This window comes from Cibotium barometz, chromosome 10, assembly GCF_041138505.1.
Source record: "Cibotium barometz isolate CiBa-2024 chromosome 10, ASM4113850v1, whole genome shotgun sequence".
Lineage (NCBI taxonomy): Eukaryota > Viridiplantae > Streptophyta > Polypodiopsida > Cyatheales > Cibotiaceae > Cibotium > Cibotium barometz.
The window spans coordinates 4,412,882-4,484,970 of NC_141055.1; the positions used below are offsets into that span (position 1 = coordinate 4,412,882).

The following is a 72,089-nucleotide window of genomic DNA, read 5'->3' on the forward strand; positions in this document are numbered from 1 at the left end:
ATTAGTAATATTATATATAAATACATTCACACACACATATGTACACGTACACACAGCCACACATGTATGTGTGGAGGGTATGTGTGTGTGTGTGTGTGTGAAAGAGAGAGAGAGAGAGAGAGAGAGAGAGAGAGAGAGAGAGAGAGAGAGTTTCTATGTGTGTGAAAGAGTGTGCATGCGAGATGGGTGTGAGAAGAGAGAGAGTGCATGTATACGTATATGTGTGTGAGAGGGTTGTGTCTATGTATGTGCGACAGAGATATAAAGAGAATTCATGTGAGAGTGGGACACAGAGATATTTATCTATATGAGAGAGTTGCACATAGACACATGCAGACACATGTACAAATGCATACACACATGCATATACAAACACACTCCACACATAAAAACACACATGTACACACACTTGCTCATATATGCTTGCACATATATACATATGCATAGATGCATACACATGTGCACACTTACATACATACACACATACTCCACACATATGTATGCACATATATGCATACAAGCAAAAACTTTATGCCACGAGAACGCGCACATCACCTACTTGTATTTTTCAACCAATCCAAATAAAGGTCAACTCTTAAATTTATCTGGTTTCTGTTTTCAAAATCTCTACAGTATGTATTGTGCAGCCAGTTAAATATATGAAAGTCATTCGTTAAAATAAGGGCTGCTTAAAATCTCAGCCAATTTGGTAAACTGCCCTTCAGTTGACCAACTGAAAAGCGATAGTGAGCCATCAGTTTCTGCGGCAGATACGAATGAAGGATACGTGCCATAATACACTAGAATGCCATTATTTTTTAGCATTGGTCCGTTGTGGTAGAGGCATAGAAACCCTTTTTACATGAAAAGGCATGTCCTCCTTTCATGCACGCATGGGTGGCAAACTATCTATATAATAATACCCCCCAAAAAAGAGTGGAATCTATTTTTTATATGAAAAAGAGCGAAAACTTGTTGACAAGTGTGAACACCCCCTAGCATTTTGGCATTAGCTTGGGTGTGAACACCCCCTAGCATTACTAGCATTAGCTTAGGCTAATGATTTGTGGGATTTGGTCATTAAAATATGTCATATCAAGAAGTGGTTACAAGAAGGCTAGTGGGGAGTTAGGATCTTGCGGAGGCCATAGGAACTAATAGTCACATGGTTGGATGTCTATATAAAGCCCCTCTTACATACAAATTGCACTTGAGAATACACTATGATATTTTTCTTGTATCTTTATCGTGTTCTTGATCCACGTCTCTTACTCCATGCTCATGTGTGTACTCCATGGTTATGTGTGTACTCCATGGTTATGCTCATGTGTGTACTCCATGGTTGTGTGTAAGAAGCATGTGTTTTCCACCATGTTAGCAAGCCTATGCTAATATCTTCCAAAATCCCATCTCCCTCACCAAGACCTCCACCATCTTCTACTTCCCTCACCATGTCCTTTACCTAATCCTCCAATCCTGGTGTCGTGTCCTCCTCTTCTCCGACTACCTAGATGAGGGGGATTTCATCAAACTCTTTGTTCCCCCATAAGAGTTATATCCATACCTCACCTCCATCGACATCATCAATCGAACAATCCAGTGGATGCACACACATGTGGTGGCATGCCGTTGATGATGCCGATCACCATCTCACCATTAAGGTAAGCACTGCTTATTTCCCTAATAGAATCCTTATACTATACCATTGCATCTAGAAGTAACAGAGCTGCAAAATTGATGCACACTACAAACGCCACCTCTTCTTTGACACAGTCCATGTGGCTTATCCCCAAGACATCTGTGAAAAGGAATCTCGAGGGGCCCTGGAATTTATGAATCCATGAAGCATGCACTTGAAGTCAAGGATGAAGAAGAGGACACCACAGCCAGTGACAATGATGATGACAATGCATCTAGTAGCAATTATCTCTCCAAAGAAGCCCCCCTAGTAGGAGAACCAGGCGGTCCCAATATACCCTCCTAGGGTCCTTCTCTTTACCTTTGGCTTAAGGGGCCCGAAGTAGGTGCAGTTGAGGAGGGGATGCTTGATGGTGAAGGGTTGATGATGCCTATCACCATCTCACCATTAAGGTAAGCACTGCTTATTTCCCTAATAGAATCCTTATACTATACCATTGCATCTAGAAGTAACAGAGCTGCAAAATTGATGCACACTACAAACGCCACCTCTTCTTTGACACAGTCCATGTGGCTTACCCCCAAGACATCTCTGAAAAGGAATCTCGAGGGGCCCTAGAATTTATGAATCCATGAAGCATGCACTTGAAGTCAAGGATGAAGAAGAGGACACCACAACCAGTGACAATGATGATGACAATGCATCTAGTAGCAATGATCTCTCCAAAGAAGCTCCCCTAGTAGGAGAAGCAGGCGGTCCCAATATACCCTCCTAGGGTCCTTCACCATCAAGCATCCCCTCCTCAACTGCACCTACTTCGGGCCCCTTAGCCAAAGGTAAAGAGAAGAAACAAGTCTCGACACCTTTTCCCCTCTCAAACAACCCTCTACCTCAACTACACCTCTTGTCACTTTCACTTCACCACCTGCCACTCCTCCATGGATTCCCCCACATGCATCTTCAACTCTGCCATCACCCCCCTCATCTCCTAAACTAGCCCCACCACCAACCTCTCTCTTGGGGATGTTCTTAATGGACTCACCAAGGCCTTCACCTTGGGGATGTTCTTAATGGACTCACCAAGGCCTTCACCTTGCAAGCAGACCATCCCTTTCTCCCACCATAGGTCTTGGAAGAAGGTGAGATCCCTGTAGCCCCCAACCATTGAGAACAACAAATGCAACCCCCCTGACCACCCATTCAACTAGTGTGATCCTCTCGATGGGATAGATACCTAAACCCTACCCTTAATACTAACAAGATCATTAATCACCTTGACATTAGCCTCGTTAAGTTTTATCTAGAGCAGAAGTTCTAGCAGAGTGGTCACAATCTCATCGCAAGCAGGAAAGGGGAGGATATAAGCAACCACAAGGCTAGTGCAACCCCAATCACCCGTGACCTTCTGGGCGACAACTAATGTGGTGGCATTTGTATCTTCTTAAGGCCAACTAATATTTACACACCTAGGCTCCCTTAAAATCTCATGGTGGCCTTATGGTGCACCCATGCCACGTGCTCCTGTTCGCAGATGTTATGCTACACTTTTGTTGCCTGCTCCAGTCATACAGAGCCCCTACCGTCACCTACTCCAGTCACTCTGACATCTCACTACTAGCATAACCCTCTAGTGGACATTGTCTTTTGCCTCGCTTCCGATCCGCACGTGACCAGAGACTCTCGTCACCTGTAATTAAGGCAGCCACCAGCAGCAGCAAATCTGCCTTGACCATCTGATAATAATGCATTGCGCCTCTGCCACCTGTAATAGTGCGTGCACTCTCGTCACTTGTAGTGAAGGTAGCCACTAGCACTAGCAAATCTGCCTCGACCACTTGCGATAATAGTGCATTGCGCCTCTGCCACCTTTGGCCTCGCCGCTTGCCATCAACTCTACCTTGGGGCCTCTGTGGACATGCCCTTTGGCCGGAATGTCATAGTACTCACGACCTCCAAGCTCCATATTTGTAGCTCCAGTCACACCCTCTGTCCCTGCAAGGCACAAGTTCTAGATCTTGTCGGTTCTTCTCGTCCTCTATGCCTTGCCATGCTTTTGCTCTCGGTTCATGGTCTTCTAGGTCATGGATGCCTAGCTCTCTGGTATGGCAATCGAAGCCCGTACATGCCTCACCTTGTCTCCTCTAGCCCTCTTATTTCCGTGGCCTTGCCGTATGTGCTCTCTTCCCATGCTTCTTGGTGTCTTGTTCCTAGCCTGTTATATGGGTCCACATTACTACTCCAAGGCCTCTTGATGCTTAAATCTTGTCCCTTTAACTAACACTTGCAACAGCTGTGATGCTCCACTCCTTTGCCTTGCATGTGTCTATTTGTATGCACCTCTGTCGGATTTACTTGGCCCTATTTTAGTGCTTCTCAACAATGGCCATGCCTTGTTTTCAATTTGTCTCGTCTGTATAGCAGTTCAACTTTGTCTTATTTATGGTCTCATCTATAGCAGTATGATCATCAATGGCTTCTTAGGTATTAGTAGGCATTTTTTTTTAAAAAAGCACATTGGCCCATATTTTTTTTGCTGGTTCAACATAACAATCTTATTTTTCTATCTTGTTCAATTGTTTTCTCGTCCAATCTACTACGATCTCCCGATCCTGAGGTAATAGGAAGTAACTAGTCTTGATTTGATGCTCCGGTTCTTGTTTACCTTCGAAGTTGAATTCAATGGATAGTGTCATGGTTTCCCATCCTCATGCAATATGTGCACCAAATACCTCCTTGCCTTGATCGTAGAGGTGGGGGAATTCCATGCCTTTGTGGTTGGCACGACATATTGAATACCATACCAACTACCAACTCACGTCTGGGGTACATATATGGTTGGCCTATATTATCTTTTCTTACCCTGACCTTCCATTGCTCAATCATTTGTTGCATGAACATGATTGCTAGGTCTTCTATGGTGTCTGGGTACGGCCTATGGCTATTTCGCTTTGATGATGCTGACCTTTTGAAGGTATTATGCTAAGAAGGGTGTTAAAATCCTAAGATCTCTCTAGATAATTGTTATGCATAAACATGCATAAATCAGGCATAAACTCAACCACCCAACCACCCCCGAGCCCAAGGGATGCACACATGAATAATAATGAAATACATCATACCTCTACCTTGATGTCCCATACCATCAAGAGGTATAACTCCAATCCAATAGCATGTAGCGATAGTGTGAAATGGTAGATGAGTAGATATGAACCTCTACACAAGAGATCATAACATAGCCTTGCCCTCATAAGCCCAAGCCTCCAAGCCTCCCTTGAGTGTGCCCCATGTCCCTATTATATAGGAGGGCCCTCAAGTGACTCTTGACTCTCCATTTCCCATGTGTGACCCTTGGATGCCTGACCCTAACCTTAACCCTTAAGCTTAGTCCTAACCCATGCTCCACTAGAGCTTGTTCCCATGCTCCCATGCTCACAAGCCTAATGTGGGTTAGCCTCCTAGTATATGCACACATAATGTGCATATAACATAGCACACATAATGTACATATAACATACTTCCCCTCTCTCAAAAAATTACACTCTTGCAATGAAAAGAAGGAGAACTGCGCTAAACAATCTCAACCGACTCCCAAGTCAAATCCTCAATTTCCCTATCTTTCCACCTAATTTTAACCTTAGGGATTAGTCAACTAGAAAGTTTCCTTTCCCTGAATTCAAGAACCTTATCAGGTTCATGTGGAACATAGGATAAATCTTTGACTTCAATGAGTTCTTGAGGAGTAACTGTGTTATCCTCATCTCCCAATTTTCCTTTCAATCTATTAATATGAAAGACTGGATGAACTCTAGCATGTGGAGGTAGTTTTAAGTTCAAACGCAATCGTGCCAATCCGATGTATAACTTGAAAATGGACCACAATATTTAGGAGATAAATTCGAGCATTTTTCCATTGACAAAGTCTGAAAATCTTTAAGAACATTAAAATAAACCAATGCTCCTGGTTCAAAAGACCGAGATGAGCGTCCCCTATTAGCATAAAATCGTACCCTATCTTGAGCACTTCTGATAGAATCCCGAGCTTCGGTCAGCATTCCCTGCATATCTCGTAAGAAATCCCTCAATGCATCAAGCTCGATGTCCTTAAGACCGACATCAATAGGTGCCCTGGGTTGATACCCATACATAAGTATGCACGGACTAAAACCAATAGCCGTATATTTAAAACTGTTATAGGCAAATTCCATCATTGGAAGATATTTTTTTCAATATGATGATTTTCTAGAGACATATGCACGAAGCATATACTCTACAATCTGATTCATACACTCTGTCTTGCCTATCAGACTGTGGTCGGATGATGAGAGCAATTCACATTCAAAGTAACTTCCTCGTTGTAAACCATTCGGAATAATGTAGAAAAACATGGCATTATAGCAGCAGAATCCAGGGATTCATCGATGCCTCGACATACCCACATCTGCATATGGAATAATCAACGTCCCGAGTTACCCATATCAACATACAGAGTCATCAGCGTCTCGATGAGTCACATATGTTCATCCGTAAACAATCAGGTTGACTATATAAATCACCTAAAGTACGAAACTAGAGAAAGAAATGCCAACAAAGGAAGAATCCAAATTTCCTTATCCGAACACAACAAGATAAACTTGTTTGAACTCTAAAGAAAGAGATTTCAACAAGTGAAAATGCCGATGAGATTAGCCTCATCACAACATGCAGGCAATAGATAAAAGAAATTTATCTAGAAGAATGTCCACACTATAACTTCTAGTGAATTTAGAAAATGAGATTGTCTTTGAATGTTGAGGACAACATGCTAAGTGATGTAAGCAAAGTAACAATCTTGAGCCCAAATTATCCGACAAGATAATATATGTGAGGGATCACTAGCGTCCCATATACCACCATGATACCACCCATACATACCTTAACAATTTGAAACTCCCTAGTATGCCGTCTAGGAAATATGAATAAAATCCTGTATAAAAGGAATAAGATGCCCTTATCCAGACTTTCACATACTAAACCTGTCTCTATATACTTAAGACTACATCAAGGAATAACTCCTTCTGAGTACATCATTAGAAAAGAAATTAAATTATTGGCACCTTTCTAATGATAACTACCCAAAACACAATAAAGTAAGGGTAGAAAAATAACTCACCTAGATATATAAGCAACTAGGTATCCGAATTGGAATATGTACAAGAGTACAAGAAATATATTCCAAAATTACGTGCAAAAAACGAAGGCAAATGCTACCTTCAAAGCACATGTAATTATTCAAAAGATCAAAAGATCCTTATAAAACCATGGATAAAAGCATAGAAGCTCCTCGAATCCATAAAGACCATAGTTGATCTCATAAAAATCAATGCATACCATCTAATGGACATTAATCATGCCAAAAGAAGCATTAAAAATTAGTGGGCCAACTCATCAATCCGGAGTATATGAACATTGTGTCGTTCAAGCAAAACTCCAAAGTAAGCAAGTGAAACACATGTGTGTAGCACTCAATAAAAAACCCCTAGACACAAGTGATCTAGGCAGCACCTGATGAGTCCATATAAAACTTAGAAAACATCCAATAAAATCCACCAAAACAAATCGATCAACTAACGCATGATAGAATTTGTCTTAGGCTTAAGAAATTAAGCACAAACCACACTTAAACAAGTGCAAAATAAGTTATCATAGAAAAGTGTCAAAGGTGAAACACACTTTGAACGCAAATTATAGCCATCAAAAGAAATTAAGGAACATGTCCAAAAAGAATGGCTAAACAATGGTAAAAAATCATGAATACATCGTTTAGAATTAATCCAAGCATAAATATCCATTAATACGAGGTATAATCATATAAATAATATGTGAATAATCCACATCTATCTAATGTCAGCACGAGAAAACGTACTTCAACATAAAATAACCCTCGAAAATATTAAATTCTCGAGAAAAAAATTATCATGATTTTTTTCTAATTTTTACTAATTTTCTAGGGCCTCAAAATATAATAATTTTGAATTCCACCAAACCTATCTTATGGCATTCCAAACCTATATTTTTCCAGAATACTTTTAGTAATTTAATTTGCCAAAATACCATTGATATTTTAAAAATATCAAATTTGTAGGATTTTTAAAAATAATTTCTGGAATATTTCTAATTTCTCCTGAGAATCCCATCGTTCACGAAATTTCCAATTCCGCCTGACAATTCTCAAATCCAATGAAAATTTAAATTTTAATGGATTTTTTAATTTTCTAGGCAAAAAATATATTTCAAAGGAATTTGAATGGTCACTCAGGGGGGCCCGAATGGACACACCACATGCCCAACACCAACCCCACATTTTTTCAAAATTTAAAATAACCTTTGTCTAATTTTTCACTAATTTTAGGAATTTTTTAAAATTTTTAAATTACCCCAAACGTATTTAGAATACGAACGGTCAAAAAATTTTCAAAATTCCAACGGTTTTCCTGGAATATGGAAAGCCAAAAGTTTTGGGAAAATGAAAAAAAATTGAAATGTGAAAGGTCAAAAGTTTCCGGAATATGGAAGGTCAAAAGTTTTTCCGGAATTCGGAAAGCCAAAAGGTTTTGGGAAAATGGAAAGCCAAAGGTTTTCCGGAAGGTGAAAAGCCAAAAAGTTTCAAGAAGAAATTTCCAAAAAAATTTCAGAGATTTTTCCTCAAATCCCATAATTTCTCACTATTTTTCAGGCTTATTTCAAGCTTTTTTTTTAAAATATTATCAAAAGCTTTTTTTAATAATAAAAAACTCATCTTTTTTAAAAAATAAAAAAATAAAAAAAGCTTTTATTAGCTTATAACCTTTTGATTTTTTTAGGAGGAGGGGCGTTTTTTTCGCCGGCGGGCTGCTGCACAGTCCCCCCCCTCCCGCTTGCGCGTAGAAAAGATGGGAGAGGAAAAAAACAATTTTCTCTCCATCTCCACTTCTTCACTCCTCTCTTACTCAATTTTATTTCTCTCTCTCCTCCCCTCTCTGTTAACACAGGGGTTAACTTTAATCATTTGATTAAAGGTTTTAATTAAACATTACTTAATCATAATTAACATTAATTATGATTAATAATTTAAAAAATCCCTTTTAAGAGAAATTCTCACGAAAAATCAGAATTGAAAGGCGGAGAGAATCCCACGCACACGGGAGAGCATTTCATGCATCAACATACTATCCCCTACTACATTTCAGCAGAAAATCGACAGAAATTTGATCGCATACCTGCGGAAAAACCTGCAAAAATGTATTAAAAAAACATTTTAAATAAAAAAATACTCAAAAAATTTCTTAAAAATTAGAAAAAAAATCCCTAAAAATTCTAGAAATTTAGGAAATCCATTCTACCAAAAATATTCACAATTAAATATATGGTATTTTTGTAAAAATTCCATTAATGCTTATTTTAAACCATAAAAAATAGGAAAAAATAGCATTAAACTCACGGAATTCCCCTGCAACGTCGATTGGTCCATTGAATTGTAGTAACACACATTTCAATCGCCATATCGATGATCCACGTAAAATTCATCAACACAAATCAATAAAATAATATTTTTATTAGTAAATATTAAAATTTACTAAAAAAAATCAACAACAATTAAATAGAGATTGCTTTGATACCACTGTTAAAATCCTAAGATCTCTCTAGATAATTGTTATGCATAAACATGCATAAATCAGGCATAAACTCAACCATCCAACCACCCTCGAGCCCAAGGGATGCACACATGAATAATGAAATACATCATACCTCTACCTTGATGTCCCATACCATCAAGAGGTATAACTCCAATCCAATAGCATGTAGCGATAGTGTGAAATGGTAGATGAGTAGATATGAACCTCTACACAAGAGATCATAACATAGCCTTGGCCTCATAAGCCCAAGCCTCCAAGCCTCCCTTGAGTGTGCCCCATGCCCCTATTATATAGGAGGGCCCTCAAGTGACTCTTGACTCTCCATTTCCCATGTGTGACCCTTGGATGCCTGACCCTAACCTTAACCCTTAAGGTTAGTCCTAACCCATGCTCCACTAGAGCTTGTTCCCATGCTCCCATGCTCACAAGCCTAATGTGGGTTAGCCTCCTAGTATATGCACACATAATGTGCATATAACATAGCACACATAATGTACATATAACAAAGGGGTTCCTTGAAAAAGTTTCCATAAAGTTATTGTCAAAGTCTATGGCACTTCTACAGCATGGCTCAAAGTTCTTATGATTTTTTGAGTATAAGGTGTCAGCGAATCAAGATTTCCTTCTAGGAATCTCCTAGTAGTTAACTATTCATCAGAGAACTTGTCATTGTCTAAGCATTGTGACTGAAGGTATCTCACTTTGTTGATATAGTCTTTAATAGATTATTTCTCTTACTGTATGACATGGTAAAGCTGACAATCAATTGGGTTCCATCAAGTTCCCTGGCAGGAATACCCAAATGTGAAAGGGGTCTTCACATGAAGTTGAAGTCAGCCTTATCTTTTGGTTTTAGTGGTCAAAACCATTACCCTTCCTTTCCTTCCATGGTAAGACCGAAGGCACTTACCATGGAAACCATTTTCCTGTCTTTCCTTCCATGGTAAGGCTGAAGGCAGTTACTCATACAAGGTCATCAGGCTATTTTGATGTAGCGCACATCTGATCAAACACTTCCAGATGTGGAATAGGTCTCCAATCCTATTGAACTTGCTACTAGCCTTGTTGCTATCCCTCCCTATTTGGACTGCTATCCTCAAGATAGGTGGCCCACACATCGACCGAAGCTACCAACACTATCCTTTACTAACAATAGAAGAAGAAGATGCCCTTGTGGGGCAACGACTGTTGGCGTTGATGATCTCTAACAGGACTATCGTGACAACCTTGACCACCTAAATGACTTACTGACAATCCCCAACAAGACTAGACTACGGCAAATTAGCCTTGGTGGTGAAGGGGTGGCTACTATCACTATAGAGTTGATAGCCAGGGGCCAAGGCCTCGTTATGCCTTGAATGTCTGACCTTTTATTATGGTGGCATCGTTGGTCAATATCTAGCTAGCCTGAAATCACAGCTTTACATGGCAACTCTCGTTCAACAGGATGCTATCTCACACTACAAGCTTTAGTCATGGCATTTCTTGTGCAATTAGATGATGATAATCCTTCTCTCAATGCTCAAAGCCACTTTTTGTTTAGTGGCCTAACATAGAAGCTCTGCAAATGGTGGTGGCATACCTCTGCTCAAATGCCAAGTAATTAAATTCAAGTGGCATACCTTCCCTAGGCCAATATAACCATAGTTATTCAAGCATAGAGGCATGCATTTGAAATAGGGGTTGGCATCAAGTTGTGGGATGGTTGGATTCATTTGATGTATTAAAAAATTACCTTGTTGGCTAGGCCAATATAACCATAGTTGTTCAAGCATAAAGGCATGCATAGTTACTTCTCACACGCATTTGAAATAGGGATTGGCATCATTAAGTCTAGTGGGATGGCTGGATTCGTTGTAAGTACTGAAATGCACATTGCATGTGCATCCTTGGATTTGATCTTTTTACCTATACATGAAATCCAAGCAATCATGTGCAAATGGGATAGTAAGCTTAATATATGTAAACTGCTTGCATAACCTATGGATTTAGCACTATTTGTTCATAGAGTACCATGTTGTCTCGCCACTCATGAAAAAGACAAATTAACCTTTAATGAAAGACAAATCAACCTTCAATATAATACTTTATAGTAACTCCATGGCTTAAAAAGAATAGAAGATAAATGTATATTATGTTACCTACATCGTTACTTGTTGTAAGAACACAAATTAGTCTTCAATACTTAAAATAGTGCTTTCATGGTTTAAAAAGAATAAAAGGAAATTAAAAAAAATAAAATCCAAGATGTTAACAATTTTGAGTTGTCTGTCCAAGAAATCCATCCCTTTATAATGTCCTACAAAAGGGCACTTGCACTTGCACTTGCAAAAGGGCAGGACTAAAAAAGACACTTTCATGCCCTCGGCTAAAGTATGCTCTTAAGGTCTTAAATTAGACATTTAATAATTGATTAATTCTGCCCAATGAGGTCATTGTCAGGTACAACGAATTTAATCGTTTATTCCATTATTAAGGAGATAATATTCCTAGATGATGTGTAAAGCTTAAGTCGGGTAGTGTCATGCTAAAAATAAGGTGTTTGTATAAAGCACATGCAAATAGGTGTTTGTATAAAGCACATGCAAATAGGTGCACACTTGCTTTTAAAAATGGCACCTCTCTACTAGTTTAAGAATATTAGTATTATTAAGTCATCAAGGTGGTGTAGTGCAAATGGTAGAGCTTGTGAATTATAGTACCTTCTCTTGAGTTCAACTCCTCATGCTCTCAATCTTATGTGTGAGAGTGTTGGTTTCACTAAATGAATTAATTTCGGCCTACGAGGTCATTGTGGGGTACGATGAATTTAATCATTTAATCCATTGTTAAGGAGATAATATTCTCTGGATGATGTGTAAAGCTTAAGTTGGGTAGTGTTATGCTAAAAATAAGGTGCTTCTAAAAAGAACATGCAAATAGATGCACGCTTGCTCTAAAAATGGCACCTTTACTAGTTTAAGAGTATCAGTATTAAGTCATCAAGGTAGTGCAAATAGTAGAGCTTGTGAATTATAGTACCTCCTCTTGAGTTTGACTCCTCATGCTCTCAATCTTATGTGTGACAATGTTGGTTTCACTAATAAATGAAGGGGATCAATCTCCCATGAAATCCCCTCCTTAATCTAATTAACAAAGAAGCAATTTAGGAGCTATTTTGTTCCTTTTTTTTTGGGTGTGGGAGAGGGTACTGAAATACACAATGCCACATTGGTACATTCAAACTGTGTACCTCGGCCAAGGTGCTACTATTAGGATAAACCCCATGGGTTTGCCCTGCTATTAGGGGGTTGTGGGGTAGGATTGATAAATGGGTATTCCCTTGTATAGGGGTAAAAGGGACTTGGGGGAATTGGCTGCTGGGGAGATTGACAAAAGCAGAGGGGGAAATTAATCTAGTCCTCAGCCTTGTTAGATATGGTTGTCTCTCAGATATTTGGAACTCTAGAAACTGGCTGGTATTTAAAAAAGAATCAAGGCAGGGGCTTGATGCGGTAGAGTTAATGTATAGATGTGTGCATCAATGCTGGTCTATATATTATGTAAATAATATGAATGACAATTCATTTATAGAGGTAGTATATGCTCTACAAGCTAGGATAGGATGAGCCACTTTTAGGCTGCTGGGATGATTGCACAAACTAGGGAAACCTAACCATTTTTTGTCATGTGGTAGGGATATTCAAGGAAAGAATTGAAGGAAAGCTTGCCAAAGTTTGGACCTAAGACTCGAAGATGGAATTTGAAGGAGATTTGTACCGTTTTGGCCTTGGTAGAGAATCCTATTGGCACAAGACTTGATATGAAGATCTGGACCAAGAAAGAGTTCATGGAGGAACAGAAGCCCAAAGGATGTACTATTGAGTCCTTGCTTGTGGCTGGTTTGCAGGCTGGGATATCATATTTCTTGGAAGCACTCATCTTTTGTTTGGGAGGAGGAGAGGCGGGATCAAATTTGTAGCTTACTTAATGGTGAATTGTGATAGGATGGGACTGATAGTTGTAAAAAGTGGGCTTCTGTATATGTCTTTGCATAGCTTATCTATTACATATTAACCATGGACAACCAAGGCACAAGGAGAGGAGAGAAAAAAGAAATCCTGGATTTCTAAAAAATAAGAAGAAAAAATATCTTCGATTGACCCTTTGTATTTCGGCTTCCATTCTCACGTTTTGCTTCTTAATGTCTTTTACATACCACAACAACATGGGGGTTGAGTACTAGTAAATATAATTATAGTTGTGTTCAAAAAAAAAAGATAAACCTCATGAGGCATTTAGGAGAAATTAAGAAACAAAAACGTTTCTTTTCACCCTCTTCTCTCTCTCTCTCTCTCTCTCTCTCTCTCTCTCTATATATATATATATTGATAAATTTAGTTGAAAATGCATAATATAACTATATATTAATTCAATGTTTTTTACGCTATTTGAAAGGTCATACGTGAGGTCTCCACCCACCATGGCTCAGGAAGACGTGCCTAACTGGAGCTCGACGGTAGAGGACCTGCTAGACGACGGGAACAGCCAAGGAGCCAAGAAGCTGTTGGAAGGCATCGTTGGCGATCTGGAAGGGAGAGCGGACGCCTACACGAACCTCACCCTGGCCGCTGCTCTCACCGACCTCGCCTGTCTCTACGACAGCGAGGGCCTCTCCATCAAAGCGGACTCCTGCTCCACCTCCGCTTTGCTCATCAAGAAGAGGGCGGAAACCCTAGCAGAACCAGCAGACTCAAGGCATGTAATTCTCAACTTTACAAGTACTTTCCCTTTTCTCGTCAAAGCACTTTGATTGTCGAGTGTAATGGCTGTCTTACGGCTACAGCAGGGCTGGTGCTTTTCCATTATTAGACTGTGAACACAAGACGAGAGCAGGTGCAGGTGCTTCTCCATTTGCAGACTATGAACAAAAACGGGAATCCAGCTCTGGTTCAAATTATGAAGAAGGTAGCCTGAGAGATTTGTCTCTTCCTTTTTACCTTTGTTTTGGTCGCATAAAGTATGAATCGTGATGAAGGCCAAATTAGGAGTATGAGGCGATCACTTTATGTCATATTGCAATGGTATGCAAGGCAGCTATTTCATTTCAAAGTCATGCAAAAAAGGGCAATGTTTGCATTTCAATCGAGGGATGGATCCACGACTGTATGGTGACAGGCATAGTTGTCAAAACTTGGGGTTGGCAAGGTCCCGACCCTGTTCTTACGGTTTTTCCCAAAAGGAGCTGTTGCCAACTTCGTTGAGACATTTGCATCCGAACTTGCTGGCCAACCCTTTCCTAAGCCGTTGACAACGGCGTTGGAAAGCGTTGGCTGGCAAGTTAGGAATGTCACGGCACATTAAGCTTAGCCTTAGAAAACCTAAGGCCTATCTAAACATCAATAAAAAGACCATGAGAGTGAGCTTGTGCTATTGACATTGGGGTGCACCTTCCACCTGCTGTCCCAAGTTGATGGTGATGATGAGTAGAGAGGGTTGCTGTCCCAATGTCGATGATGATGATGAGCAGAGAGGGCTGCTGTCCCGATGTCGAATGATGATGAGCAGAGAGGGCTTGATGTAGATGAGATCTGCTGCAGGATCAAGGTCTGAGCGTTGCAGATATCAGATCAGGGAGTGCTGCTGCTGTAGAGGGTAGAGCTGACAACACGCACATGGACAGAAACGTAGGTGGCTGCTGTGAGCAGGGGATGAAGCCGACGGATGCTGCAGATGATAAACGACTGCTGCTGTTGCAGAGGTAGCACCGGCAGCAGACAGGTCGATGATATTATGTGTTGTGCTTTTCAGATTTATGAAGCAATGCTTGTATATGTGGTTTGAGCTGCTGGTCGGCTAAGAGATGGGCTGTCTGCCAGCAGCACAAGACAATTAATCAAATAAATGAACCCCTTTTAGGGCTGGTTAAGGTACCATTTTCACACCCCCCCTCTCAGGCCAAAAGGGGACCATGAGAAGATAAAGGATATGTGTTGTGCTTTTCAGATTTATGAAGCAATGCTTATATATGTGGTTTGAGCTGCTGGTCGGCTAAGAGATGGGCTGTCTGCCATGAGGCGAAGGTTGAGGTAATGTAGACAAACGCAAACCTGCAGATGAGTGGATTGCAAGAGAAACGTAGGTACGAGGAGCAGAGACAGCTGCTATCTCGGGAGATGGTGGGTTGCCGTCACGAGGTAGGTAGAGAAGAGCAGAGAGGGTTGCTGTCCCGATGTCATGACGTGAAGATGAGCAGAGAGAGTTGCTGTCCCAAGTCGATGGTGATGATGAGCAGAGAGGGTTCCTGTCCCAATGTCGATGATGAGTAGAGCGGGCTGTTGTCTCGATGTCGAATGATGATGAGCAGAGAGGTCTGCTGTCCTGATGTAAATGAGATCTGCTTACAGGTATCAAGGACTGATCGTTGTAGAGGGAGTGTTGCTGCTGTAGACGGTAGAGCCGACAACACACATATGGACAGAAACATAGGTGGCTACTGTGAGCAGGGGATGAAGCGATGGATGCTGCAGATGATAAATGATGCTTCTAATGTTGCGAGGTAGCGCCGGTAGCACACAGGTTGATGATATGATTTTCAGATTTATGAAGCGATGCCAATATATGTGGTTTGGGTTGCTGGTCGGCTAGTAGCACAAGACAAATAATAAAAAAATAAACCCCTTTTAGGACTGGTTAAGGTACCATTTTCACACCCCCTGCAGAATCAAGTCAAGAGCTTACCTAAGCCTTGCCGAATCAAGTGTCGTTGGGTCTTGCCTTCGAGTTGCAATGCAACCCCCCGATGTGGGTGCACTAGCTCGGCCGTCACGTACTCACTCCGTTGTCACACTAGAATGCTCCATGGCTATGGCGGTGAAGGAAGAGCTTTCTTTGCCTAGATGGAGGCAGGAAGGAGATAGCCTTTGCGGTGTTCTCTTTCTCAAAAGGTGTATGGGGAAGAACTTAGAAGCTAATGGAAGAAAGAAACCTACAGACAAACCTATCTAGTATGCATCCATAAAGCAAGGAAGATTCAATAGCATACAAGTAAGAAAGAGTAGAGTAGAGAAGAGAAGAACTCACAACTATTCTATTGCAAGGGAATGAATGTGTAACATGCGAAAGCTTTGGGGGAGATCGGTAACTTCAATGCTCAGAAATCAGCACCCTTTTCGCAACGGAATTAACGTACAAAACTGAATGAAGAGGTGCAGAAAATAGAGAGAGAGAGAGGAGAGAGGAGAGGACACAGTATTGGGTCCCAAATACCCTCTGTAGGGCCCCGGCCATTAACACAATGGATTGTGGGCTCATCTATTTATACTACTTAATAACAGCAGTTGGCCAGTTCTAAACTAGGCGGCCAGTTCTAAATCTGCCCACGTCTGAATATTCAGCATTAAATGCTGAAAAAATTCGCATAAAATCTGCGCATCTCTGATTGGCTGGCTGGGCATCAGGCGCATGATTACAAAGGGGTTGGGCACTGTCTTTAGACTGTTTTGGGGACTGGGCAGCCTGTATGGGCTGCCCCATACTTGCCCTTACAGCCCTAAATAGGCTGTATAGCATGTATGCTTCCCCTAGCCTGCCCCTTGGCTGGTGGGTTCAGCTAGGGCCTTCCTAGCCCTCATGGGGGTGGTTTTACACTATCTTCATGCCCATACAAAGACTCGGGGTAGCCCTATGGGCTGGCCCCTTTTCCTAAAAGCAAACCCTAACTACCTACACAATGATCTGGCATCCTGTACCATACTAGATACACAGAATCATTGACATCATTCCAGAGGAAGACTCACAGCGCAGACTGGCACTGTTTCATGTGTAGCACAGTGCACACCTGACCTTGGACTCCTGTGCAGGACAATGCACACCTAACCTCGGACGACTGGGGTGGATCCTTGGCTGACTCGTCCCGGACTGGGCTCACATGGGACCAGTTTACCATCCCAGGTCCTGCACCTTTTGTACATATATGTCGACGTGGCATCCCCTTCTGCTTAACTTGATAGGACTTGCATATGGTTTTAACCAATTGATGTGAAACACATCGTGCATAGTCCAACTCGGAGGTAGCTTTAACTGCATAGACACCTCATTAATCTTCTTTTGGATGGGAAAAGGTCCGAAGCTCTTGAAAGACAACTTTGGGCATCGCTTGCCCACCTGCTTCAACCTTTGCTTCATAATCCGAAGATAAACCCAATCCCCTTCCGAAAACTTCATATCCCTTCTGTCTTTATTGGCCTGTCGAGTGTAGGCCTCCTGCGCTTTAGCCAATCTGTCTTTTACTAATTCTAAAATCTCCTGGTAAGACTCCGTCACTTTGTTCGCTTCAGGTACTGAAGACGAGATCCTGGTCAACAATGACTAGAAAGGTCTTCTAAATGCTGCCTCATATGGAGTCTTGCCAATAGCTGAAGAAAAAGAATCATTCAAAACAGCTTGAACTAAAGGCAAATAAGATTCCCACTTACCTTGCGGATCGTGGACATAACACTTCAGCACATCAAAGGCCAATTGGTGGTATATCTCTGTCTGGCCGTCTGTCTGTGGGTGGAATGCACTGGAAAAATTCAATTTAGTATCAAAGTTGTACATATGTAAACACATCTCGCCTCATCTTTGGCCAATAATATTGCCGTTCCAATTCCTCCAGAGTCGAATTCATGCCCCTATGACCACCAGTAATGGCATCATGGGCATCATGGAGAAGAGTTGCCCTGAACGACTTCATGACACACAGTCGGCCTTTGTAGAAAAGCCAACCATCGCGTATCAGAAAGTGGCATGGTCATGTGGCATCCAATGCCTGTTCCCACTGTGTACCGAATTCTTCGGAATCCGCATACGTGTGCTTCATGTCATCTAGTCGTACCAACAAGATCGAGTCTAGTGGTCTGAATCGAAGTCACTTGTCTCTTCTTGCTCAAAGCATCGGCCATTGGATTGGCCTTTCCTGGAAGGTACTCAATCATACCACCGAATTGCTGGAATATCTGGCTCCAGCGGTGTTGTCGGTCACTCCACTGTGCACTTGGCATTGTTTGAATCTAGCGTAATGCTTGATGGTCAGTGCGAACCTCAAAGTCACGGTCATAAAGAGAATGTTTTCAATGTTTCAAGGCCTGTATAACTGCTAGGAGTTCACGATCGTAGATTGAGTAATTTTTCTCTGCGGGCAGTAACTTACGAGACATGTAAGCTACTGGATGACCATTCTGTTGTAACACACCGCCAATTGTGATGTTACTCACATCGGTGATCACCTGAAATGGCTCGTCCCACGAGGCAAGTGCTAAACAAGGCGCTTCTGATAAAGCCACCTTGAGGTTCTTGAATGCCTCCAACGCTCGTGGAGTCATTCGAATCTTTTGCCTTCTTGTCTTCACACTCCTTAGCAGATCGGTGAGATCCGCGGAGAGATCTCTATGTGAGTGGAGTATGCTTGGCATATACCCCCAAAGGATTTGATGTCATAGGCTGTCTGAGGTACTTCCCAGTTGACAATCTCGGCCACTTTCGCCGGATCAAGTCGAATGCCTTCTGCACTAATTATGTATTCCAAGTAATGCACCTGGAAGAACAAATAAAATTCTGACTTCCTCTCATTGACGTAGAGCTCGTTGCTTTCCAGCAACTTAAGAACTTTCTCCACATCAATGTCATGCTGTTCAACCGTAGCTGAAAATACCAGTATGTCGTCCAGAAATATAAACACACACTTTTCAATCAAATCCCGGAAAACACGCATCATCATGCGGTTGAAAGTAGCTGGGACGTTCGTCAAGCCAAATGGCATGATCATAAATTCATAGTGGGCCCGTTCCATACGGAAGGCTGTCTTGGGGATGTCCCCTTCTACAATCCGCACCTGGTGGTACCCACTCTTTAAATCAAGTTTCGAGAACACCTTTGCTCCATTCAGCCTCTCGAGAATATAATCAATTCGAGGCATCAGGAATATACTCTTGATAGTCAGCTTATTGAGTGCACGATAATCGACACACAATCGAGAAGACCCATCTTTCTTCTTGACAAATAAGATCGGTGCTGCAAATGGTGACACGTTGGGGCGGATGAAGCCAGATTGTAACAATTCTTGGAGTTAGCGGTCCAACTCCGATTCCATTGTCTTGAAAAGGCGATACGGAAACTTGCTCGGGGGTTCCGAGCGTGGGAGGAGGTCAATCTTGTGGTCCTCCGGTTTGGACGGGGGAAGTTGGGGAGGGAGACTGTCCCAAAAAAAATCTTTTGGAACTTTTCATGTAGAGCCGAGTATTTCTCAGAAGCACTGGCCACCGTTTGGGCTGTCTGGATGTATATCATCGCACAATGTGCACCTTTCTTGACTGCTCGCTTAGCTTGCAAGTGGCTTATGAGCGGAAAGTTCGGAATTCTTGGCTCACACTTAATGGTCACTAGGGCGTTTGACACATTCAGATTGATCTGGAACGTGTGCTTGTCCCACTTGACATCGGGAAGAAACTTGTGAAACCACTGAATACCCAAAATTATGTCTGCTCCTACAATAGGGGCAACCATAAAATCACGCACAAATTCTATGCCCTGAATAACTAATTTAGCACCTAGAGCTTCATACTTGACGCTCGTTGTCATGCCTGTGCTAAAACCCTCAACTTGTTTGTCCACTGAAGGCGGGACGAAACGGGCACGCCTAGCAACCTGTTCCGTGACCACATCCTCCGCGTTGCCGCTGTCAAACAGGACGACGACTCTCTTGCGACCTATGTAGCCAAAGGACTTGAGCAATTCGTTGCGCTCATACTCTTGGTCATGGGCGCCCTTTTGCTTATCTTTGAGCTCCCGGCTAATAATTGCTCCAACGGAAGCATCTGGATTTGAAGAACTAGGGGCAGCCATTGGGGTCTGTGTGGGAGCTGAGCTCACCACGGAAGCTGTGGAGGCAGCGGCAGCGGGCTTTGGAGGCTTCTTAGGACACTCCTGAAACCGATCCCGTCAAGTGGGAAAGACTTCGTTCGACACCCACACGCTTAATAGCACAACTTTAAAACCACAAATTTGAAATGGACAACTTTAAAACAACTTGAAATTTAAATGAAATGAAATGGAAAGATGGACACCAGCACTGGGGCCGGAACGGGCCGACCCCCCCCTCAATATATGATATATTTATTGGGAGTATTTAATAAATACAATGCTCCATGGGTTCTGAGAACCAGATAATGTCCATGTACATATGAAAACAGTACCAAACAAGTAGGCTCGAATTTCGATGTAGAAGCTCGAAGCAGAACGACCACTAGTGTGGTCCAATCGCTACGGTCCTGTGCTTTCACTGGACTCCGCAGAGAGCGCCTCACTGGTGTTCCGAGACCACGCACAAACAGGCGCTCTCGTACTAACGCCTGGCTCTCCCGATCTCAGCACCTTTGGACCGAGGTTCGCCAATATAGCTTGGACAACCCGGCACCGAACGGGTGTTGGCCGAGCGGGATGAATCTTTTATCAGATTTAAACATATAATACTTTACTCAAATCTGAAAATCACTTACTTGTAGATGGTTGATAGGAAACCAATACTTGTGGTTTGCTGAGGATGAAACCACCCTTGTTGAAGAAAGAGTAGCCTCGTGAAGAATCACCAAGACAAGTTCCACCACAAACGGCACAGCCGCCTGCTGTGAGAGAGAAACTTCCACTTGCAAGAGAGGAGAGAGACAATACACAGCTACCAGCAGAGGTTTAGAGCTTTGGCGTCTGCATGAAGAAGAGTTGTGGTGGGGCAGCCGACTGTAGTAGCACAGAGGCAGGTAGCCTTCAGGTGATGGCAGCCAGCTGCAGCACAGTAGCCGCCTATGCACAGCAGATTCAGCAGCCGCCTGGGGTAAACATGCGCAGCAGTGCCTTGTGAAGATGGCCCACGTCTGAGAGCAGTAGCAACCGCCTGAAGGAGCAGCAGTACATCAGCCGCCTGGTAGGGTAGTAAGCGCAGCCAGCAGAGCAGAAGGTATACAGCCTGCAGTACAGAAGGTACAGCCTGCAGTACAGAAGGTACAGAAGCAGTTGAGCCAGCCGCCTAGGGAAAAACAGGCGCAAGAGAAGATGATCGCCGGTTGATGAACATGCGCCAGATAGAAGCGATGGATTCTACGCTTGAAGAGAGCCCTTTTTTTAATAAAATTAATGTGTAGTTAACTAGGTGATACCCACGTTTGCATGTGGGTGGGGAGTTTGGGTAGGTGCCCATGCCCACCCCCACACTCACTTAAGTGGGGCTCCCCACCTTGGCCCCTAAGTGGGTGCCCAAAGGGAGTGCCCACATTTAAGTGAATGTGAACACCTAACCTTATAAAACAAAGGGGTTAGAATAAAATATTAAAAGCTACATGTGCAACATACTTACCACCTGTTCACATGCACTAAAACTCGTCAGAATACAGAGCAGACTTCACGACTCACTGGTAGGCGTCCCCGCTCAGCAAGTAACACGTCAAGCAGGCAAACACACAAATACATGTCATGCGAAAACAGTTTCAAACATGCAAAATATGTGTGCATGTGCAAATAGTAACATGGACATATCTCCCGTTCATGGAACAAGTACAAAATATCTGTCGGCACAAAACTGGCACGACATAAAAACATAAAAACCTGGTCTTCCTATGGAGTGACAGTCCCATAGGTAAGACACAGTTCCAGGCACGAGTTTCCCTATGGTGTGACAGTCCCATAGGCAAAACACGGCACGAATACTGGCTCTTCCATGGCGTGACAGTCCCATGGATCGAACACAGTCCAGGTCATACACCGGTGGCACTGGTCTGGCTCCCGTCCATATGACACCATCCTGCTAACACACGGGTGGCACCAGTCTGGCTCCCGTCCATGTCAGCAAAATACTGGCCTCTTCACATGAGACACCGGCCTGGCCTCAAGTGAACGAGACGCAAAAACTAGGAATGGACCAAATGGTCGGCCAATTGGTGACATCCCCCCGGGCTTCTAAAGGGTTGACCTCAACTGAAAAGCCTCAAGATATGCCTGCAACAACTGCGGATAATCTGCAAAATAATCCTCATTTACCCATTTGGCATCAATAGGCAAATAATTCTTAAACTTCACAAGGTATCTCCTGGAAAGCTTTCCTGCAGGTAGCTCTCTCTCCTTGTGAAAAACAATCTGTTCTGGCTGGAGGATCTCCTCAAGCTCTTCAATCTCTGGCGGATCTTTTGTGACAGGCTCATCTGGATCTGGCCCCACATATTTCCGAAATAGACTCACATGAAAAGCATTGTGAATCTTCCAATGACTAGGTAAAGCAAGCCTGTAGGACACTTCATTGATCTTGTGAATCACCTTGAAGGGTCCATAATAGCGAGGAGAAAGCTTAGGATATGATCCTTCTCGTCCTGGTCTCTTTCGAAGCCTAGCCTTCTCAAATTTCAGCAATACCCAATCACCTTCTTTGACTTCCATGTCCCTTCTATGCTTGTCAGCAGCCATTTTATGCTTATCCTGAGATCTTGCAATGGCTGTCCGCACCTGACTAAAGGCAACATCCAAGTCACGAACATATTCATCAGCGGCAAAAATTTCATCCTTTGTACGAAGGATGGGTGGCAAGACCACTCTGCCATAAATAATCTCAAACGGAGCCTTTCCTGTGGGAGCATGGATCGTATTGTTGTAGGCAAACTCAACAAGTGGAAGATACTTCTCCCATGCACTCTTTTGATCTGCCACATAACATTTCAATAAATCCAACACGGCTGAATTTGCAGCTTCACTTTGGCCATCCGTTTGGGGATGATAAGCTGATGAAAACTCAAGCTTAGTACCCATATTATCAAACAAAGCCCTCCAAAATAGGCTTGTAGTCCTGGGATCTCTATCCCCAACAATGGATTTAGGCATACCATGATGCTTGAAAATATTAGCAAGAAAAAGCTTTACCATATGATCAGCTTTGATGGTTTTCTTGACGGGCAAGAAATGAGCTTGCTTGCTAAACCTGTCGACAATAGTCCAAATAGCATCATTCCCATGCAGGGATCTAGGCAAATCCATAATAAAATCCATCGTGATACTTTCCCAAGGTTGCGAGGGAATAGGCAATGGCTGAAGCAAACTTGGAGGCTTTTGCCTATCAAATTTCACCTTTTGGCAAGTAATACATGCACGCACATAAGCCTCAATGTCTTTACGCATGCTTGGCCAAAAGAAATACCTCTGAATCATGCGAGTAGTAGGCATAATACCTCGATGACCAGCATATGGTGGAGCGTGACATTCGTCCATAACCTTTGGACGCAGATCCTTCACCACACATAGGCAATTATCCTTCATTAGATAACCCTCATTGATAACATAAGAGGCATGTGAATGACCAGCCATCAAATCAGTCCATATATGGCAAAAATCAGCATCCAAATGATACAAATCTCTCATAGCAGATAGATCTCCATGAGAGGCCACTGAGACTGTAGCAACATAAGGCCTCCTAGATAGTGCATCGGCCACTACATTTTTCTTTCCTGGAGTATGCACAATCTGAAAATGAAACATGGAAAGAAAGTTTGCCATTCTCATCTGCTTTTCTGAAAGCTTGGTTTGAGATAGAAAGTATCTCAAGCTTTGATGATCTGTCTTGACTACAAATTCTGCCCCAAGAAGGTAGTGTTTCCAAATCTTTAAGGCATGAATTACAGCCAAGAGCTCTTTCTCATAGATATCCATATGAAGCTCGGCATCATGCAAACGACGGCTCTCGTATGCAACTGCATGCCTTTCTTGATTTAGGACAGCTCCTATGCAATCACCACAAGCATCACATTCAACCACGAATGACTTGTGCAAGTCAGGAACAATCAATACTGGACCACATATGATCGCATGCTTGAGCTGCAAGAAAGCATCCTGTTCCTTTGAAGTCCATTTGAAAGCAGTTTTCTTCTTCGTGAGATCATGAAGAGGAGTGGCAATCATAGCAAAATGCCTTATGAAACGCTTGTAGTACGAACATAATCCCAGAAAACTACGTACTTGATGTACGTTTTGCAATTCGGGTCAATTCCGAATAGTCTCTATCTTTGCAGGATCCATTGTAACTCCATCCTTGGATACAATATGTCCCAAATAATGAATCTCTGAAAGGAAAAACTCACTTTTCTTGGCATTGACGAAAAGTTTATGCTTCCGCAACTCTTCGAACACTGTGATCAAATGAGTTCTGTGTTCCTGCTCATTCTTGGAGAAAACCAAGATATCATCAAAGAAGACTCCTGTAAACTTGCGATGGGGTCGGAATATCCTATCCATCATACGATTAAAAGTAGTAGGAGCATTGGTGAGACCAAAAGGCATTACCAAGAATTCATATAATCCGAAGGCTGTCCTGAATGCAATCTTATGGACATCTTGTGGCACCACTCGGATCTGGTGATAACCACTCTTCAAATCAAGTCTGCTAAAGCAAGCTGAGCCATCAAGCTTATCCAAGATATCATCAATACGTGGAATTGGGAATCTGTTCTTGATGGTAAGCTTGTTCAAAGCTCTATAGTCCACACACATACGGAATGATCCGTCCTTCTTTTGAACAAGAAGCACAGGAGAGCAGTAAGGTGAGGAACTGGGCTGAACGAAACCTTTCTCTAAAAGCTCGTTTACCTGCTTCATAATTTCTTCTTGTTGTGCAGCACTCACTCGGTATGCGGGTTTGTTAGGTGGAGAACTACCTGGCACAAGATCTATGCGGTGATCTTCGGGCCTTTGGGGAGGTAATTCACCTGGCAATGAGTCAGCAAAACAGTCTTTGAATGCATTAAGAAAATTCAGCCTATCATTAGACATAGCATCCACATTTTGATGATTTGGCACAAGACTATCACGCACAAAAACCAAGTACGCTGAAAGACTCTTTTTCATTGCTTTATTAATTTGGATGTGTGATACAACTGGGATAGAATCCCCTTCTTTGCCAGCATCAATAAAATGCATGCGGCCTTTATGCATAAAAGAAATCATATTGGACTTGTAGTCTTTGCGGGGCTCAAGCCTATGGTGCCACGGCTTGCCCAACAATACATCACATCCATTCAGTGGAGCAACTAAGAAATGCTCATTATCAAGATAGCCCTGTATATGGATGCGCAACTTCCCAATCAAAGGGGTAACCTGCACCTCTTTACCAATAAATGCAGCTTCGGCTTCAATCTGAGGTCCCATGTTTTCAACCTCAATACCCAATGCAGCTGCCATTTGCATAGAGATGAAATTGTCAGTTGCACAGTCATCAAACATGAAGAGTGCGGGCTGATCCTTGATTTGCCCCCAAGCCTTGCAAACCATACGCTCTTTTGCATCATGACCTGTATTACCTTGCACATCAGGCACTGCATGAACATTAGCTTTGGTGTGCTTGTCCTCGTGCTTTGGTTTGCGATCTGGGCATTGTTGGAACATGTGGTCTTTGCTACCACAAGAAAAGCATTTTCCATCCTTGGCATATTGCTCTCTTTGCTCCGGGGTTAATCCAAATTTGTTCTTCCTTGGGCCCTGTTCTTTAGATGTGTTATTTTCAGCTTTACCACCCTTGTAGGGCTCCCGGAAGTTCTTTTTAGGTGGCTGTCCACCCTTTTGCTGATTTGGGACAGCCTTGTTCTTTCCCTTGGAACCTCCTTGATCCTGCTTGATCTTGAGTACCAATTGCTCCATAGCAAGAGCAGAAGCTGTAAGTTGTTGCAACGTATGTTTCGGGTGCAATTCAATACCCGATCTATATGCAGGTTGCAATCCAGAACGAAACTTCCTCTTTCTTTCATCCTCTGTGATTTGCATGAAGGGAGTCACTTCCAGGAACACTTTCCAGAATTTGTTAACATACTGTTGCACACTCTCATTATCTTTTTGTTCCAGCCTGTCCCACTTTTGAGTGAGAGTTTGCTCCGCATTGGGTGGCAAGAACTGAGCATAAAATCTATCTTTGAATTGCTTCCAAGTGGAGATGGGATCTTTGGTGATCTTTTCAGTGATCCACCAATGAGCAGCAGTCCCTTTCAAAAACATGCTAGCATGGCGCACCTTTGACTTTTCTGTAAAGTCCTCATCGCTAAAAGCAATGTCGAACTGTGCCACAAACGCTAACACCTTAGAAGCATCATGTTCACCATGAAAGACATCAAATTTGACAGATTTATCACCTGCTTTGAACTCCTTGAGCTTCCTGGCATGAGGCTCATGATCTTCTCTTTTTCTTTTCCCCTTATCCAACGGGGTAGCCCTATCTGCATGGGCTCCATGGGCCGTCATAGAAGCTTCATGGGGCACGGTGGCATGTGCTCCACGAACTCGAAACTCAGATGCATGTGACTTACCTGCATATGGCATGGTCTCTCCATGAGACAACTCAGAAGGCAAAATTTTTCTGGAAGTAGACCTGTCACCATGAGATACATATCTTGCATGCATGTGACTTTCGTGCCCTCCATGAGCACTGGCATACATATATCTGTCAGGCTTAGTGCCTTGGGGAGAGGATGCATGACGAGAGGTGACAGTCACCTCTTCCTTTTGCATAAAAGATTTCAGCCTCTGGGATGCAGGATCTCCATGCTTCAAACGAGGTGGATTTTTGAATTTCAGCTCTCCGTCGTCCCCCTCTTTGATATCACCTTTGCGAAGGAGATAGGCAAGTGCCAACTCCCTTGGTTTCTTGCCCACTTCACGAGCCATTGATTCAAAGGTTACATCAACCATAGCCTCAGCCTTCCTGGCTTCAATAGCACTTTGTAGATGTGGATCTTCATGCAAAAACTTTAATTCTTGCTCTTGAGCCTGCAAAAGTTTTCTCATATGTTCCATTTCAGCCCTCATAGCATCAGGCTCTTGTTCAAGCATAACTGTCTTTCCTGGAGACAGTTGACCCTTGGATTCACTATCCATAACCCTTTCAAGGGGCTTGTGCCTACCACGCAGGGCATCAGACCCACGAGAGGCACTAGATGGACCCCTCGAATTCGGTACTTCCAAAGGGTTGCCTTGGCTGTCCATTGTGTTCAAAGTTTGCTAAAAGCGGGATGTCTAGTACACAGGTTCGTTTCCCCACTAGGAAGAGGGAAACAACCGTGCTCTGATACCAATGAAACCGATCCCGTCAAGTGGGAAAGACTCCGTTGGACACCCACACGCTTAGTAGCACAACTTTAAAACCACAAATTTGAAATGGACAACTTTAAAACAACTTGAAATTTAAATGAAATGAAATGGAAAGATGGACACCAGCACTGGGGCCGGAACGGGCCGACCCCCCCCTCAATATATGATATATTTATTGGGAGTATTTAATAAATACAATGCTCCATGGGTTCTGAGAACCAGATAATGTCCATGTACATATGAAAACAGTACCAAACAAGTAGGCTCGAATTTCGATGTGGAAGCTCGAAGCAGAACGACCACTAGTGTGGTCCAATCGCTACGGTCCTGTGCTTTCACTGGACTCCGCAGAGAGCGCCTCACTGGTGTTCCGAGACCACGCACAAACAGGCGCTCTCGTACTAACGCCTGGCTCTCCCGATCTCAGCACCTTTGGACCGAGGTTCGCCAATATAGCTTGGACAACCCGGCACCGAACGGGTGTTGGCCGAGCGGGATGAATCTTTTATCAGATTTAAACATATAATACTTTACTCAAATCTGAAAATCACTTACTTGTAGATGGTTGATAGGAAACCAATACTTGTGGTTTGCTGAGGATGAAACCACCCTTGTTGAAGAAAGAGTAGCCTCGTGAAGAATCACCAAGACAAGTTCCACCACAAAGGGCACAGCCGCCTGCTGTGAGAGAGAAACTTCCACTTGCAAGAGAGGAGAGAGACAATACACAGCTACCAGCAGAGGTTTAGAGCTTTGGCGTCTGCATGAAGAAGAGTTGTGGTGGGGCAGCCGACTGTAGTAGCACAGAGGCAGGTAGCCTTCAGGTGATGGCAGCCGGCTGCAGCACAGTAGCCGCCTATGCACAGCAGATTCAACAGCCGCCTGGGGTAAACATGCGCAGCAGTGCCTTGTGAAGATGGCCCACGTCTGAGAGCAGTAGCAACCGCCTGAAGGAGCAGCAGTACATCAGCCGCCTGGTAGGGTAGTAAGCGCAGCCAGCAGAGCAGAAGGTATACAGCCTGCAGTACAGAAGGTACAGCCTGCAGTACAGAAGGTACAGAAGCAGTTGCAGCCAGCCGCCTGGGGAAAAACAGGCGCAAGAGAAGATGATCGCCGGTTGATGAACATGCGCCAGATAGAAGCGATGGATTCTACGCTTGAAGAGAGCCCTTTTTTTAATAAAATTAATGTGTAGTTAACTAGGTGATACCCACGTTTGCATGTGGGTGGGGAGTTTGGGTAGGTGCCCATGCCCACCCCCACACTCACTTAAGTGGGGCTCCCCACCTTGGCCCCTACGTGGGTGCCCAAAGGGAGTGCCCACATTTAAGTGAATGTGAACACCTAACCTTATAAAACAAAGGGGTTAGAATAAAATATTAAAAGCTACATGTGCAACATACTTACCACCTGTTCACATGCACTAAAACTCGTCAGAATACAGAGCAGACTTCACGACTCACTGGCAGGCGTCCCCGCTCAATAAGTAACACGTCAAGCAGGCAAACACACAAATACATGTCATGCGAAAATAGTTTCAAACATGCAAAATATGTGTGCATGTGCAAATAGTAACATGGACATATCTCCCGTTCATGGAACAAGTACAAAATATCTGTCGGCACAAAACTGGCACGACATAAAAACATAAAAACCTGGTCTTCCTATGGAGTGACAGTCCCATAGGTAAGACACAGTTCCAGGCACGAGTTTCCCTATGGTGTGACAGTCCCATAGGCAAAACACGGCACGAATACTGGCTCTTCCATGGCGTGAGAGTCCCATGGATCGAACACAGTCCAGGTCATACACGGGTGGCACTGGTCTGGCTCCCGTCCATATGACACCATCCTGCTAACACACGGGTGGCACCAGTCTGGCTCCCGTCCATGTCAGCAAAATACTGGCCTCTTCACATGAGACACCGGCCTGGCCTCAAGTGAACGAGACGCAAAAACTAGGAATGGACCAAATGGTCGGCCAATTGGTGACACTCTCGAGAAGTATGTCCTTTTGTATGACAAAAGAAACATCTATCCTCCTCCTTGTATTGAGAAAGCTCCTTAGCACTCAACTTGCCACCTGTCTTGCCTGCCTCCGCTTTCTGGTCTGGAGTAAGCTTAGACGCATTGTTCGAGTTCTTGGAGCCAGAGGCTCTCGGGCTCTGTCCTGGGGAAGACCCCGTTTGATTTTGGCCTTTTCCCCTCGAGGCGGTAGCCTTGGGAGTAGCCGGTTGGAAAGTCTTCGGCTTGCCACCATTATGCTTCATTTCTGCACTCTGCGCAAGCGAGAGTGCGTCTTCAAAAGTGGCTGGCCTAAACATACGCACCTCCCATTGGATTTGCGTGTCAAGGCCATACAAAAATTGCCCTTTCTTGTCTGAATCAAATAAGCCTAATTGCAAACATAAAGTCGAAATTCTATTGGCAAACTGAAGGACTTGTTGTGCGTTTTGACGCGCTTCCTTGAACTCGTCTTCGAGTCGCTCAAGGCAGTGGGGCGGTAGAAACCACTTCTTAAGAACGCGGACAAACTCGTCCCACACATAAGCTGCCATACCTAATTTGGTGTGGGCATGAGCCCACTGAGTCCACCAAGGAATGGCATCACCTTCCAAGTACTGGTAGATTCTGAACTAATCTGCATCCAGATGCATTGGTGATAAGCTTTGGGTAGCCTTGGTGGTAGGCATGAAAGGTATATGCGATGATGCAATTCTTCATGCAAGGCCTCCTTTTGTTGTGGAAGTGGCTTGGGCCCTTCAAATTCAGGTGGTCACGTCTATTGATTGGTGGAATAAACGCCAGAACCACCATTGAAGGATTTGCATGGATAGATGGCGGTCTGAACCTTCTCGGCATGACAGTCGTAGATCTAATAGCTTGATGCTTAGAGATTGGGCTTCTTTGTGGTTACACATCGACAACTAGGGCAAGGTTGTGTTTGTCTTTAATTGGAAGAAACATCTGGCACAGGCGAATCTCCTTGAACATACTTCTTAAGCCAAGAAATATGAAAGGTCGAATGAATCTTTCCCCAAGAAGGAGGAAGTTCCAACTTATAATTAACTATTGAATTCTTCTTTAAAATCCGAAAAGGACCATAGAATCTAGGTTTGAGCTTCGGAAAAACTGAGTTTATTGTTTTATATATATGAGACGCCACATATAGTAGAACAAGATTACCTTCATTGAACTTTGCATGTCTTCTGCTTTTGTTTGCATTCTTCTGATATTTCTCTTGAACTCGAATCATCTGATCACGAATTTGAAGAATAATGTCTTGCATTCCTTGAACCAATTGATCGGCTAATGCCACCTTATGTTGCAAAACAAAATTTGTCCGCATAACTGGTGTATGACCATACGGTGCTTGAAAAGGAGTCATGCCGATTGCCGAATGGAAAGAATTATTGTAAGCGAACTCTACCAAAGGCAAATAATCTTCCCATGATGCCAATCGAGACTGAATATAATGTTGAAGCATTTCTTCTAAAATCTGATTCATTCTTTTAGTCTGACCATCTGTCCGAGGATGATATGCTGAATTGAACAAGAGATTGGTTCCAAGAGACTTGAATAAAGAAGTCCAAAATGTTGGGTTTTATGCTGTGTATGCACCCAGAGGAGTGCTAGTGATCATCAATAGATACTGGGGCACTTTTTACTTCAGTTAGTGGAGGTTTTTTCCCCCAGTTTAGCTTAGTTTCACTTATAAACAGTTTATAAGTGTTTTGGTCCACCCGGCACATTTTATGGCCGGACATGTGAACACATCTTTTAGGTCACTTTATTATGTGGCTATTGTACTTCACATTATCAATTGAATACACAACAAGAGTCGTGTTCTCTCTCTGCTTCCCCACGTTTGTATTTTCAGTACCTCCAAACCCTAACCCTAACAGCTGAAAGCCTGCATTTGGTATCAGAGCCACCAGGTTGGCCTGCCTTGCCCTGCCCGTACTGTTTAACACCCAGGCTCATCAACATTAGCTTCGCCTGCAACAACTGCCCGTACAGCTTCATTAGCTTCGCCTGCAACAGTCCGTACACTGCAGCTGTCCGTACGAGTTCGCCGACAGGCTACAGTACCTGCTCGGTACACTGTGCCTGCAACGTGCTGGTCCACGCCATCACCTGCAGCTGTACCTGCTCATTCCGCCATCACCTGCAGCTGTACTGTCCTGCGCAGACAGCCGTACAGGCGACCTGCTGTGTACCTGGTCGCCCTGCTCCGTACAGACCACGACTGCAGCCGTACAGTCAACGTACCTGCACAGTACAGCTGACTAGAACCTGCTACGCAAATCTGAAGTCTACAGTCGACTGCAGTTTCGCCTCCTACTTTCGTACTGTACCTCCTCGCCCTGCTTCCGTACTGCTTCCGCACCTGCTTCCGTACAGTACCTCGACTGTAGCTGCTGTGTACCTGCACACTACAGTCGACTGTACTTGTTCATTACAAATACCATAAACTGCTCAGTACACTAGTGGTAAGCATTACAAGTTTTGAATTTTGGGCATTTTTATTTTCTCTGTGAAATGTTCTGGCAAATACAGGCAAACTTTCTTGCAAAGAAAACTCTACAGGTTTCTTGCAAGGTTTTGGGTGTAGTAACTTTGGGCAATTTTTGGGCATTTTGGCACTGTGTAAGCCATTTTTGCTGCTCTTCTCAGTTAGTGGTGCATTGTGTTGCACATTCAGAGGATTGAGAGTGCAAGCATATTTGGGTTAACTGTATTCAGTGGAGTACAGTTGCTTTCAGGGTTCTTGCTATTGGGTTTTTTGATACACAGGTACAACATTGTGCATTGGCATAATGGCAAATCAACAGTAGAGTGATGTATTCACGTATTTGTCTAAGGAAGACAAATTGGACGGCACGAACTACTCCTTGTGGAGTTTTATGCTGAAAAATGTGCTCGTGGCAAAAGGTCTTTGGGATTTTGTTAGTGGTGATGAACCACGTCCAGGTCCATTGGCTCCAAAGACTCCTCCCCAAGGGGGTGCTCGTGGTCGAGGACAACAGGTACAGGCTCCAGGTCAGCCATTGCCTGTTCAAAGAACAAATGCTCAGAAGACATGGGATGCCAGAGATGCACAAGCCTTGTCACTCATTGCATTGTCAGTACAGAGGTCTATTATACCACATATTCGTTCAGCTAGCTCTTCACAGAATGCATGGGTGACTTTGGAGCAGATGTATGCTGCTCGTAATGAGGCTCGGATCTCGTTTTTGAAAAGAGAGCTAGAAAATCAGAAAATGCATGAAGGAGATGATATGTCTAGCCACTTAAACAAGCTGCAGGATTTGAGAGAGCAACTCATCAATGTGGATGAGATTATTCCTGAGACACAGCTTGTGTCCACCATCTTGCACTCTTTGCCAAGATCTTACTTGGCTTTTCATACCTCTTTGAACCTCAGCATGAGGATTGCTGTTGAACCCCTCAAGTATCAGGAACTTGTTGCTCTCTTGCTACAAGAAGAGCAAATGAGGAAGAATCTTGACATGTCACATGTACATTTGTCTACTTTCATTTTCTATGCAACTTGCAAGTTGCAACATTCTAAATTTTTATGTTTTGGGTAAGTTGTAAGTTGTAACTTCTCTAAGTTTTGCATCTATATTTATATTTTTAGGTATTTTTTAATGGACCGTACCTCCACGGTATTTTTATTTTCAAAATTTAGTGGTGCGTTCTAAGGCCGTATTTGAACATACCGTACCGAATCGAACTTTTCATACCTAACAACTATGCCAAAAACTCAGAGTCCAAACTGCGCATGAAAACAGTTTTATGTACATCCTGTGTGGCACACGTATTTGATGATAGCCGCTCTTGAGATCAATTCGGCTAAAGCAAGTTACATCTTCAAGGTTGTCCAAAATGTCATCAATGCGTGGAATGGGAAATCTGTTCTTTATTGTTACTTTGTTAAGGGCACAATAATCCACAAACATTTTGTATGTACCATCTTTCTTTTGCACCAATAACATGTGTGAACAATAAGGAGATGAGATGGGTTGTATCAACCCTTTCTCAAGCAAGTCATTTACTTGCACCATAATCTCTTCTTGCTGACTAGCACTTACCGTATATGGAGGCCGATTGGGCAGTGTGCTACCATGTATCACATCAATACGATGATCTTCAAGACGCTCATGTGGTAACTCACCAGGCAACGCATCTCGAAAACAATCACTATAGCAATGTAGGAAATCTACTCGCTCTCGAGTTAGTTGATCAACATTCACTCTTTCATGCTCAGCACTCTCTCTTACAAAAACCAAGTAAGAACAAGCTGATTTCTTAGCAAATCCCCATCAGATCTCCTCGTGGAACGCTCTTGGTACAAGACTCAAAACTTGCAAACAAACAAAACAAACAAGAAGGGGGTGCAGGCATGACTCACCTCCCAACCTCGACAGCCGTGGGCAAGCCCACAAGACTTGGCTGTCCCCACCGAGCCACGAGCTGAGCTAACTAGATGGACGGACAGACCAATCTCTACCTCGTGACGTCCCATAACGCCACGAAGCTACCCTCGCAGGCCTCAAGACTTCTGCCGGCCTCGGCTGCATGAAGCAGGTGCACGTCTGCACTAGATCCAGACTCCAGATCATAGAGCTCTCACAAATCATGCGAGACTCTATATGACTAATGACTAACCTTGGCCACCCTTTTATAGGCTCTTGGCCAGTCATCGGGTGTCCACACTTGGGCGCCCGCTCGTCCATACTTGGGTGCCCGCCCGTTAGTCTATCCCTAACTCAGCTCGCCAATCTGCCTGCCTAGCTCCAAGCTTCCCCCCTCCTCTAAGAGCTCACTCCTGAGCTCACTAAAAAGCCAGGGTAATCTCTCTGAAGAGTAGTCAATGTCTCCCATGTAGTGTCCTCCTCAACACGATCCTTCCACTTGATCTTGTATTCCGTGATAAGTGTATTACGTAATCTTCTTTCACGAAATCCAAGAATCTTTTCAGGTTCGTGTGAAACAAATGTCATGTCTTCGACATCTATGATTTCTTGAGGAGTAACTAACTGGTCTGTTCCACCCAGTACTTCCTTAAGTCTACTGACATGAAATACAAGATGAACTTTCACATGAGAAGGCAAATCCAGCTCATATGCAACTGAACCAATCCGTCATGTAATACGAAATGGTTCACAGAATCTAGGGGATAATTTCGGAGATCGACCTGTCCGTAAAGTCTTGGAATCTTTCGGAACTCGCAAATACACCATTGTTCCTTCAGAGAACTCTCTGGGTGAACGATGTCTATTAGAATAAAATCTGTCTCGGTCTTGAGTACTTCTAATAGATTCCTTCGCAACTTGTAACATTTCTTGCATATCTTGCAAAAATTACGCGCTGCATCATGCTGAAGTCCTGAGAATCCATTGTAACATGTGATCTAGGTTGAAAACCATACATAAGCATGAAAGGACTAAAACCTATACTCGTATGCTTAGTACTGTTATAAGCAAATTCTAACATAGGAAGATAATCCTCCCATGAACTTTGTCTTTTGGATACATATGCTCGGAGCATATCCTCCAAAATCTAATTCACTCTTTCAGTCTGGCCATCAGATTGAGGATGATTTGAGGAACTCAAATTCAAAGTTGTTTCCAACTTCTGAAAAACAAGTTTCCAAAATCACTCGTAAACTTAGAGTCCCTATCATTGACTATGTCCTGCGGTAACCTATACAGTCTAAACAATTGCTCGATAAACTGTCATGCTAATTGCGTAGCTGTAATATTCTTCCGGGTCGGTAAAAATCTAGCCATTTTTGTCAAGCGATCTACCACAACCCAAATAGAATCGTGGCCTTGATGTGTTCTTGGCAATCCGGTAATAACATCCATGGAAATACTTTCCCATTTATTACCTGGGATTTGCAAAGGATGCAACAACCCAGCCTATCTAAAGCGTTCTCAGCTTTATTTGCTTGACAAATTTGACACTTGAGAACATAATCTTCTACATACCCTTTCATTTTTGGCCAATAAAAAGTGTGTTTCACTAACGATAATGTCCTGTGTACCCCAGGGTGTCCAGCAGAAGGGGCGTTGTGACACTCCTTAAGAATCTTCGACCTAATGTCCGGGATCTGTGTGGTACACAAATTTTGTCATTACGGAATAGTAAACCATTCCGAATCATCCATTGGCCTCCTGCAGCCTGGAAGGTCGGCTGTTCAGTCATCAAGTCTTGGTCAATCAATGAGCTCCCGTCGTGGATCTTCTGCCATAATGGACCAAAATAACTATCAGTCCTGCAAAGTCCTCTCAATGACTGAAATAAGTCAGGAGAAATCTCGGTGAACGACAAAGTATTCACCTCTCTAATTCGACTAAGCGCATCTACAACACTATTCATGGACCCTTTACGATAACGAATCTCAAAATCAAAATCTTGCATTAACTCAGCCCAATGAGCTTTCCTTCCTCTCAAATCATCCGCATCACACACATACTTGATTGACTGATGATCAGTCAATACCACAAACTTGGAGCCATATAAATAATGTCTCCAAACCTTGAGAACGTGAATCATAGCATAAAGCTCCTTCTCAAGGATTGGCCAACGAGATTGATTGTCGTCTAGCTTTTTACTTTCAAAAGCAACAGATCTACCATCTTGAAATAAAGCAGCCCCGATGGCATAGTCACTGGCATCAGTTTCAAGAACATAAGGCCGACTAGGATCGGGTAATGATAAGATAGGTGCTTTCTTGACTTTATCTTTCAAAAGTCTGAAGGCCATATCCAAATCGTTATTCCAAGTGATAGGCTGATTTGACTTACGTCCAATACCTTTCAACAAGTCAGTCATCGGTAGTGTGAGCCGAGAGTACTCCCACACAGATTTTCGAAGAAAAACAACAAAACCGAGAAAAGAACGAAGTTGTTTCACTGTTCGTGGTATAGGCTAATCCAGAACCTTCTGAACTTGGTCATAGTCAACGCTCAATCCATCTCTAGTAATCTTGTGTCCCAAGTAAATGATGTCTGTCGTAAAAAACTCACATTTACTTAACTTAGCATATAGTCGATTCTGGCTTTAAATAGATATGATAATCGTGAGATGTCTAACATGATCCTCAAGAGTACGACTATATATCAAAATATCATCCAGGAACACAACCACAAATTTTTCCAAATGTTCACGAAAAAGATCGTTCATCATTTGCTGGAAAGTGACTGGAGCATTGGTTAACCCAAAAGGTAATACGAGAAACTTGTAATGGCCATACCTAGTCCGAAAGGCGGTTCGTTCGACATGCCTTTCATGAATACGTATCTGGTGATAGCCAGTACGTAAATCTATCTTCGTGAAATATTGCGCTCCTGCTAACCGATCAATGAGGTCATCTGATCTAGGGAGAGGATAACGGTTCTTAATTGTCAGCTTTTTCAATCTCTTGTAATCTATACACATTCTCCAGGTGTTGTCCTTCTTTCTTCTAAGCAACAGAGGTGCACCCCAAGGTGATTTACTTGGACGGATCTGGCCTATCCTCAGATAATCTTCGAGTTGTTTAGCCAACTCATCTTCCTCAGCTTGGCTCATCCTGTAAGGTGGAATACTAATAGGATGAGCACCAGGGATCAGGTCAATACGATGATCTACTACCCTTTCAGGTAGTAAGCCCTATGGCAGTTCCTTAGGAAATACATCTTGAAATGAATCAAGTATCTTCTGTAATTCTTTGCGTTCAAATACACTTAATTCGTTGACATCCATAGAAGGTATGAGAAATGAAGAACTATATTTACAAGAGGTCCCTGAGAGGGATGTATACAATCACCTAAGATACTATACTGTGTTGAAAAGAAAAAATATGACTAGACCAATCTATCTGGACTTGAAGAGTCTTAAATCACTCAATCCCTAATAACAAGTCTACATGCTCTAGGTGCATAATATAGCATTCTAGAGTATCTTTGTAGTCCTGAATCCGGATTGGTAGCATCTCCACCTTTCGATCCCATACTTGCCGACCCGCAGGTAGGCGTACCTCATAGGTATGATCACTGGGTGTCGTATCAAGACTCAATTTCTGCACAAGTTTGTAGTTAACAAAGTTGTGTGAGCTGCCAGGATCTAGAAGAATGTGGATTCTATGGCCATTCACTTCTCCACCATAAACTCGGAGAAGATCATGCAAGCTAAAAACTTTAGAGTTGAACAAACAATCAAAACATGTACTACGGTGAGAAAGTACAGTAACTGACGTACCTGTCAAAGACAATTAGCTAGCTGCCTTTGGCTTGGGTCCTGCGTTGGTCTTTGCACTCTTTTGCTTCGGGCACTCGTTACGTATGTGCCCTTTTTCTTCGCAGATGAAACAATGTCCCTCCTTCTTGAGCTTCAAAGCTCTAAGGAGACGTTTCTTCTTCGCTGGTGTCGAACTTGAATTCTTCGAAGATTGGTCCGAAGACTTTTCTTCAGTCGAGTTAGCCATTGGTGCGGAGAACTTTTTTTTGTGCTTGTTCCCCTGCTCGGTAACGGGTTTAGACTTGGAAGAGACCATTGTATCATCATAGATGCGAGCGGAATGAATGGTATGAGTCGGGTAAACTGGCTACGAAGAACCCCAAAAGAGTTGTGGGATCCATCTTCGTAGCTTTCATTTGCAAGTCCCTAAATTTCTGGAGGTAGACCTCATAAGTGAGGTGCTACGAGGTCATGGTCAAAGCTGTAAACCGGGCAACATCATAATCATCCTCTTTATTGAGGAATTCTTTCTTGAAGACATCTTTGAATTGTGCCCAAGTCGATGGCTTAGGGTTGAGTTCCTTCCACCAAAGCAAAGCTTTGCCTGAGAGGAAACCTACTGCTAGCTGGATCTTTTTCCCATCGTCATATGGATGGAACTGAAAATGGACTTGCCACTTATGTAGCCAAGTGTCCACTATCTCCTTGGTACGTTGCTTTTTCTTGCCCCCGAACTGTTCCGGAATAATGTTGGGGCCTAAAGCAGAGGCCAAGGTATCCATACCCGAAAGAGTAGATAGGGTAGTGGTCAAAAGAGAGATGGAGTTCTGCAAAGCCTGCATCTGCGCGGCGATTTATGCCTGAGGTTTCGAAGAAGTAGCTTCAAGAGCCACTTTAAACTCTTGGAAATCTGATTTTGACACATAATTGTCAAAAAGATCGGCATCGGTATCTTCCGTAGCCAGCAAGCCTTCGTGTTCAATAAGGGGCTCCAACTCGGATTCTTGGGTCGACATCTTGAAGAGGGCTAGGTCAGAGAAAAATTAATCTTGCAGAAATAAGAGTGCTAGGGTACTCGAGAGCTTGAGAGCTTGAAAACTCGAGAGACGTGTGGCAAGAAGCCCACTTAAGGGGTTTATATAATCTTTCCCAAAAGCAATCTTGAGCTTTTGCTTTTGTGTTTATATATATATATATATATATATATATATATATATATATATATATATATATATATATATATATATATATATATATATTCTGGTTTCTTAACCTTTAACACTAAGTGGGGCTTTAAACACTTTTTTTTTAAAAAGGTTAATTCATTAAAAAAAACAAAAGCTAGATTCGGCGTTTGAATGCTTTCACTATTTTTTTTCTACCCACCTGGATTCGGCGCTGCCTGACGCCTGCGTGGCCTGAAATTTTCGCCGCCTGCGCCCTACTTTGCTGGCTGCAAAAAATTGTGGCCGCGTGCGCGTAGGTGTTGCCTCCTACGTAGGCCTCGCTGCCTACGTAGGCCTGGCCGCCTGCGTGCGTAGATAATCTTATAACTGGACCCACTCAAATATCAAAAACAATAATCTATTAGATATCACGTACCAGATCGGACACCATGGTATATGTCTCTAACGTGTATCTCCATTTGAACCTCCCAAGAGATCAACTACTCTTGGGTTCCTCTCTCAGATCACCCCTACATGGTCCGGATCTAGACCTTCAGATCTATCCACTAGTTCAAGTTCTTCTGATTGGTCTACAATGCATTCGAGTAATCAAGGAGAATCTTGGTCCATGTTGTTTAGCTAAGTACAACTCTAGAAGCTATCAAAAATTTGCTTCTCAGTACTTAAGCAAACTAAACTCCCTCCGCCTATGTCTACTCCTCATGGGTGTGAAACCCACGAAACCCTCTAACAAAGGGGAAAGAGTTACAAGGGCACTAATGGATTTATCTGCTCTGTGTCGCTATTACCTGGAGTCTGCGTGATATAAACATTACTTGAAAGTGACACCTTCACAACACAAGCATTTCATTGCATCTTCCATAAACTTGATTGTTGACCAAGCTTATGAGGATTAATGAAATCTTGAGGATCAATCATACGGTCCATAAGGTGTTATATAGATCAATCATAGCTTTTTCATAGAGATAGCGGATGTCTTGTGTGAATCATCTCGTGTATAGAGATTCTGATCAAGTTGTGTTTTCATCGTGTGTATGGTCTTCCTTGTTAATTTCTCTTTTTCTCTGGACAACAATGACAAGTCTATCACCATGTTGAAGCCTGTCTTCCCATGGGATTAAGGTCCTTACTTATTCTTTTTGATGGTGGCAGGTGAGTGGTGATGGAGTAAAGGATTGGGATTTTTGTAACATCTATATTACTTAAAAATTATATTTAATTCTTCATTGTGCTATATAAAGGCTTTATAAATGGTTTTTGCAAGTATCGATTGCTGCTGAGAGATGATGAGGTCAACAACTTGCCCTAGCATCTTTCCCCAAAAAAGAACAAAATTAGAGCTTTACAAACAATTCTAAGCTTTTTCTTATTCAGTACACCTTAGTGTTGTTTGGTCTTAATGGTTTTGAAAGGGCCTTTGTAAACTGAAGGTGATGTAGTTTGGCATGGCCTGCAAGGTGTTAAAACCAAAAACTATACAGCGTAGGTTTAAGAGGGCAGCTAACAACACATTAACGTCAATAAATTCCTTGGCTTACCAAATGCCAAGTACTCCCATTCTGCGATCTGTTTATTGATGTAGGTTTGCCACATATCATGCTCACATCAATTCTTGCATGGTTAATGCAGACGGAAGATACTGCTTCCTAAATGCTTATCATCTGTTCCTTACTTTTTGGGTCTTTCTGGTGCTATTTATTGACAATCAACACCTTTTCAAAGGTCTGATTTGAGCCTTGGTATTGGCAGAGTGGGAAACTGTGCTGTGTGTTGGCTTAGCGAAGCTGGATGGCCTGTCACCAACTACAAAGACCCCTGAACTTTCAGCCCAAGAAATCAACACTTACAAACAACGAGGACGAGGGGCATTTACCTTTGGAGAAATGGGCATGTACAGTGACAGGCTGACTATGAGTCCAAAAAAACAAATCCAAGAACATGACATGACAACTGAGGAAACTGAGGTTTCAAGTGTGTATCCAAAAGGCAAGTGCTTCAAATTCTTTGTAAGCGAAGGGTGCAGGCTTCTAGAGAGAAGATACTATTTTTTTTCTGAGAGGTGGTTGATCCTTCATAGTACTGTTCATATTGCAGTGGCCTGTGGAGTTAGGCATGTGCTTGTGGTTACTTTCCCTCCCAAGGTTACCACTAAAGATTTAGAAGACCTTTTTGAACCTTTTGCCTCGCATGGAGTTGCTATACGCTGGGTGAATGACACCACTGCTTTGGCAGTCTTTCGGAATCCTGACATGGGTAAGTTCAATCTGTGATGGTATTTGTGCTTTATTTTTTCTAGAGTTGTTGAGGCTTAAGTCTCAATCAAATTTGTGATAGTATTTTGTGAGGCAAGGCTAAAGTAGATACAGTACTATGGGAAGTTCTTTACATGGGGGGAGGTTTTAAAAACTGTAGAAGGAAAGATTTTAATGCAAGTGATCAGTCTTGAGTAGACTGTTTTTAAAGCTTTTCTATGACATATGCAGCTAAAGAGGCTCTGCGATGTACCAAGAATCCTCATTTCAAAGTCCAGGAGCTAAGTGATGACAGCGGTTTAGTTGACCTGGTCAATGAAGGAGGTATGGATTTTTACTCTCAAGTCTTAATAGACAGGCCCTGTAGGAGTTCGTACTTAAGCAATTTGGGAGCAAGGATTGTCTGATTCTGTTGAATGATTCACAGCTTGTGAACCTTGAATTTTTATTTTTATTTTTCGGATAAGAGACTTCTATTTAGTATGAAAAAAGAAAACAAAATACAAGAGGAATATTTCAAACCAAAATCTCAACCAGTCCGGTACCCTGTGCTGCCAACAAGGCCCCATATGAGTGGGAGTGACATAATCCCACTTTCTCATAATTTGGGCGCACTTTCTCTCCGCAGCCCTTGAACATCCCTGGATTCGGGCCCAAGTGATCATGAGGGTGTGGATGATATCACTCCGAATCCTGCATATGCACTGTGACTCGTAAACCAAATTGCCCTCAATGGCCTAAGTGCATCTAGCCTTCCAAATGTGTTAGGCTGCAGGACTGGCAATAATCTCCCATGCACTGTCAAACCTCTCTGCTGGAGGGACGTATCTTGACTCTGGCATGTCCTGAAGATGGCACTGCCAAGCAATTCCTTGACTGATCATAATGACCAAATCCATGATGTTCCCCTCATACCTGAGCTGTGGACTCAACTATGTCAGCCAAATGATAGCACCAAAAGAAATGTAAGCGTCCTTCGTCATCCTTCCAAGGAGATGTGCTATTGCAGTCCAAATCCTTTGTGCTTTCTTGCACTCCCATACGCAATGGTAAACCATCTCAGAAGCTCCTGCACATCTCGGGCATGCTGGGCTCACAACAATAACCAATCTCCACTGGTTGGTGGCAAGGCCACCAAGAAGAGAAAGCCAAATAAAGGAGGATATCTGTGTCCTCCTATAAGAGTGCCACAACCTGCTCCAAAAATTCCTTTGAATGTCAAGTGTGATACCATAAGCCTCCCAATGAGGTCTAAGAGTAGGGACTCTCTGAATGTGTCCTAGAACAAGACACTCGGCATTCTGCACAATTTAATTAAAGAAAGGCATGCTTTTCATCGGGTTGGTAGCTTCCCTCCACACCCACTCACGGGGGTGAAGCCCTTCCAAGAAGGTCCATGTGATCCAGTGGCTGGGTATGGCAGCATCAATCTGCACAATCCTCTGACTAGTGTCCTTCAAATTCTGTGTAAGCACCCCTCTCGGATCCTCCACATGAGGCTTTTAAGCCTCTTCCAGTCTAGCATTGTGGGGAAGAGAGTCTCCCAGCCAGCCCACTGAATATGCGTGGCTTCCCCAAGAGGTCTATCATACTCATCCAAGTTTTTTGTCATTCCACATAATGGGTTGTTTGTTAGCCTCCTCAGTTGACTGCGGAGGTATATGGACCAAGCACCTCCTCATGCAATCCCAAGCCTGAAGAAGGGATCTAACCAAGGGGGAGGATGGGGGCCGATGCTCTGCCTTCGAGAAGATAAAAGGTGGGCTGTATATCCAGTTCCTAACCGGAGTTCACCTCGTAACCTGCTGCATGAGAAATTCTTTCCATGGCTCAATGCTAGGAAGAAATCTTCTAATCATCATCTTACAAAGCAATGCCTTACTATGTCTATGATGTTCAATCCCCCCTCTTGCTTGGGTAGGATAATGGTTTCCCAAGCAACTCTGGTCTTGGTGTGTACTGTGCCATCTATAATCCCAACCAAAGAAAATTCCGAATGAGGTGACGTAATTGGTCAATCCCCTATGAAGAACCCAACAAGAAGTGATAAACCAAGCAGTGGCCAGCAGCACTTAGTTAACCACCAAGGTTCTAGATGCCAAATCAAGCTTCTTGCTACTCCAATGTTGAAGTTTTCTTTTAATGCTCATGAACACATGCGCAAACTGTTGTGTTGGGGAGATGTCAATGCCAATCTAGCAGCCAAGGTATCTGGCAACACATCCTCTCTCAATCCAAGTGAACCCCACCGAACCCAATCTGCTAGCAGAGAATCACTGATCTGAAATCCAACCGACTTGTGCCAATTAATTGTGGCTCCCACTGCCAAACAAAAAACCTCCAAGGTTGTCAGGAAGGCACAAAGATATGCATGTGAGGCCTCCAAAAACATCGTGGTATCATCTGCTAGCTCCAAGTCCAATAACTCTTCCTCTGTACGTAGAGGCAAACTGAGGCCCGAGACTCCTGGGGTAGCCCGGATGAACCTGCTCATAGCCTCCACTACTATGAGGTATAGTAAGAGAGCTAAGGGGCATCTTTGCCACACCGAGTGGGAAGTCTGAAAATGCTCACCACGTCCCCCACATGCCAAAACTATGCTATGGGCCTCCCTATACATGCATGAAACCCCTCTGATCCAGTCTTGGGAAAACCCCATACGTGCTATTGTGCCTTCCAAGAAGTCCCAATCCACTCTGTCATATGCTTTTTCAAAGTCCAAGCAGGAGGATGGTAAACGGTTGCTGGCTAGATTTAGCTCACTCCACAACAATGTTATCAAATATACTCCTTCCTTGGAGAAACCCATTTTGTGTGTCATGAGTAACCCTTTGGAGAACATGGAACCTCATACTCAATGCCTTAGCTAAGATTTTATGCAAATCTAAGTAAAGTGATGGGCCTCTGCTGCTTGATGTTGGTCTTATCCCCACCTTTTGGGATGAGGTGGATAAGACCATCCGTGAGAAAGGGGGGGGGGATCACGGACATCATACCTGTACGCCACATCACCTATAAAGCAACAATGATCTCATCCCCAATATGGTCCCAAAAGTGTATAAAAAAGGACGGGGAGTGCGGTCAATGGGGGAACCTGTAGGGAGGTTCTGATCGCATGTGTAGGGAGGTTCTGACCGCATGCGGAAGCGGCGGGAAGCCTTCTTGAGACTTTGGAGGCCTAGCCCTTTCCTCACATATAGAGGCGGTGACCCCATTTGGCATTCCAGGCCACTTGTGCCATGCATATGCGTCCCCTATTTGGGCTCCAATCATCCACATAAATCCTATCCAATCATGCCAAGATCGTGCCAAAATACATTCATCCTCGCTTTTGCGGTTATGCCGAGAGTAAGATAAAGAGTCAGGCCACCTCTTGAAGTCATCCTCTATCCAACAGTCCCTGCCATAGAAGGAGAATGCGAATCTTTCCCATGAGGCTCTCTCCAAGGTGTGTTCTACCCTCATGGCCACCCTTTTTATCAGAGGGCTGCTCAACCATGTTGAAATCCCCTCCCAACTATCCAATGATCTGTCTTGGGGAGGAGGTTTGTGATGGTGTCCCAGAAGGCCACTCTCTCACCTCACATTAGGTGCATAAATATTCAAGATGCCCAATTTTGGACCCTCATGCATGACCATAATCCATTGCACCCTAGCAAGTATGATAACACCATATCTAATAACATGAGGCATAAGTGACATTGCAACAGAAATTCATACACCCCCTTTGGTCCCATCTGCCCAAGACCAATAAGTATAGCCAAAAAGGATCTTACCAAGTTTTGCTACATTGGTGCCTATCCAATTTGTGCTCTTGCAACAGGAGCACATCCATAGTTCCACCTATAAGACCAGCATGGAGTTGGTCCTTCATGAGGCGCTTCCCATTGTAGATGGGAAGCCCTCCGAGGCCCTGCAAATTCCACGAGACAATCCTCATGGTAAAGATGTGGTTTTGACCAACCTAAAGAACCACTTAGCCGGTGTCTTTGCCCGCCTCTCATAATGCTTAAGGAGGGGAAATTCACTCTGCACAACCACTGCATACGTGCGCAATACATGAGCAGCTTGCAAGGCATCGTGATCAGATGGCGACATGTCTTGGTGTGCATCTTCATGCTCCTCCATGCCATGTACATCTTGCGTATTGTCCAACCCCAACGGGAGGACTCAATAAAGTCATTCTGGCCTGATGCATCATCCTTTTGCAAAGATGACTCAGCAGCTTCATCACTCTGACATCATTCTGCAATACATTGTGTGTGGGTGATACATGAGTCTGTGTCCGAGCATTCTCACCACAAGGGCGGGTACAAGAGACGACCCCCCACACATGGTGGAACATTGGCCAAGACAGAGCCTTAGGTTGTGTTGCGTGAGAGGGCAGGGCGTGTTTGCGCCGTCTCCTACGACCCCTAGCCCTATTGTAGCATGCAATCGTTTGATTGCGTAACGCGCAACAAAGCCTTCTGTATACTCGAGAGTCTGCGCAATTCCACTTAGAGAGAGAGAGAGAGTAGAAGAGAGGGAGAAAGCAGATAATAGTCGACACAGTATTGGGTCCCAATTTACCCACGAAAGGCCCCTCCCCCCCCTCCAAGCAGGAGTTTTTGCTTATATTTCTTTGGAGAACTTCCAATGAGTATGAATGCTGCCAGACGCAAGGACGATGTAGACCAAATGCAGGCTGATCCAGATGCTGTCCAAGCTCCATTGAATTGCTCTTCAATGACCACTATGCAATCCCAAAACTGAGGGACGCACATGTGCTGGCTGAATGCTGAAGATGCTCTTCGTGGAGGTCTTGGGAATGTTGGAACTGCTTGGGACTGCTGCTGCACTTTGCTGATGATGAATGAATGAATGGGGAATGAACCGCTTGCTTTTATATATTCACAAGCTGCTGGTCAGTTGCAGGAAGCTGTCGGCCTGTTGAATTTGGATAGAATATTCTGTTTAATCAGCATTAAATGCTGTGCAACAGGTTCACACTCCCCCATGTGATATGGCTGACTGTTTGCTGCTGCCCGACCTGAATTGGGTGATATTACTGCTGGCCGACTGCATGAGGGGCACATGTAGGCAGCTGGCTGGGGAATGAACCGCTTGCTTTTATATATTCACAAGCTGCTGGTCAGTTGCAGGAAGCTGTCGGCCTGTTGAATTTGGATAGAATATTCTGTTTAATCAGCATTAAATGCTGTGCAACAGGTTCACACTCCCCCATGTGATATGGCTGACTGTTTGCTGCTGCCCGACCTGAATTGGGTGATATTATTGCTGGCCGACTGCATGAGGGGCACATGTAGGCAGCTGGCTGGCTGCCCAGGCCCTCTTATGGCCAAGGTGCTGCCCTTGGTGGGCTGCCATGCTCATGGGATGGCCTTGGCTGTCTTATAAGCACCTAATGCAACTGAATGTTTGCTAAATGCACGACCTAATGCTAAAGCTGCCTATTACATGCACTATCTGATGAATTCTCCAAGTGGGTAAGAGGAATGACACATGCACACTCTCTATGGCTGTGGAGAGTGACCTACGTAGCTCGTGCCTGACATGTCCTGGACTGGGGCTCACAATGGGGCCACGACATACGACAAAATATTCCTAACAAGGTAAATCCTACTGATGAATGATGCACTGATGTAGGTGAGTGTGTCACATAGCACTCCAGTGCAGGGTGCATGTGGCATTACCTCCTGCTTAGCTTGGTGGCAGGTTAATCGCTACCAAGTAGTCTGCCATTAGTTGGGGGTACTCGGGTAAGAACTCTTCGTCGAGCCATACTGCTTCATGGGTATCTCGGTCTCGAAACTTCGTGTAGAATTGTCTCTGTCTTCGACCGGATCCATGCTTCCACTCGTGGAGGAGAGTCTGTTCAGGCTCAATTACTTCGGCTTCGTCTACCATGTCCGCTTGTTGCTCATTTGTAATATCCTGCAAAGCTGGACCAATGTAGGGCTTCAACCAAGAAACATGAAAAACATTATGCATAGTCCAACTATCTGGAAGCTTAAGCTTCATAGAGACATCGTTTATCTTTTTAATGATAGGAAAGGGTCCGAAGCTGTGAAAGGATAGTTTTGGACAATGTTTGCCCACTTGCTTCAATCTTTGCTTCATAATGCAAAGATATACCAAGTCCCCTTCTTTAAAGCTGACATCTCTTCTTGATTTGTTGGCTTACTTGGTGTATGCTTCCTGTGCTTTGGCAAGGCACTCTTTGGCAGACTCAATGATCTCTGAAAATGTTTCGGTGGTCTTGTTGTCCTCCAAGGAAGGTGATGCGATTCTTGTCAGAAGTGACGAGAAACGACGACCAAACATTGCCTGGTATGGAGTTTGACCAATGCTAGATGAATGAGTGTTGTTGAGGATGGCATGAACCAAAGGAAGGTAATACTCCTACTTTGATTACATGTCATGGCAATACGATTTGAGAACATCAAAAGCCAGCTGATTGTATATTTATGTTTGGCCGTCTGACTATGGATAGAATGCATTGGGCAAATGCAACTTGGTCGCAATGTTATCGAACAATGCTCTCCAAAAATTTGAAGTAAACTTGGGATTCCTGTCTGATGTTATTGTCCTTGGCAAACCTCCGATGGGGTACTGATGTCAGATGAACAGGCGAGCAATGTCTTTGGCTATGGCCCTTTGTTTGCATGGGATCAACATGCAGAATTGGTCCACAATGATCATGCACTGTGTGTTCCGAGATCCAAATGCAGCGGGAAGAGGTCCAACAAAGTCCATAGTACATACTGATATCCTAGAAAGGATCGTGTGGAACTGGCAAAGGTTGAAGTAACCTTGTTCGTTTCATATGAGGTACCTTAACTTTCTAGCATATTTAACATGCGTGGACATACTGATAGGCATTCTGTCTCATCTTTGGCCAATAAAATGATCGCTTAAGTTTCTCCAGTGTAGTGTTGATACCATGATGTCCTCCAATGAGAGAATCATGAGCATCAGTGCTGGCCACTTTTCCCTTAGAATGCATAGTCGGTTCTTGTAAAATAACCAGCCATCATGAATGGTGTAGTGATCCAATTTTGACTGCAGGACTAATCTAAAGTGAGTCCCGAATTCCAACAAATCCTCATATTGTGCCTTTATACTGTCAAGATCTTTTCCCTGTATGTCAAGCACAATGGACTCCTGCAAATTTTGAATTGTGCCTTTTTGACTAAGAGCATCGACAACGGGGTTATTTCAGCCAAGGATTTATTTAATTATACCTCCAAACTTTTGGAAGATCTGACTCCATCTGGCTTGTCTGTCACTCCATTGGGCACTAGGCATGGTTTGTAATCATTTCAGGGCCTAGTGAGCTGTCTTAACTGTGAACTCTCTCCCGTAAAGGAAATGTTTTCAATGTTTAAGCGTTGTCATCACCCTCAATATCTCTTTGTCATACACAGAGTAATTCTTTTTTGCATCATTTAATTTCCGACTATAATAAGCCACTGGGCGCTCTTCTTGATGAAGAACAACTCCTATGGCTAGATTGCTGGCATCAGTGATTACCTTGAAAGGATCATCCCATGAAGCCAATTTGAGAACCGTAGACTCAGAGATCACTATTTTCATTGCATGAAATGCCTTTGCTTTTGCCCATGACAGACACTTTTTGACTGCGCGTCTTCACGCCCTTGAATCGGTGAGAGGTGCTGCAAGGTCAGAGTCCATATGGGTACTATATGCTTGGCAGAGATCCACAAAAGAGTGGATCTCTTGCGGGAACATCCCATTCGAGAATTGCCCTTACCTTTTCAGGATCGAGGCTAATGTCGTTTGAACTAATAACATATCCCAAGGTAATGGATTTCCTCTACCCCAAATTCTCTCTTCTTTGCATTGATGTAGAGCATATTGTCTCGCAAAAGTTGCAAGACCTTTTCGATATCCTCCATATGTTGCTTTGCAGCAGCAAAAAAAAATCAGTATATCATCTAAAAAGATGAACATGCTGAGTATATCGTCTAAAAAGATGAACATACTTTGCTATGAGCTCCACAAATACCCAAGACATCATCTTGTTAAACGTTGCAGGTGCATTGGTGAGACCGAATGGCATTACCTCAAACTCGTAATGGCCACATTTAATCCTGAAGGTTGTTTTTGGAATGTCAGCCGTAAAGATCCGAGCCTGATGAAAGACACTTTTGGGATCTATCGTTGAAAAAAACTTTACAATTTTGAGTCGCTCAAGGATATACTCAATCTTGGGCATTGGGAACCTCTTCTTCATTGTGAGCTTGTTAAGAGCCCTGTAGTCCACCCATAATCGTGCGGACTTGTCTTTCTTCTGCACAAACAAGATAGGTGCAGCAAAGGGCGAGGATGACGGCCGGATAAATCTAGCGTGGAGTAGCTGGGAAAGCTGTTGCTCCAATTCGCTCTCCAGTGTCTTAGAAAGGTGATAGGGGACCTTACTCGGTGGTTCTGTGCCGGGGACCAACTCAAAGCGACGATCCTCAGGACGATTGGGTGGGAGCTACGGTTGAAGATCATCCTTTAGCATGATGTCTTGAAAGTGTGCTAGGAGATCATCTAATTTTAGTTTTAATGGGGTTTCTAACTGAACAACAGATTGCTAGCTACGGACATATATCAATGCACACTCGGTTGCTTTTTTGATAGCTCGTTGGGCCTAGATGTGTGAGATTAGGGGAATACCTAGAATGCTGTTATCCCCGCAAATTAGGGCAGGCTCAAGAAATACCATCAACAATCGTGAAAGTGTCTTGCCTCCAATCAGGAATGGGTGCATACTCCTTAAACCATTGAATGCCGAGAATCATATCACACCCCAAAAGAGGTGAGACAATGAAGTCTCACTGAAATGTGGCCTTTTGAACCATGAATGAGAATTGTTGAGCCTTATGAGAGATGTGTGTGCGAAGACTGGGTGTGAACCCGTCAACGTCCAGATGATGGGTACAAGAGTACAACTCCTCTTTTTAGCCAACTGAGGAGAAATGGCATCCTCAGAGCTGCCCATATCAAAGAGAACAATGAACTATTGTCCCTTTGCTATGCCATAAGCACGAATGAGGGCTTTCTTTTGCTCCTCAACCTCGCCCTCTTGCTTATCGTCAAATACCACTGTGGGTACGGCGTTTAAGGTGGGCAAGCGTTGGATTGCATTGGTGGCATGTGGAAGGTGTAGTTGTAGCTGTTGCAATGGCTATTGTGGAGGCCGAGGCTTTAGCGGCTTGCGCAACCTACCACTTGGTACAATCTTTCTTACCATTCCCCACGGTGTGGGAGAAGAAACATTTGTTCTGCCCCTTACACCGCGTTTGCTCTTTTGGTTGGAGATATCCACTAGTGATGCACTCCTTGGCCTTTTCCTCATGTGTTTTCTTAGGTGCGAAGGTTTTATTCTTCTTGCCTCATGAAGTGCTCTAGGATTCTTTCTTATTATCTTTGCTATTCTGAGCCCCCTTCCCCCCCTAAGATGATGACTGTTGGGTTGTGGATGATTGCTGTTGAGGTTTGGAGCTAGTCTGGGGTTGCTTAGGCTTACCTCCGTTCAGCATCATTTCCTGATTCTGAGCAAGAGTGAGAGCCTTGTCATAAGATTGTGGCTCAAAATTACGTACAGTAAATCTAATGTTAGTATCCAGATCTCTAATGAGTTGTTTCAATTTATCCTCCTCGGATATACCTAACTGATGTGCTGCCGCAATTAGCACGGGTGACCCAGTTTGTAGAACTCATCCTCAAGGTTGGTCATGTACTCTGGAGGGAGAAACCTTTTCTTTAGGTCGGACACAAAGGTGTCCCATACATACTGTGGAGCCCCTATGAACAGGTCTACATGTAGGCTCGACCAATGCTGCCACCAAATGACCGCTTCGCTTGAAAGGTGAGGTGCTGCTAGGTGGACTCGATCTTGTTGATCTAAAAGCTTAGCCAATGGAAAATATGCTACAAATTGATGAATGAATTGTAATACTGCAGCATGATCACACTTACCATCATTCTTACTGAAGCTCGGTTGAGCTCGTATGACGGTGGTGGTTGGGGTGGTGGAGGAACATGCTCCTTGGTTCACTCGTGTAGGGAGAAGAGACAAAACATTCGCCTGCATAGTGGCTATCAATTGCTGATTTTGGAGTTGCATAGCCTCACGATTAAGCCTTTCTCGGGTAGTTTGGTCTACCTGCTTTCGGTCTTCTTCATCTTTGCGTTTAGCGTCCTTGGTCCGTCATTCATCCTCACGGCAAGCTTCTTTGGCTTGCCGTTCTTTGTGCCGTTGTGGTGCCAAAGCATAGCACTAGGGGATTTCCACAACATCAATAGACCAAAGGTACTCTATCGCCTTAAGGTTTTGGATGGCTAGACCAATTTGTGGAAACTTGGAGTTAAGCGTGCATTGGCGTAAACACAACCCGAATGGGTGAATCCCCCCCCCCCCCCCCCCCCCCCGCGCCCAAACACACACACACACACACTCAATTCCAAACATGGTATAAGAGCCATGGGTCGAAGTGTAACCTCTGAGCCACTAGAGAAGCCAAGTTGAGCCTTTGAAAACATGAACAAACTCAACCTATGAGCTAAGAAAAAGTGGACAAGTTGGCACCAAGAGGGGGTGTTGAGAAAAGTGGTGCCAAACCGTAGCACTAGGAGATTTCCACAAAATGGATAGGCCTTAGGTCCTTTATCGCCTGAAGGTTTTGGGGCCTGGATGGCTAGACCAATTTGTGGAAACCTCAAGTTAAGAGTGTGTTGGCGTGAACATAATTGGGATGGGTGACCTACCGGGCCTTGGTCCCCCACCCAATTTCCAACACCTTGACGTAGAAAAGAATGAATGAGTGGGTAGACAGTCTCACGCATGCATAATGGCATGCTAAATTTGAGCACATCTAAAGAAAGACTTTTTCTTTTTTGGAAAAAGCACTAATTTGCTTCTCTTTTTTTTTTTTTTTAAAGCACTACATTTTACTGTTTAGCAACCCTGACCCGTAGAGAAGAATTTATCGTTGACTTGGAAGACCAGAGAGCCTCTTTTGGTTGATTTTGCCGAAGTGATCTTGAGTTGTTAGATGAACACTTGAGAGGCATGTTTTGGTATTTATTCCGTGACCCATGTGTTGCAGATTAGGAACCCACATCTATTGTGGGGACCCTAGTGATTGTAGGCTATCTGGAGTGTACTAGGAGAGGATGTGAAGGATTGATAGCATGACTTGGATGGTGCTATGCACTCACTTTATTTTATTTTACCAGCAGATTTGTCATGATCGATAGCTCCTTCGTGCATCTAGGAATAACATCGGTTAGTCTTGGATAAATAGATGCCAAGCAAGAAGCCTCGATAAAGGAATTTCGTTAGGGCAATTGCTTTGATTGCAATCCATGTGTGTCATAGCCGAGTGCTAGCAACTAGATTTGTGACTACTTGTCTTTCATGTAGGATCGTTGATCTTGCCGACTCATAGGTAGTGTCCACATGCTCATAACAAGTACACACATATAGAGGGTGTTCACACCTAAGAAGGCATTTCCACCTACTACACTCCAAATATCCAACTGCCATCTGGTGGATACAAGATTGTGTGATGAACAATCGTCAAACGTAAACAAAGTGGATTGCTTTTGAAGCTGCTTCCATGCTTTGAAGAGTTATGTACTTAGCTCCATTTTCCTTCAACCTCAGATTCTGCATTTACAGTCGCTTTACTCTCTCTCTCTCTCTCTCTCTCTCTCTCACTGGCCAACGGACTCTTTGCATAATATGGTTACAAGGTGACCCCATTCCTTTCTCTCTTTCTTCCAAAGTTCAGAAGGAAAGAAATTGTTGATAGAAGTCGCGTTTGAAATGCGCGCAAGTTGTGGCTGCTTTTCCTTGACATTTACCAGTAGAGCATGAGGGGGTTTGAGAAGAGGGTAGTCCTCTTGTCTTGCTTCAGTAACGGAGGGTTTAGCAAAGCTTGGCTTCCCCGTCATCAATAGAGCATGCTGAGATGCATCCCAAGGAAGCTATGAATGCAACTTACAGCTAGATCCTTTCATATGAAGCTAGGTTCGAGGTTCTATTCTTCTTTATAGATTCACCATAATCCATTGCAGCTGGCTGTGCTGCACAGCACTTCCAGTCAGCTAGGGACATAAAGGACAATGTATATCAAACCATGTTATTCAGGCTTAACTCGATCTGAGAAATTAAATTTGTTTGTGTGGTATGTTTAAGGGAAAGTATCTTGAAGAGAGCTTGGAGGAGTTATTTTACCTGCTGAAAGGCAGGCACTTTTTTTTGAAAACTCATTATCAAGTTATTAAAACACCCCTAATGAAAGGCAGGAAGAGAGAGATCTGAGGGGTGCATGATCTTTAGTGTAGAGCTGGATATGTTGAACAGTAATTAAGAAAGGCTGCTATGACATACTTGACAGATCTTCAACCTCCAGTTCCACGGCCTGCAACCTCTTCACAAGCAGCACACAGAATGATAATGGGTGCACTTCGAAGGCAGGGGATCAACAATAAAGCTGTGTCAAAGAGCAGCTTCCAAAATTCCCAGAAACAAGAGTTAGAGAGGAAGCAACGGCTCCTCACACGGCAGAAACTGAGGGATGAAGCATGGGGGTCTGATGGCTAAGAGTGGCGAAGGTTTGTGTGTTCTTTTACCCAGGAATCATGCAACATGAGAGGGAGAGGTTTTAGCATAGTTTATACTCATCACACAAGGCAAGCAGTCCCTGTGTTTAAAGCAAGCTGCCAACTAGGTTGGGCTGGTTTTGGCACTTAGCCACTTGAAGCAGTCAGTTTTATCATTCTGTATAGAAATTGGTGAGGAATGGCCATTCAAGAAAGAGATTGTACTGCAGGGTTTACTCTTGTAGGTGCAGCTGGGTATCCTATCATACTTTCTTTCCTTGCTAAATGCTTTAGTTTTTGGGGGTTTCATGCATTATTTCAGAACATTTTAGTCACCAGTCCAATACCTCAATTTAGGTTTTCTTGTTATCTTATTCATGGTGTTTACAAAATCTATATTGCACATGTGGATAAACACCTTAAACTTGAGATACCAGGTCTGCAAATTGAATTTATCTTAATAATACTTGTATTGATCAAAATCCGAAACGGAGAGGTTTGATCCTGTCTTGAATCTTCTTTTTGTTGTAGACTTAATAGCAAGGCAAGGCTGAAAAGTATGGTCTTTTAAGATGAAAATTGGCTTGCCAAGTGTGGGAGAACCACTAAAGTGCATGCGTGTGTGCGTGAGAGAGAGAGAGAGAGAGAGAGAGAGAGGTATTAACGTCGGTAGAGAGAGATTGAAATCAAAAGCTTCTTTGAACATTTAATTAGAGTTTTGAAACTTGATAAATGAACTGACAACTACATAGTTCTGGGAAATGCTTGCAGCGGGATCTTTGGGTTCTCCTGTTTTTCCCAGTAATGCATGGCGTAACCCCCCGATTTTAGGGCAATCTTAGTGTTCCTTCTTCTCACCGATCTTCTTACCCTATTCTCTGATCATATGCTCTCCGGATTCCATGTGCTTCTTCTCTCCCGCTGGCTGCTCTTTCTTGTTCATCACTCTTACTGGTGACAATGACACACGTGCTCTTGTTCGTGAATGAACGAACGGTTTTTATTTATTTATGTTCCTTCTAGTCATGCATAGCTATCATGGGGTGGAGTGTTTTGATGATTGGATCTCATCATTTTCGGTGGAGTTCCTCGAGTGTACACAGATCCATCCCATCGTTGTATTATAAGGTTATATGGGTTTCCTTTAAGTAATGAATTTTGCCCAATAATGCTTTCGAAAAGATGCGAATGGTTGATTTTACCTTCTACCCATTATTATTATTATTATTGATTATTATCCTATCCGGCAGGAATCTTGGCGCATGTTTTCTCTATATATTAACATGATGGACCATTCATATCCCCACCATACCATAGCATTACTTCTTTGAATAGACTTCCTAGGACCTCAGGTTCTCGTAGGCTTTTTAACCACTTTCTCCACTCGAGTTGTTTCTCGCATGCATGTGGTAGATACGTTATCAGCAACAAACCACATCTCTTAGCGTTTTAATCTTGGTTTACTACTTATGCATATATGCATAGCCACAAGTCATAATTACTCTTTCCACTATGGTTAGTGACCACGATTTGATGGAAGACTTCTGTGTGGCACGTCTACGAAGTATCAAAAGTAGCGGTTCTAGTAGCATCAACTCATCCTCTTGCTCTTTAGTAGAGCTCTCTTCTTGTCTTGAATGCTCAACAAAAAAACATATGCTTTATTCCAACCAAGGTAGATCTCTAAGTGATGTGAAAGTGCTAATAGTTCAGGTTTTTAGAGTCCATGGATAGCATTGTCGCACACTAACTACGCCATTCAATCATTGGAGATGATCATTCTTTAATGGGAGCCTCCCTTTTGCAACAAGGGAGGGGGTTAGAGGATATATAGGCTTATGGTACCTAGAGCCTTGTTGAATCAGAAGATTAAATGCAACATAAGAGGGTTTTGTAGTAAGACATTGATTAAAATTTGAAGGATGGGACCAAGTTTGAGCATAGAACTCTATTGTAAATCTATTGCTTTATCTATGGCTTGAGTCCAAAAGGTGAGTTTTTTGTTCGTTATGATTTCTCGTTCATTATCGATTGTTGGTCAATGATCATTGATGGTTGACCATTCACTGACCATAGAAGGGAAGGTGAGTTTTTTTTAATCATTAATTATTTGTCCTTCATTGTCAATCGTTGGTCAATGATCATTGATGGTTGACCATTCACCATTTACCATGGATAGAACTTGTTGACACCCTACTATACATCTATTTCTTTATCCACCTATGGATATGCCTTATGGATTAAGTCCAAAAAGTGAGCTTTTTGTTTGTTAATTATTTCTCATTTATTGTCAATCACTGGTGGCTACAATGATCATTGATGCTTAACCATTCACCATTTACCATGGTTCATATTACCAATGGAGACTACCAGTGGAGAATATCATTCTTTAATGTGAGCCTCCCTCTTGCAACAAGGAAGGGTGTGAAGGGTATATAGGCTTATGGTATCCAAAGCCTTGTTGAATTAGGAGACCTAATGCAAGATAAGAGGGTTTTATTCAATAATGTCCCTCCAAATTTGTACTCTTATCACTTCTAAATATTATTTTTTGGACCGCATTACTTTTAGGGGGAATAGGCTGTGTTGGCCTAATTGGGGGTATTATCCTTTGGGACCCTATTACATGAAATGTGTTTCTAATTTTGTGTCTTGCTCTTGCCATTATGATTTTCTACAAATTTATAATGATGTTTTATAATATTAATGAAACTTCAATAAGCTACATGTTTATGAGTTGCCAATCATAGGAACATCCTATTTTTTGCATTGTAGCTAGCTCCTTACTTCTCCTCTAAGTAATGGAATAAAATGTTCATTTTATTGTAATGCACACATAATTGTAAATAAAAGTTTTGCATGATGGTTGCATGGGGAGAGAGAGAGAGAGAGAGAGGGAGAGAGAGGTTCATGTTAAGGTCCACAGAGGGCCACATATGACCTATAGGATTGAGTATATACAAAAGTGGCTTTGAACAAGTTATACAAAATAAAACACTAAACTTGTGAAACATTGTAAAATGGAGATATATCATTAAGATTGAATAGGGTTTGCTTGTTTGGGACAATAAAACTATTTGATAATGGCTCCATTATTGCAACTAGCGTTTGTCTATTATCGCAACTAGGGCTTTCGATTTGGGAGTATAAAAAATACTTGACTAATAACTTTGCCATTGCAAAAGACCACCCGCCCGCTCTAGCAAGGTTTAGGATCATATGTTCTTCTTTGTTGAGCATTGTGTTTGCTTCAATGTACATGGAGCTCTTTTTTCTTTGTTAAGGGTGTCACAACAACAAAAGAACTTGTCTGTCATTGTAATAGCTTGGTTAATAGCATTGCCATTGCAAAAGACAATCCACTTGCCAACTCTAGCAAGGTTTGGGATCATATGTTCTTCTTTGTTGACCACTGAGTTGCTTCAATGTACATGGAGCTCTTTTTTCTTTCTTTCTTTCTTCTTTGTTAAGGGTGTCACAACAACAATAGAACTTGTTTGTCATGTCAGTGTGGTGAGAGTCACAAGCCCCTTGCTTGTGGCCATATTACAATACGCCACCAACTTATTGTCACCCAAGCTTGTATTGTAGTTGCAATTCTTTCAAGCCACTCAAGAGGCCCATTGTGGCTTGCATACACTTTGTAGGTTTTCTTCATTATCAATGATCTATTGGCAGTCATCTCGATTGCATCTCAGTGGTTATTGCCAGTACTTGTAGGTAGTTGGTATATTTATGTTGTGTGAGAGTGGTTATTTACGGGCCGAAATGAAAGGCAATGTCTTATTTGGGATGCTTTCGTTGAGGATAAGCTTAACAGGACCAACTACCTACATTATGACTAGTTAGTATATTTATGTTTTGTGTCAGAGAGTCGTTATTTGCAACAAGCTGAAACGGAAGGCAGTGATGTGTTTGGGATGCTTCCACCGCTGTTGAAGATAAGCTTGACAAGGCCAACTACCCGTTGTGGTCCTATATGATGCGTCATGTATTGGTTATGAAAGGGCTTTGGAATGTTGTTATTGGCATTGAGGCATACCCTATCTCACTAGTACCGGATAATGCAGATACTTTGGATGGTGACATTGTGATTGTCGCAGTTGCCTCCGCACCTCTCCCACAATGGAACAAGTCATGTGGGAGGTAGAGATGCACATACACATGCATTAGTGGTATTTTTTGTGAAGAGGAGAATTATTCCTCATATTCACTCATGTAAAACTACCAAAGTAGGCTTTGGGATGTGCTTGTTGCGCTTTACCAAATGCGTAAACGAGGTACGAGTGACCTTGTGCAAGCAATTAGAGTTCGAGCATAAGGATGAGGGAGATTAAAGATATTAGGGAGCACCTTCTTGCATGTATTGATGAGGTCTATCCGGACAGTTCATTGGTGTCTACTATTCTCATGGATTTCTGAGATTAAATAGAAAAATGTATGCTCACATGGCATCTTAAATACACTCCTACCTTTGTATAATGCCTGGTAGCCATTGTGGAGAGCAAATGAATGCTCAACAAGGTGCTACAAATCACTCCATAAAATCTGCTCAAATTTCGACCCACAGATCAACCTATTGATAAGGCAATTGTTGATGATGCAATGGATAAGGAAAGTGTAGCCATACAGGCATCCAATAGTATGCCAATATGGCTGGTGCAAACATTGTAGGATAGCAAATTAGCTACTCCTTTATATGTAGCAAGACACATGCAAGTTCTCATCATGTATCTTATTCTTTTGTGTATCATGCTCTCATTGCCAATGTATACAATGAAGAGAAACTTGTTTCCTTTGAGAAAATACATATAAGTGATCATTGAATGTAGACGTATGTAGGATAAGTACAACTCAATCCTCAAAAATGTAACTTGGTATTTATCAGATTTGCCTTATGGTAAAATGGCATTGGTACAAATGGGATTTTTAGGCTTAAGTGTAAAGCTGATGGTAGCGTTGTGTGACCACTACAAGGGAAGGCTTATTGCAAACGGTTATTCTTAGGAGAAAGTCATAGATTGCGATGAGACCTTTGCACTCATGCTCGTATGATTACAATCAGGTATATTATCGCATTAGTAGTGCATCATGGTTGGAGTGTACATCGGTTGGATATCAAGACTACCTTGGTGAGTTGAATAGTAATCTGCATATGAGGAGGTTTATGTACCTCAACCTCGTGGTTTTGTTGAGTTTAAAGTATGTAGGTTAAGAAAAGCTTTATATGGCCTTAAGTACGCTCCCAAAGCTTGGTATGAGAAGATAAACTCATACATGGTTGCAAATAGTTTTTGCAATAGTCCAGCTGAGAGTAAAGAGGAGTAAAGATTGTTTTTTGGTCATCACTTATACGTTGATGACATGCTGCTCGCAAGTTCAAATGAGGAGAAGATTTCAGTCTTCAAGACAAAATTATGTGTATATATATGAGATGACAGGTTTGGGCTCGTTGCATTATTATTTAGGTCAATTTATGTAGTGTGATGATGGTATGGTATTGTGATAATGCAGTCAAAGTACATACAGAGGCTGCTTTACATAGTTTGGTCTTGAAGACTGTAAGTGCAACCGGACCCTTAATTTTCTTGAAGAGAATAATTAAAAAAAACTCATAAATTATATCAAACATCAAAACAACTACTTGAATTAAATTGAAAATTACACAATTTTTTTCTAATTCAATAATCTAACTTGTGCACATATGCACATTACAAAATAAATTAACTAGTGCTCGTACACACACTTGTACAATAAATTGACGCGTGCACACACACACATCACACTGATGTCAAAATAATATCAAATGCCATAATACAGCCACAAAATATTGCGAACATAATAATGAGATCTGTCTACACGCCACGACTCAATCCACCATCCGTGCGACACCTAAATCGGTACCCTCGCATTGTGCAACACCTAAATCGGTACCCTTGCACACCTCATCACCTAAACTCATAAACATAAACCACATCAGTAGTAACAATCAATTGACATCACATCAATCAATCCTAACGTATTCATGAGAAATAGGCATCATTAAAATTATATAAATTTAAATGACCATGATTATCATTTGTCAAATAACATGGGTCATAACAGTAAGCCTGTTTACTACACCACTAGAGACATGTGCTAGGCTTAGTCTCCAAGATACAGATGAACCATTTGATTCATCGCTTTATCAACAAGCTATTGGGTGCCTCATCTACCTATGCAATACAAGGATATACATTTAGTTTGGGGTCTCCTAGTTAAGTAGGTCTATGCATAGTCTCGAAAGTAAGCAATGGCAAATTGAGCAAACTACATTTGTGTGTATGTTGCTACCTTCATCTCCACTCCAGCACACTTGTGGGAGTTTGACTACATCTAAATGTGACCTATCTAACCATAGTGTCATTACCATTTCATTCTCCATATTGTCTTGCAACCTACAATTAACCAATGATAAGGTTATTATGTAGACTAATCATATGCTTGGAAAACAAAGGGCTTAAGCAGTTGTGTGTGCACATTTGTTTGCGCATAAAAAGACACAAGTCTTCATGGTATCTTACATACCTTCTATCTTGCATATTTATTTTTCATTTTGTTAAGAGTTTTTTTTAAAACAACACATGTAACGAATAACATGTATTCAGATTACTTTTTTAAAAACAACACATGTATTCATGTTTGGGTTCATGAGAAACCTTAATGTCTCTTGATCATACACCATGAAAACATTATATAGTGGATTTGCGTCAATAGTTTATGCACATTAGAGATGGAATCTGGGATTTTTAAAGCACATTTTGACTACTAGTGATCTCAATGCCACACAATCTCTCGCATAAAAGCTTGAGTAAGCATTCTCCGTGCACATCAACAATGTTGTGGATCAATGGTTGTCTATGCGAGAGCAATAGTTCCAATTAAATGGTATTTTAATGAGAGAGCTTATAGCCAACATGCATTTCATAATGCGTAGGATGCTGTTGGCCATAGATGGTGCATAAAGTAAAATTATTCCTCATACATGGGATGGATTAAAAAATAATATTAATAGTTAACTTTATGCTTTTAAATAACTGGAATCATTCTCTTGATTCTTGGTTCTCAAAAGAATCTATCAATGCAAGAAAGGTATTGTGAAATATGTCAAAATAAATTCTATAACTTTTGCAAGTGCATAAGTTTGCTTTGGGTTGTAAAGACACAACCTAGTTTGTAGAAAGAAGTTTCAAACCCTTTATAAGGCTATCAAAATGGCTTTACTCTATAATATGGCAAGAAATCATTGAATGTATTTAATAGCGAGAGCTATGTATAATCTAAAACAATAATATTTGAGACCCGTGGGTGGTTTTAAACAAAGAATTTTCAACATAAATAACGGTAAATAACATGGAAACAACTAAGAATTCAGTAAGGGTTACATTTCAACAATGGGTAACAAGAAATTTCTCCACTTACACCAAAATAGAAGGTAAAAAGGCTTATGTTATGATTATTTGGGTGAGGTTGTCCAGTGATAAAGGTAACCTATTAATCCAATTAAAGAAGATCAACATGGGAGCAAAAAAGACATTGACAATTTTTTCCTCTCCTTAGGTCTTGAGAGAAATCATGACTATGGTGCAAAACAAATGACTTCAAATGTTAATTTTATCACATGAAGCTAGCCATGGACATTAGTTTTTAGAGACAAAATGATTGTTATGTGGGGCTATATGGAAGGAAAACAAGCCAAAGCTTTGTTAACATAGGTTCCACACAATGTGGTTATCTGTGAAACTCTTCAAATTGAAGACACAACCTTCCTCGTGGTCGAAGCCTAAGACTAATGAGTGGTTGTTCTAGGTTTAAGATTTGGTCATATTTTGGAAAACTATTTTTTACATCACCAAGCTTATGCACTTGGATATCATTCTTCGAGAGCAATGGCATGTGTAAAAAAATATGACAAATAACCTTTGTATATGCATGTATGTGTATTAGTCTAATCATAAAGGAAGGAGGACACGTTACGTAAAAGGGGAGCCATATCCTCTAGATAAGTTGTTAATCAATGCAATTTAATTGCTCATACTAAATTGTATAATATTTAGTAGTGTTGTAGATAAAGGGATGATGAATTATGCCAAATCTTTGTAAGAAAGATCAAGGTTATTTTTTGATGTCTTTAAAACTCATTTACCATTTTTTTTTGCCTTTCCACAAAAAGGTGGATTATAAGATCAAACTACTTCCTAGAGATACTCAAACATGTTAACAAGCCACCATACCAAATAAGCATGGTTGAGTAGAGGGAGGTATCTAGGGTGATTGACAAGTACCTCAACAAGAAAGTCATACACCCAAGTTTTTTACCATTTATTTTTTCTCATTCTTGTAGTAAAGAAAAATGACGATTTGTTCAGAATGTGTATTGATTACATCACATTGAATAAGGTTATTATCATATTTAATGCCACGTTTATAAAATAGCTCTTGGTAAAGTTTTTTATTTTTTTAAGTAAAATAAGTATTTATCATCAAATACATGTTTTTAAAGTTTTTTTTTGTTTTTTTAAATTTTTATAAGTAAAATTGGTCTTGAAAGTGTTTATCATCAAATCCACATTAAGGATGATGATATTCAAAAGACCTCTATTTGGACATTATATTAGGAATACGCTTGGATTAACCACCAATGCTCTTTCTGATGGATGAATGATGTGTTTTGGGTATTTCTTGGCTGAAGGATATTATTGAAGTGAAACATGAATCTTATCCTTGTTTATTGTAAAACTTTAGCAAGACATGAATCTCGTTTGCATAATTTTTAGTGTGTTAAGAGCGCAATTATTGCTTGCTACTAATAAAGATAAAATGTTTTAAAGCCATGCCAAGTTAGAATATCTTAGGTGTATTATTTCTACTCATGTAGTTAAAATGAGTCCAAAAAAGTAACAAACATTTTAGGATGGCCAACTCAACAAAATGTCAAAATCTTTCATGGGTTAGATTTAATCATAAGTTCATAATTATATACTTGGCAATTACTAGGTTGTTTACTAATTTGTTAATAAATTACTATGTCTAGACTAGTATACAAGATGAGAGCTTGATAAATAAATAGATACAAACTATTGCTGTAGACTAGTTTTAATAAATCGAAAGGGGTGGTAGATGGTAGAGTTTTAATAAATCGAAAGGGGTGGTAGCGAAGAGTTTTATTATCAAGTTAAAAAATTCTAAATAGGGGCATACAACCAGTGAAAAAAGACATTCAATTAATTAATTAATTAATGAAGGGAAACTTAGATAACATTTGTTAGTGTTAGTAAGGTTTGACCTTTAGATTTTTTTTTTTTAAAGCCTTACTAGGTAATATAATTTTTAGTTATTAATTATTATGTTTTTTTTTTGTCCCAACTGAGTTAGTGTAGTGGTCAAGCTTGTGACTTGTAACCTCTAGGTTATGAGTTCAAGTCCCACTAGGCTCTCTCATGTTATAAAGGGACACCTATGCTCGCTTGATGTGTTTGGTTGCTCGGGCTCTTGCCCCTTGAACACTCGAGTGACTCCTCCTCCTCGGGTGGTGGATCACCCGAGATAGGAGGATCCATACGAGACCCCTCCGCTGTTCCAGCGCCCTCATCACGGTGGTCATGGGGGATGCCTAATTCGTGGCTCTTGCCCGATGGTACGTGGCCCTTGCCCGACCATGATAATTGGCTAATTGTTGGAAGGGGAAATCGGCTCCACCCACTTGAGTCGGCCCCGGGTGTGTACAAAAAAAAATTTATTATGTTTTTTTTTCCAACGGTTGCAACTGCTCAATAATAATGCGCGATCTGGTGATGGCTGGCAGGAGGCAGCTTGCGACGAGGAGTTGCCCGCAGGCTTTGACTTTCGCGAAGGACTATATATATATATAGTACAAGCAATGAGGATGTGGGACAGACAGGGTTACACGCGTGCAATTATGGCGAGGTGGTCAGCCCCCCCCAGAGCCCAAGCCCATTAAGGAGTTCCGCCATTACACTTCCAGTCTGAAAAGCACGTCTTCTTCGTCTGGAGACCTCAACATCCTCCGACAGAAAAGCAACCTTTCAAAATAAGTTCTCCGAGTCCATAACCAGGTATGTCACACAACCTCAACCTCAAGCTCAAGAGACCCTTTCTCGCAATCAGCGCGCCGACGTTCTTGCGTTATATTAGAATACCTCTCGTCGGCTGCAATAGATAATAAGTTATGTTGTAATGTGTAAACCATAGATGGGTAAATAAGTTATGTTGTGTATTATTAACAATACAACATATGGGTAAAATATGGGCAATCGGCATCGTCGAGGGCGGCTGCAACTTCAATCAAGTGGTGTCGAGGCACAAATTACAGTGCTCCATGTAAGGGGACGTGGACCGTGCCTCCCCTCTCCCCCCAACTACAAGCGGATCATTGGACTGAAAGCAGAGCTAGACATCCTTGTTGCTATTTGATAAAATTTAATTGGCTGTTGGCTGTAGTAGGGTTGATTTGGTTTATTTATTCAAATATATCTAGTTCTCTATCAGTGCTATTCACTCAACTATTCAGAAAAAATTATTAACTCAACTTTAAAAAAGAGCACAACCAAAAAAACACCACATATATTTTTTATTTTTAATGACAAAAATTCATATGGATTCACATTTGGTTGAAACATATTAGAAATGTCATTTATTGATCTTTCATGTGATTACGATACCAATATTTCTTTTTTGGCATAAAGGAATATATTCTAGCTCGTGGTGGATGTTCTCTTCATTGTCACTATAATCACCTTCAACGTCAATAGGAATGCCTTTCTCTTTTTCTATTTCTTTACCCGATCTATGTGTTTGCTCTTCCTCCATTATTTATATTGTTTACTTATTTGTCTTATATAAATTCTCTACTATTTCACCTTCATTAAAGGCATACCTCAAATCGTCAACTTCATTCTCATTTCTTTTCCATCTATTCATGAACCAATCTAATCTTGGATGTGAAGCATCGAAATTTTGTTTATTAATAAAAAATGTCAAAGATATCTTTCATTGTTGTGTTTGATGGATATACCATTGTCCTCCATAAAGCATCAACTTTTTGAAGCTCCATTCCTCCTCCTTGATATGGAGTTATCCAATTAGAAGATGGGTAGTACTTTCCTGCCTTGATCATTTTATGAATGGTGGTGTAGAAATTATTCCCTAAAGGATGCTTTAAATAGAACTTCCAAAACATCAATGCTCTATCAAAAATGTTTGTTGGAGTAAGACAAACTTTGTTCTTCAAATCTTATGCACCATATTGCATGTAAATTTCTATTCCCATTGAAATATCTTCAGCGGTAATATTATGTCACACATTTTTATAAAATGAGGCAAATATGGGTCCCAAATTTTAAATCGCATTAGTTAATTAGTTGAGACAAGAGGAACCTTAGGCTTAGGTTTATTAACGTGAGGGTTTCAAACCTTAGGCCGGTGATATGTCAAGAGAGAGGACATTTTAAGAAAAAGGATAACTCTTGGATCTTCTCAACCAGTCAGATAACCGCCTCATCGCAAGTATAAAAGCTACTCGCCTTCCTTTTTTCTCTGGGTGAAAGGCCGAGAGAGAGAGAGAGAGAGAGAGAGAGAGTCGATACGTTGTGGCAGTTTATGCACATAGACGAGAAACCGAAAACCTTAGTAATCAATTAATTAATCAGTGTCCATGAGGGCACTAATTAATTAATATAGACATAGCTTGAATATATGTTAGAAGAGCATATTATTTGGGCTATGTCTCAAAACCACTGGGAGAGTATTGACAATGCTTCTTATGATGACATTACATGAGATGTGGGCATGTTGACCATGGGTTATGAACAAATTTGGAGCGGCCATCAAGAGACCATATTTATAAAATTGTCTATTATAAGGTATGCATGGTGTATAAACTACAAGAGCAAAGACATTAGCAGGGAAGGCACAACCTTGGCCAAGTCTTTGCTTGCACAATCACTTGGTCAAAGGCATGGAATGCAAGGACGATGAAAATGCCATTGCTGAGGTGCACAACACATTGCAAACCTGATTTAGTGGGCTCTAAATTAATTGCCATTAAGTACACCATGAGCCACGAGTTTTGTGGGCCAATAAATACAATAGGGTGAGATGTATGTCTACCAAGGCCAAGGTGATCCATGGCCTTCTTGATAATGTTTTTGATGTTATCTCCTGCTTGTTTGTTAGCAACACATAAGTGTTTGTTGTCAAAGTCAATTGTCTTGTCATAAATAGCCAAACTCTATGTTGATTGATCATGTATCTTTCTTCATTTTTTCAAAAAAACAAAGCTTAGTATTTCTCAAAAAATGTGTGACCATGGATTTGAGTTAGCTTGCGATCAAGCAAACGTTAAAGGCACGGAGGCATTATCTGTATGAAGAAGCTAAATTCAAAGTGAGAACATGTCATAATACTTTAAAATACTCAACCAAATCTTAGGGAACATCAAACAATCCCAAATGAAGCAAGAGTTTCATATATGGAAATTATCTACGGATGCGACAAAGAGAATGTTATCTAGGATAATACATCGAATGTAATATAGAAACTCATGTATTGTAATAGATACGAGAGGCTTAATAAGAGAATGGATTGAGGTTGTTTAAGCCATTTGGTCAAAAATGCTAGCCTAGTTTAATAAAAACAATAATAGATCAACCTTGACTGAAAAATCACCACATCAAAGGTTTGCAATCGAGGAAGGTTATCTTAAGAGGGATGGCAAATTGTGTATTTTTTACTCCGACGAGTTAAGAAATGGGGTAATTATGAAATGCCATCATAGGACTTCCGACGAGGGGCAAGAAGACTATTGAGCTCTTCAACATTCCTCCTATTGGCCAATCAAAGAAACATGGGCATCATTACGTGACACATTGTACTAGTCTTAAATCTCAAAAGATGAAAATGTTAAATATCTAGGATTGTTGAATCTATCACCTACTATGAAAGGAAATGGTAAAGTATCTCCATTGATTTTATTATGCCATAATGATGTATAAGTTATGGATAGACTCAGCAATATGGCTCATTTCATTCCCACAAATTGATGCATCGTAAAAGTAGTAAATTTATTTATATGAAAATATATTTTATTTTCCAAAATTAATTGTGTTAAGTAGAGATCCACTCTTCCAATCAAAGTGGAGGGCATGACCATGACTGTGATCCTAGATGGAGGAGCGGGAGTGAGCATAACTACCAAAAACATGTGGCCTAAAACATCTAATACCACCTATGAGGTGCTGCCCAATTCCCCCCCACCCTCATGGTGGGTAATTGGGTGCCTTATGCTTGGGATCCAAAACGGTTCTTTCCGCTAAACCCAAGGCGGTTAAATTAAAACTTTGTATTGACTAGCGAAATGAATCTTCTAAGTCCTAAAGCCTACCACTTTCGTCAGGGAAACAAGGGAAGAGACTCGAGTTTGGATCCAACCTTGGTTAAAAACCCTTATGATCCTTCCACTCAATCCCAAGGGATGGATTTAATGTAATTTCCTTAAGTTCATTGTTTATTCTCACAAGATAGCAAACAATTTGCAAACATTATGTCAAATCAGATTCTTCATGATACAGCGCTTTCGCTTAAAGCAAAGTCCTAATAGATGTGTAGGTTCATTAGTTGCCCATACTAGATCCATCTCGAAATACCTTGGTAACTGAACCTTGGTACGTCCATTGGGTCCAATACCCAAATTATCCTTGGGATTTTAACTCACCACTTAGAAACTCTTCCAAGAGTCGTGGGTCGCCTATCTGGAGGTTCACATTTTGAGACATCATCCTAGTCACTTAGTGGGGACCAAAGGAGGGGATTGGGACAAAACCCCTCACTCCTTACTGAGTTCATTGAGCTCGTGAGTGTGTCTCTTACTCATCACTGAGCTCATCAGAGTGTCTTGATCTTGGATCACCATCCCACACAATGAGAGTGGTGTCCATCCCCTCGGATGAGGGGCCATCCCCACCTGGAATGTCCTTTGACTTACAAACACTTAAAACAATGTATAGAAATCACAATCAACAATCACTTGTTTTGTTATTTACATGTCTTAATCAACAATCCACTTCTTTTGTTATTTCCATGTCTTAATCCATCCTTGGGAAGAATCTCCAAATATAAATTCAATGGGGGTTCCTTTTTCAACCATAAGAAATTCCAAATATGAATTCAACGGGGTTCCTAAAATCCGTACTTCCTTTTTCAACCATAAGAAATTCTAAAATAATTTCTCCTAAGAGAAAGATTTAGGTTTTTAATAAGTTACTACGTACTAGGGTCCTACTAGTCTTGTCCGATTAAGAAAATCAAATCCCCAAGGATTTAACTTAAATTTGATGAACTCAAACACCGCATTCATTTCCTTCACTAGTCTTTCTTAATAAATCCCCAAAAATTATTAAGGTAAGATAACCCTTCTGCTTAACACGGATTTGTATTAAAATGGATACAAAAGCATAGGTATTAGAGAATTACTTCTACTTGTATATTAATTTCTAGCAACATCATAGCTCCAATCTTACTCATACAACCAATAATTAGACCATCATGCATAAGTATTTATATGCACAGACATCTCATGAATAAGCCTTCACATGTATAGGCATTACTTGTGTAAGCATACTCATGTATAGACATTGCATGTATGAGGATACACATGTATAAACATTGTTGGAATAAGCATACACATGTATAGACAATGCATGTATGGGTATACACGTGCACAAACATTGTTGGCAGCATAAGCATACTTATGCATAGACATACCTAGGATTCACATCAAGATGATTTCACCCTAAACAAGTCTATGCGAATTCAAAATCGTGTCTAACTTAAAGCATAACAATTTAAGAATTTGGGAAAAATCATGGGATGGCCGAATTCCTATGCACTTGTACAAGACTACATTGCCCTATTAGGATAAACCTATAAAAGAGAGACCTTATAAAAATCATGGGATGGCCGAATTCCTATGCACTTGTACAAGACTTCATTTCCCTCTTAGGATAAACCTATAAAAGAGATATAAAGACCGTATAACACTTGAATGTATAATCATGTATTGGTCCCACTTACCTAAGAATTCACTTAAATTAACATCACTTACTCAGGCATTTACATGCATTATTAAGTAACAACAGTTACATATACGTACATATTCACTTGAATGTATAATCATGTATTGGTCCCACTTACCTAAGAATTCACTTAAATTTTTACATGCATTAAGTAACAACAGTTACATATACGTACATATTCATTGATAATACTCACATAAGCTTATTTCGACATTAATATCACTTTACATAGACATATACATGCATTGGCATCACTCACATAAGCATATACATGCATTAGCATCATTCACATAAGCATATACATGCATTGGCATCACTCACATATGCATATACATGCATTAGCATGATTCACATAAGCATATGCATGCATTAGCATCACTCACATATGCATATACATGCATTAGCATCATTCACATAAGCATATGCATGCATTAGCATCACTCACATAAGCATTTGCATGCATTAGCATCATTTCAAGAGATTCTACTCACAACCAATTCAACTAAAGCTAAATTCTCTCTCTTCTCTCTCACCCATACAATTTAGAATAAGGAGGGGAAAACCATGGAGGGATCGATTCCCCTTGCCATCATACATACAATATAGCCCTACTTTGGCTTACACATGCACCTAAGAGCAATAATTAAATGCTTACACACTTAATAAGACTTGAATTAAGTTAAGAAAAACCTAATCTCATCAAGTAATGGATCACCAAGACCTTAACACAAATTAATTCAAATTAGGTATGTAGAGATTTCAAGAGCTAGAGATAATAGGGGGTACCTTAATGAATTTGGAGTAGAGATGAAGGTTGCCCTGCATTGAGAAGAAGTAGACGGTTATCCAAAACTTGATTTAATCCACTAACAAGTCTCTCAAGCCTTCGATTTTCACCTTGATGAAGAAAACCTTGCCCTCAATTTACCTTTATAATCAAGGAGACCCCTCCCCTTATGCTAATTGGGAAGCACCACACTATTAGTCAAGATTAGAGAGAGGATAATTCACTAATTTTGCTATAGCTTTTGGGACTGATTGGGAGTGCTCTAATTACTATTAATTGGTCCACTTAACAAGGGTAATTAGCATAGAATTAAGGCAATCAATTGGATAGAGCAACTAGCATAGGAAGAACTTGAGCAAGGCATTCATGAGGAAGAGGATTGTAGGAGAAAATTTACAGATTTTACACAGTTTTTGGGGCTGTAAGAAAGGGCTGGGGATATATTTCATGCGCTCCCCCTTGTCGTGTAGCGGGGGAGTGCACGAAACACTTTCCAGCTCAGCTCGTGCATTTACTCGTTGCCAGCTCAACGACCTGGCTTCTGCAGTCTGTCCTGCCCAACGGCACCGCATCCGTCCTGCGACACTTGCGCCCACTAGCTGCAAGCTCATGATCATGCCTCGGTCGAAAGCAGCTGATTAAGTAAGCTTCATGAGATGAGTGATTAAGTATTTAGGCAATTAAGGATATATTAGTGGCAAGGAGTTGGAGATTGGGAGTCTAAAGTGTCGAATCGGTTCATTTCTTGGGTCCTTTGTGTTCAAATCAATTGCTTTGTTGAGGTAATGCATTGTGTTATCGAGCATAAACAATAATAATTAAGAAACATTAATAGTTTTCATGTATAATTAAAAACTTGATGATGATTAAGAGAGATGCAACTTGCTATAACTTTTTTAGTACATGCAAAATTACACATAATTAATGGTTATTTTAATCACTTTTCTTAATTATGATTTCATGGTGTTTAATGAAGACAATGTCATTTATATTAGTCATTTATTAATTATGTTATCAAATAGAAAACCAATATGTTAAGAGAGTGCTATGATATTCTTTTTTTAATAACTATGGATGAGTGTATGTAATTTAGTTTTTAAAATCTATAGCAAAATTAAAAATATTTGAAAGAAAGTATGTTTATGAAAGAATTAGCAATATTGGAATAGGTTAGTAACATGTTTTGACACTGTAATTTTTTTGAAGATGTGTAGTTGTTGTATGGTGTTGTTAATTAGGGTTCTACCTCATTTTAAGAGAGCTCTAAATATTTTGAATATGTATTAATAATTAGTAAATCATGTTAAAACAAATACAAAACAATTAAGAGTATGGTTTCGTGTCATGAAATATTACCACGATCAAGTTGAAGTGCCAAATACGTTTTTTAATAAATCATATGAAATTTGGTTATTGTTTCTGGTGCTTTTTAGAACATTAATAACTCAAAGTTATTAATGAGTTTAAGGATAGTTCACAAAAATGTATAGTTTACTTTTAATGAAGTTCATGATAGGTTCACAAAAAAGTACAGTTTACTTTTTACGAAGTTTTACTATATTAAAGATTTCTAACAATACTTGAATTTTGATTATAGTTTCTTTATTACGGGGTTAATTAGAAATTGTTTGGAGCGTTAACAAATGAAGAAATAAGAGGAATTTGGGTATGATTAGAATAGAGAAAGTTATTTTTTTTCAATGAGAAGAGTGTGTTTATGAAATATGGAATGTGATAGATTTCAGTTGTGTATACTTGTAGAATAGAGTCATTTTTATGAGCTAAATGAATGTTATGTTAATGGTTCAGTGAAATCTAAGTTTTTGAATATTTTATTATAACTACTATGAGTTGTGATGATTAAATTAGGTAAATGATTATGTGCAGTGTAATTTCCACTATAAAATATGGATGTTTTTTTCGACTTTAAATAATTGCATTGTAAAATCAATGATTGTCTATATTCGTGTTGGAAAAACCGTTGCTACAAAAACGTTAGAACTGGCATCTACAATATCATCGATAACACCGTTCATAAAATGACATCGCAAAAATTGTCGCTAATTACAACGGTATTACTCTTATTTCCCTCTTTTTTCGGACGCATATATCGACAAGTATACCGAGAGAAATATCGATGGAGGTCGTTGAGCTGGCAACGAGTTAATGTAGGAGCTGAGCTGGAAACTATTTCGTGCACTCCCCTGCTACACGACAAGGGGGAGCGCATGAAATATATCCCCAGCCGTAAGAAAGCCCTCAATTCATTGGTGGGCTACAAGGCGATTGGCTTTTGCTTAGTTAAAGTCGATTGATTAAGCAAGATAACAAGCTAAAGAGGGGCTCATATGATGCACAATTGAAGAAGAAGGAGAGGCTGCAGTTTGTGCTGATTTTTAGCAAAATTATGGGCTTCTGTAGAAAGCCTCAAGGGCTAGCTATGGAGCCCCTTTTGCACTAGATTG

The 72,089-nt window shown here is 41.6% G+C and overlaps 1 protein-coding gene across 3 annotated transcripts; it reads left to right on the plus strand.

Annotated features, from left to right (window-relative positions):
- Window positions 1-13,715: 13,715 nt before the first annotated feature.
- LOC147634456 (coiled-coil protein) lies at window positions 13,716-54,728 on the plus strand. Of its 3 annotated transcripts, none has more exons than XM_086803527.1 (6): window positions 13,716-14,028; window positions 14,117-14,238; window positions 40,580-40,816; window positions 40,925-41,083; window positions 41,314-41,406; window positions 54,478-54,728. In XM_086803527.1, the coding sequence occupies exons 1-6, from the start codon at window positions 13,754-13,756 to the stop codon at window positions 54,546-54,548; spliced, it is 957 nt and encodes a 318-aa protein (XP_086659653.1). In that variant the 5' UTR covers window positions 13,716-13,753; the 3' UTR covers window positions 54,549-54,728. The 3 variants fall into 3 exon arrangements, with proteins under 3 accessions (XP_086659653.1, XP_086659651.1, XP_086659652.1); XM_086803525.1 differs by lacking the exon at window positions 54,478-54,728 and adding an exon at window positions 53,502-54,190; XM_086803526.1 differs by lacking the exon at window positions 54,478-54,728 and adding an exon at window positions 53,502-54,190 and having other exon boundaries at window positions 14,120-14,238.
- Window positions 54,729-72,089: the final 17,361 nt, after the last annotated feature.

Excerpts from the sequence above, each read along its gene's own strand:
- LOC147634456 (XM_086803525.1), top strand. The coding sequence starts at position 13,754 with ATGGCTCAGGAAGACGTGCCTAACTGGAGCTCGACGGTAGAGGACCTG. Across the intron at positions 14,239-40,579 it reads TGGTTCAAATTATGAAGAAG|AGTGGGAAACTGTGCTGTGT; the intron begins GTAGCCTGAGAG and ends TGGTATTGGCAG. Across the intron at positions 41,407-53,501 it reads TGACCTGGTCAATGAAGGAG|ATCTTCAACCTCCAGTTCCA; the intron begins GTATGGATTTTT and ends CATACTTGACAG.